Genomic DNA, 72,089 nt, shown 5'->3' on the forward strand with positions numbered 1-72,089 from the left:
ACTAATGAACCATAGTGTGAATGAAAAACACTGAGGTTTATTTTATCGAGCGAATGGAAAATATTAGCCTTGGAAAACAAAACTAGAAGGTTTTCAGAAATTGCAAGTTTTAGAGATATAAATTTGTTGATCGGTAGGAAAAAAGTAACCATTTATAAAATCTAGTGTTGAAAGAGTGTAAAAGGTTTTTGAATTCTATTTACAACTTTACATGTTAGGATATGTATGTATGCATGTATGTATGACTCTAAGTCTTAAGTATAGAGGTTAAGTAGGTGTGTACTTTTGGCACTCATGAATCACCTAGTCACTCACGACGAATGCACTGTAAAGGACTTCCTAATGTTCAAGCCCTAGTACCTGTATGATCATGTTTTAAAAAAAAGAGTGTGATTAACCAAGCCTAAAACCATTTCTTCTTTCTTCTTCTCAAAATGTTGACCTACTCAAAGTTGGACGGAAATATTTTCTTGATAGTTTCTAACTTTTCAAATGAGATAAACCTTTGAGATAGTCACCGTTAGTAACGTAGTACACCGCTATGGCTTAAGAGAAGCCGAAGTCTTGAGGCATGGCAGTGTTGAGTGGTTACAACTTACGACTCGGTAGGCTCACTATCCAAGTGGCCAATTCGGCACACAGACACACTGTGACACACACACATAGGCGCTGCCCAATCGTACGACACTGAGGCCTTCGGATCGGTGTTCAATTGGCCACGTGTCAACTCATACAGAAACGAACAGATGCGACGTAGACGGTAGAACCAACAGTGGTCGGCGTCCAATCAGCTAGTAGTAGGTGACTGTGTGTCCAGTGGTCGATGTCCAATCAGCTACTGGTAGGCTCCTGTCTGTGTTCAGGGAGACCACATGATCGGATAGAAGCCTTCCCGAATCCAGGCCCATTTCCACGCCTCGTCTCTAAATCCCACGGTGCCTTTAAGAGGCACTTCAAGTGGGATCGACGGCGGCCGAGGTGAGCGCGCAAATCTCGGCCCGTCGGATCAAAAGCATCTAAAAAGTAAACTAGGGATAAAAAGTAAACTAGGGAGGAGGGTGGCGACGGCTGGGAAAAGGACACGGATCATAGATTCGGGAGGTCGTGGTAATCATTTACATTGGGTTTAGAGATTTTTGAATCTTAATCATTTTTCAACATTTTCTTCTTAAGAAATCTATTGGTTGCATGTAGTGGTTAATTAATGAGGTTTGAGCGTCTTCCCGAGGTAAACTAGGAAAAAAAGTAAACTAGGACACGTAAGAAATATGTAAGATTTTCATTGTCATTCAAAAATGCCCGCTTCCACCTTGTCATATGTTGCTTCCACCACCTCTTTTACTCAAAGAAGCTTGCTATTGACTATACATTGAAGGTAATTTGCTCTCTCTCTCTCTCTCTCTCTCTCTCTCTCTCTCTCTCTCTCTCTCTCTCTCTCGTCTCTAAATCACACAGTCTATTTGATATGTGGTGAGAAAATAAAAAAACAAGGTCTGCGCAGTAAACTAGAAAAACTAGGGAAAGTAGGACTGTGTAGTAAACTAGGACTGTGAGCAAACTATGACGGTCAAAGGGATAGATGAATAGCATTATATTAAGATTTTTTTTCCCTTTTTAAAACATAATAAGTTTCTAAATATGTCCATGTGTGTGTAGGATGAGCTTGTAGATTGAAGATCCTTGGTGCTTGATACAAGATGGCCCAAGTGAGCAAACTATGATTGAAGAATATTTGGTGCCTGATACAAGTAGCCAAGAATCTAGTAGGATGGTTTCTTTGCACAAAGAGTTGAAAGCAAAGAAATTGAAGAAAGTGCCAAAGAGTCACTTAATCCATTGCTTTATCTATCACCTATATATTTCTCCTTTGATAGGAGAAGTTATGATGTGATGGTCAGTGTTATCTATCGCTCTGGAGAAGGTTTCCATTAGGACTTGTTTGGGGTCTTCTTGGGCCCTTTAATTTGCCCCAAGCCTAATGACAGTCATTAAGGAATGGTGCAATGGGAGAAGGCCATGTGGAGAAAAATGTTGGGTTTCCTTGCCCCTAATATGTAGGGGTCAAACTTGAATCATACATTTTTTTTAAAGAAATTGGGCTGAAAATGCAAAATCTTTCAATAAAATCAGATTTCCCACCTTTTTTTAATAAAGACAACTCAAACTGGCATAAATGACCCCACCTCAAAAAGTGGGCTAGGGCCAGAAACGCCCCCCCCATCATTATCCCTCATTTAAAGCTACTTTTCCCTCTCCACACTCCCTCTTCCTCTCTCTAAAACTAGCAATTCGGTTTTGAGTCTCTCTCTAACTAAAAGAATCTTTTTTGGCCTCCTCCCTCCCCATTCTGCCTTCCCCTTCCCTCCTAAAGTTAGATCTATCTTTCTGTGCCTTCTTGGCTATGGAAAGCTTGGAAAACAGTCCACTTTTTCCCCCATCAAGTCCCTCTCTTGCTTGCACACATTCTTCACTCTCCTCTTGCTAGCTTATACACATTCTTGACTCCTCTTGCCAGCTTATATGCTCTGCTAGCATTAGGTTACAGAGATCTTCTTGGCTATGGAAAGCTTGGAAAACAGTCCTTTTTTCCCCATCAAGTCCATCCTCTCTTGCTTGCACACATTCTTCACTCTCCTCTTGCTAGCTTATACACATTCTTGACTCCTCTTGCCAGCTTATATGCTCTGCTAGCATTAGGTTGCAGAGATCTTCTCACACACCTACAACTTCATAGCATTTAGCTTAGTCGGTTAGCCAAGCACAATGAGTCGCCGACCTCGTTCAAGGGTGGAGTCCTTTAGCAGCAGCAACGAACAAGATGACACTGGCTTGTGGGTTACAAGCACCTTTGCAAAAGGAATGTGGGTGACGATGCATCCAAGCACAAGGGGAGCCCACAAAGTCTCTCGCAGATACATAGGGTTAAAGTCACACCATTGGAAGGGTCGCATAGTGGATCTCAAGCAGGGGGCTGACGGAAGCAAGCAGGTGATGATCCAACACGTCTACAAGGCATCGCAACTCCTTGTTGACAATGCCAATCACAAACGCTTTCCTGCAAATTGTAAGTTTTATTTGTGCTTCTTGTTTTATGGGCTGCACTGAGACATGCTAATATCATTTCATGTTACGGAAGCTTGATTTTTTCAAGTGTGTTCTTGTAATATTCTGTGCAGACATCTTTCCGTCAACATTTGTGGAATGGGAGCCTTTAGAGGCCCTTTCTGGAACCTTTGAGGCGCACCACTTTGAAATCGGCAAGCTACTATATACTGGTTGTTCAACATCAGAGCTTTTAGAGCGCTCAGTTTTCTTCTTTCATGCAGAGTATATTGTACCCACGTCAAGAGATGGTTTTGGGACTCTACGGAGGCTCCCTACACCAAGTCTCACGGACCATGATTGGCCAAAGCCCGACAATACTTTGGTTGCACTAACCAGACGTCCGATTGAGATTGATGTGTGCAATGCAATGAAGTGCACCTATGGGTCACAACGTGCGACTCTCACGTTCTTCATGCCTTTACATTTGTTTGTGTTTTTGTTCAAGGAGGCTGATGTTCACCGGACTCCTACAATGTGGATTGCAAAGGGAGGCACAGTAATGAGTGCCTTTTTGCCACCTTCGTGGGATTTGAAGGTTATTCAACATCAGGGTGACAAGATAAAGTGCATGGTGGTGTCGGAGAAGATGGTCGTTCGGTACCAGCTTGGAAAGCAACAACTCTCTATTATCTTTCCTTACAGATGTTGGAAGCTGACTGGAGGCGAATGGCAAGCACTCGATTCGGACATCAACAATGCAGAACAGCTTGATGTACATGTTAGCACGCAAGCTGATGTGTGGGATATCATAGTAAATGCTGATTGGAATATGGCGAACCTAAGGGAGTACTTAGGCCTTAGGTTTGCACTGAAAGGTGACTTTTCATTTGTGATTGATAACACACCTCTACGTAAGAGGAAAGAGGCATCTTACTTTTGTAAAAGCATTCCCTTCCCCAGATGTATCCATATCAAGCAAGCTATATAACAGATTTTGAGAGATTAATTCAAAACAATTTTGGCTACTCGCAATTTGCGTTCAATTTTGTGCACTTTTAAGTTTTGTCGCGTGTTTTTATTTTTTTGGAGGTTTTAAGTGAGTTTTTAAACATAAAAAAAGTTTTAAAGACCTCTTTATAAGTCACTTTTGGCCACTTTGAGTTCATCTCCTCACTCTCGGCATCTTTGCGGTCCCCTCGCCTTCTTCGCTACTCAAGCATGGCCACCCCCGCCCAAGCTCTCCTATCTCAATTGCACAAGCTTGACCTCGGTCACTTGATCGAGAAGCTTGCACCCATCTTTCAGACATCTATTGACATGGAAGGCACCGCCGAACTCCATAATGACGTGTTTGGGGCGTTCACTAGCTACATGGACACATACATGGCTGAATATTGTGTCAACTTTGAAGACGAGGAGGGAACTTGGGTGCCTGTGGATCTTATCAAGCATACCTACAAAGCGGACAAAAATTTTAGGTTCAGGCTTGCAAGATTCCTCAAAGGCCTTAGTAGCGCATATCTAAGGGAGGAGGAAGAAGATAACCTGGTAGGTCTTGGAATGGGCAACATTGGCACAAGTTTTTTGAGGTGGGACATGACTCTTGCCCTCCTGATCTTGGAGGGAACAGAGAAAATCAAGGGAAAGAGGAAGGCCACTCCTCCAAAGAAAGCCACACCTTATCTCTTGATCAAGGAAGCTGACCCAAAGGAGGAGATTGTCACCCCAGTGCAAGAAGCATCTCTTGCACTTGTGACTCTGGCGGAAGAGCCGCAAGCTGAGGCTGTGAAACGGGACATCGAAGGGGACGATGTCATGGATGAAGTTCCAGAGCTCGAAGTGCGAACTCTACACCCCATCATAGTAGAAGGTGTAGAGTGCTTATTTTTGGATGACATCGCCCATGTCCTTGGGCTGCACCAGGATGAAACTCTCTCAGTCATTGCTATGTACGCGGGCATGCGAGACACACAACAGCCGTCCAAAGATGATGACATCCGCATTGACTTCAGTTCCGCAGATGTCACAAAGGTGCTTGCGCTCCCGGAAAATCATGCCTCAATAGAGTCCCTTGTGGCAGAGACTCTTGTACAAATATCCCAGTGCAAGGATTTCTACGAGAGTGTGCCAGAAACTAGCTTTGCCCCTCACAAGCCGCTTGCCATTTCGGATTTTGTCAGCCTCGGGAGCATCAATATTAGTGATGCAGACCTTGCGGATCATGATGATACCACTGAGGTAGTACACCCAATTTCTTCCCTTCTTAATTTGTAATTTTTTCAAGTCAACTCATTCTTCTATCTACTTTGTAGACCGCAAGAGAAATGGACTGGTTCGCAAGCCGAAAGGGTGGAGCACGAAAGGAGGTGGAGGGGAAAGATGCTGCGCTATGGCACTACATCCCGAGCTTCAATGCCGAGATGCTTCGCGTAATTCACAACGACTTTTCAAATGATGCGCAAGCTGAATTTTTGAAGTGCAGAGCCCTAAGCGCCATCCTGTCTGAAGCCCCTATAGCCCAAAATGCCCATAAATGTATTCTTGTAAATAGGGAAGCAGCTATCTATAGCTTTGGTGATAAAGGTGCAGGGTCTTTCCTAGGATTTTGTGGCCTTAGCCTTGGACAAGGCATCACTGATGCCAAAGAGATAGCCGAACACATTGGTGACAAACCATCAGTAAAGACTCTCACCCACGAGGCTTTCACCAAGCTCATCAAGCGAGTTGGCTAGATCCAATGTACTCATTTGCCTTCTGTGAAAATCAAACAATTAATGACATCAAGATGTTTTTCGAGCTGATTTTAAGTTTTATCTTCTTGATGTGTTTATATGTTGTTGTCGTGTGTCCTGTCATGATGTTTCAATCAATTTTTGTGAACGCTCGTCTGCCACCGCCCGTCCGACTTTGGCTCGACTCGACGGGCCGATTTCTCCCGTGTATGGCCCCAGAAGGGTATATCAGCTGTGCGGGGTGCGCCGGGGCCGGGGGGGGGGGGGGGGCGGTGGTCGCTCCGTGGAGCCTGTGTGCCACGGAGCGACTTTTGGCTGTTTGACCGGTGGTTGCTCCGTGGAGCCTGTGTGCCACGGAGCGACTTTTGGCTGTTTGACCAGGTCAAACAGCCAAAAGTCGCTCCGTGGCACACAGGCTCCACGGAGCGACCACCGGCCCCCCCCGACCCCGGCGCACCCCGCACAGCTGATATACCCTTCTGGTCAAACAGCCAAAAGTCGCTCCGTGGCACACAGGCTCCACGGAGCGACCACCGGCCCCCCCCGGCCCCGGTGCACCCCGCACAGCTGATATACCCTTCTAGGGCCATACGCGGGAGAAATCGGCCCGTCGAGTCGAGCCAAAGTCGGACGGGCGGTGGCAGACGAGCGTTCACATGAGGTCGAATGTACATAGCGACAACAATTACATGCAAAAGACTACAATTACCTTGACAAGACAACAATCACTTGCAATAGAAAATAACTTTTTTGAAAATAGACATGGTTTTTCATTAATCAAATTGAGATTACAAAACACGGTTTGTTGCATTACAAAGGCTTCCCCTATCTAGTGAAAGAGAGCTTCCTCTCCACGGATACGCCTAGCTAGATGAAGATCAGATGGCTTCAAAGTGACACGTTTTGCATGCACCATGCACAAAACCGCGTCTTGGAAAAGCGAAACCACAATATCCTCGGCACCTTGTTGCAGAGCGCCTAGTGCTGCCGCTTGCACACGATTGACATCCCGGCGCTGGTCGTGGATAATCTCTTTGATGAGACGCCCAAAAGGTGCCTTTGGAATAATTGGTGTGCAGGTCTTTTGATATTTGCGAATTTCTCTAAGGGCAACTGTCCCTGGTCTCCACCTTTGCTTCTTCTGCGTTGTTGGGGGCGGTGGTGCTTGCGCGTGGCGAGTCCAAGCTGGCGTGTCATTTTTAAACTTCTGTCGCTGCTCTTGGAAGTTATCGGAAGGGGGTTCTGTGCGTTTAGGAATGGTTTTCCCCTTCTTAGCCTTTGCAGGTGTTGGAGTTTTCTTTGCCTTTGCAGATGGAGTCTTCGGAGCTGCTCTCTGCTCTGCCTCCTTCCTTACTCGCTCCTCTTCATCTTTCCTGTCTTTTTCCTCACGAAGCCTCCGTGTGTTTGCTGCCCTGGCTTCTCGTTCAAGCTTCTGTCTCTTATTTTCTACTTCCTCAGCTGAGAGTTTTCTCTTTCCTTTACCAAGTGCACGAGCCAAGACTCTGTCTAGCATTGCATTGACAATCCTATTGCTCGGCAGGTGCTCCCTTTCTACTGTGTCTTCATTTCTCCTCTTTGTATATTCTGCTCGAAGACTTTGTATAGCCGCTTCCAAAATTGTGTCATCTTCGTATCCGGCCATTCGCAGGTCAGCAACAAATCCGTGAGCTTTTCTGTTAAGCCAATCCTCCTCCGCAGCAAAGAATGCTAATCTTCTCTTGTTGCTTGCGGCGGCCTGAGCTTCTTCTACAACCTTCTTATCTGCCTCCGCCTTCCTAACTGCCTCGTCTTCTTCCTCCTTCTTGGCAGCCTCATCCTCCTGTGCTTTCTTTGCTGCCTCGTCCTCTTGAGTTCTAACGGTCTCTTCGGCTTCTTTTCTTGCTCTCTCAGCTGCCTCCATGTCCTCTGCTTCTTTGTGTAATCTCTTCGCTTCTTGGCATTCTTGGGCTTCTTGGGCCTCTCGCTCAAGCCTCACACGCTCAGCTTCCAGATCCACTTGGGCTTGTGGGTAAATGTTTGGGATTGCAGTTCTATGTGCCACCGGTAAGGGCCCAAGGTCTTTGAAAATGTCATCCTGCGTATTGGAGGGAGGATCATTTGGGGGCTCCATGTGCGTGAGATATTAGTGCACGAGCGAGAGAGAGAGAAAGAGAGAGAGAGAGAGAGAGAGAGAGAGAGAGAGAGCGCGAGAGAGTCAAGGGGAGAGGAAGAGAGAGAGCTCACAAGTCAAGACTTTTAAAAATGACTATAAAACTCACTGATATTTATAGGGGGCCAAAATTACAAAAAAGTCAATTTACAAAACTCACTGATATTTATAGGGGGCCAAAACTCACTGATATTTATAGGGGGCCAAAATTACAAAAAAGTCAATTTACAAAATGAACGCGCCAAAAAGTGGCGAACAAGAATTATTGGGTGGGTAACCACACACGGCCATTTCTTAGTCGACCACTGTGCCATTGCCTCGCTCTTTCACGTGCCATTGACGCATTGCACCCTTCTCTTTCGCCTTGCACCTAACACCTTCATGATTTTGCGCCTCAAAGATAAATTTCCGGCTCGCTTTTGGGCCTTTCTCCCAGTAAGTGCATGGTAAAACCAATTGAACATTTCCTGAAACGCATTGCTACGAACCTTGCCACCGCCATGACCCGTGTTCTTAAAATAGGCCGCCTTGGCTTGGTAATGTGATCGTTCCATGCCTTGGTTGCTCCAGAGTGCAAGAGACCCATATTCATCTAGAAAGAAGGAACTGTGCGCATAGAGAATATGCATGTAGTGTGTTATATGAGTTTCCCCCCAAGCATCGATCATTTCTTCTGTGAATCTGTCAATCGAAGTCTTGAATGTAGCTATCTCTGCTTCATCAAGATACGGGCGCTCAAGAAGTCTCATCATCTCATCACAAGCTTCCCACACATGTGCACGCTTCAATCCTAGTGTCGCCTCATTGCCTCGATAGGTTGTTACATCACAAATCTGCTTCCATAATTCAAAATGTGTATGGCTTTGAGCCTCACCATAGTTTGAGAGCAGGTATCTTGCTTTTGCACCACCCATACATATCTTATTAGGGTTATCTTGGGTACTTGATGGGTTTTTGCGATCCTTAGAGAGGGTGACAGCACCTGCGTGAAGCCCCACGGCGGATGATAAAACAACTTCAAGCTCTTGGATGCCCTGTTCTCGCCGTGACTTTGGCTCCATGTTCCAAGCATAATTGATGTGGAGCATCAACAATTTGTCCAGAATTCTAAGTCTTGCATGCAAGGTACACACATGTACTCGCGACAGTGGAATTGAAAGAATAGGGTTCCAAGTAGCATCCTCCTCTGCGCGGATGGTGCCTTGCTTTGATTGCAGCTCATAATTCCATTGAGCCAGACATGCATACCCTTCCCTTTTTGTAATTGATTTGAGCCCTTTGCACTTGCCTGCTTACGACCTTTCACCTTGGTTGCTTATTTGGCCTTCCCCACTGCGACACTTGGCATCCTTGGATGACAACAAAAGATGCATGGAAACAAAGTGTTAGCACCGCTTTTAGTTCCCAACATGCATTTGAGGGTCTTGAGATCACCACCAAGGTGCCACTCTATTTCAAAGTGACCAGTGCCAGGCACATGCAAGACTTCACCATTTGATTGCCTATGTATCACTCCTTGAATACCTGTACGGGTGAAGTACCACCTCAGACTGTCATGGTCCTCGTGCGGAAGGGTCCATGCCGCCTGCCACCATATGTTCTTCTCAGACTGCACTCCAAAGTAATCTTGCTTGTGTTGCTTTGTGTGCAAGTTATTCTCCGCATCACCTGTTTCATCTTCGCCGTCTAAGCTCTTTCGCTTCAATGCCCTGCTCATGAGTGTCAGACTTGTACGTTCCACCCTTTGGCCCTTTACAACCTGACATTCATCCAATTTGAGGACAAATATAGCCTTTCCATCCGTCTCCTCTAATGTCATATCATAAAACTGAATCATAGCTCGTTGAAGCGCCTCCACCTCGACGTAAATATTGTTAAACTTGTTGTAAGCAAAATCTTTTGAATTTGACATTGGCATGCTACCATCCACCCATCTGTAGCCGCCTAGCAAGTCGGCAATATTGTTGTTTGCTGACTTCCTTGCCATAACTATACTGTATGGTGTTGGAAGTATAGATCGTGTCATTCCTTTGCCTCGTAGACGTGCTGTGATGCAAGTATACAAAGCCATGTATCCCTTATCACTGATACCTGCTGTGTCGCACACAGTGAGCATGTCAATGGGACTGGCAATCTGCTCGAATTCCTTGAGAAAATACTTTTGAATCCTGTCACGCAACGCACCATTTACTGGATTGGTTATCATATTGATTACTTTCTGCTCTGGAATAATGTGCTCAAGGATAGACTCCTCAGTATTGGAACAACCTAATATTGCTTTAGCACATTCCCTGGACATCACATAGTTCAGAATCAATGACATAACTATATGAAAAAGGAATGTAATGCTAGTTTTGAAGCTGTGATTACCTTGTTTGATGCACACGTCGCTTGCGAGCCCCCCCATCTTTGGAAAGAAGACTCAGAGGCTTGCGCTTTCGCTGCCTTGCATTATATCCCACGGGGAGGTGAGTGAAATGATCGACACGTCGGCGAAGGTTCCGAGTTGAGTTTCGAAGACGGAGATAGTTCTCTATAGCTCAATCCCTCCTTTCCACACCTTTATCAAGCTTCATCTTCTGCTCTGCATCCTCCTTCTCTAGATCCTTGACTCGAGCCAGCATATGTTCCTTTGTGGCCATGAAAGTTGACGCACATTCTTCCTTTTCTGCCTTGCATAATTTTAGAAGCTTCCTGAGGCGATTTTGATTTGAGAGTTCCTGCAAGTACAAAGAATAGAGCCTCTGACAGTACCCTAAGAAACCATTATAACCATCACCCAAGAAGCGTACGACCTGCGTGATATTACGAAAAGGGGGAGGTGCACAAGTCTGTGGATCAAGGGGATAAATGCTTCCATCAGTCCAAAGATCAATGGCTTTTGCACCTTGAAGTCGTAGCACCTCAGCAGGAATACATCCCTTCGTTCGATTACTTCGCATTGTGGCATACTCCTCGTCTAAGTCCACGTGCAAGCGAAACTTTGATTGCTTGTTGGTGATGTCCCGTAGAGCCATTGTACCTAGCAAATGGAGATGGAGATGTAGATGGATACAGAGATGGAAATGTGGATGGTGATGGAGATGGAGATGTAGATGGATACAGAGATGGAAATGTGGATGGTGATGGAGATGATGGAGATGGAGGATGGAGGTGGAGGATGGAAATGTGGATGGTGATGGAGGAGATGAAGATGGAGATGGTGATGGAGATGGTGATGGAGATGGAGGTGGAGGAGATGCAGATGGATATAGAGAAATGGAGGCCTTGAGGAGATAGATATGGAGAGCTTGCTAGTGATGGAGATGGAGAGCTTCAGCTTGCAAGGATGTGTAGATCTGTACCTTCACAGGAGGGGATGGTGAGCTCTTCCATGAGAGCTGGTGGAGAGGATGATAGATATGGAGAGCTTGCTAGTGATGGAGATGGAGAGCTTCAGCTCAGCTTGCAAGGATGTGTCGATCTGTACCTTCACAAGAGGGGATGGTGAGCTCTTCCATGAGAGCTGGTGGAGAGGATGATGGAGTAGGAGGTCCAGATCTGCAGGCCATGGCTCCTAGAGAGAGAAAAAGAAGCCCTTACCCAAGTAAAACACCCTAATCGCATTTTAGAGAGAGAGTGTAGAGAGAGAGTGGGATCTGCAGCACCTCCAAAAAGGAAGAGAACAAAGTGACGAAAATTTTCAAACATTCTTTGTGAAAGGTACTTCACTACAAGACAAAAAGGCAGTTAGGTCCATATTCCTTCCCAAGGACAGAAGATCTAATGATTAGATTACCTTTAGGCCTATTTTCTTTTTTGTAGAAAAGGAAAAATGCATTTTCAGGCCTAGGCCACTAGCTTGGTCAAAGCTTGATTAGCATTTTAAGCATTTCACTAAGTGTCCAAATAAAAGGGCCCAAGAAGACCCCAAACAAGTCCTAATGATTCGTGGATAGTTTGTGGTATGAATATGTGGCTTCACGGCATCCAAAGAGCAATAATTCATTGCAAAATTTCTTTGGACATATTGATATGAGAAAGCATGTGTTCTTGTTTCTACCTCTAGTAGATAGGTAAAGTCAATAGTTTACTCATATTGATGCATGTGTTCTTGTTTTTGTCATTAGTAGACAAAGCACTTACAACTTCATGTTTTTCAGGCACCATTGGACTCTTTTTGTGGTCTATAATTACCACATCATGAAGGTGAGAGGCTTGTCATCGAGAAAAAATATTCTCCTGCACCTAGACTCACTGCATGTAGGGAATTCGGGCGAGTATGTTTCCATTGTGCAATGGTAAGACAAGAGGTTTACTTTGAAGTTCATGAATCCTGCACCTAGACTCACTGCATGTAGGGAATTCGGGCGAGTATGTTTCCATTGTGCAATTGTAAGACAAGAGGTTTACTTTGAAGTTCATGAATCCATAATGCTTGGGTAAATGCTAACTAACATTTTATATCTATATATTATTAGAGTTCTTGAGTCAATTTCTTCAAGTTGCACACATGGACCATTACAAGAGTCTCTTTCATGCCCATCCACTGGGTTTGAGTTGAACTGTATAGAGGTATGTGAAAATTAATTTTGGCTTTCAATATTGTGTCCTTTATATAGCATGATATATGGCATTTTTGGATTGGATCAATTGAGACATATGTCGATAAACATTGTAGGTGCCAAAACAACCAAACATAATTGATTGCAGATTTTAGGTAATGGCATTTATCAAGAAACTAATTGATGGGAGCCTTATAAATACACCTCCAAAGCATTGGGTATGCACATGCTTATTAAAAAGCTTCCATACGAAATCTCTTGCTATGTATGTGCTTAATGTGATTTTGGTGTTCTAAACTCTAACATTGCTTTTTTTCTTGTGTAGCTATCAAAGAAGTGGTTCGACCATGGATATGTCATGAAGTTGAAGGATGAGTTCAGTTCTTTGGCTCAGCCATGTATTGGACGAGCATCTGCCCTTAGCATCGTGACCTTCTTAGTTTGCTATGTTAGTTTTTTGGGCACTAGATTTGCGAACTTAGTCAATGGAAGGCTTATGCCATTTTATGATATATAACATTGTATGTCTCCACAATAGTGAAGATAACATTTTATGTCTCCACAATAGTGAAGATAACATTTTATGATATATAACATTGTATGTCTCCACAATAGTGAAGATAAGTCTTATTTTGGGATTTTATAGTTGGTACAAAATTACATTTCGAGATAAGTTGTACACTTCTTGAAAGCATACACTTCTATGGAATGCTAAATCTTTTGGTTGTAAAGATTTTGTATTAGATGAGTTCAATACATGTGTCAATGCAGTAGTTATTTTTGGTTTACTCCTTGGTTATTACTTTATGCAAAACTGCACTTTTTATCGATGTGAGGCTACTTGCAAACCTCATCGGCTTTATAAGTCTTCAATATCATCCATTGGTAAATTCAAAGGCAAAGTCCATTGTCACTTATGCTATAAATATTACGTGAGACTTCCATTTGTACTTCTGCTTGTCCTAGTTTTTGCACAGTCATAGTTTACTGCACAGTCCTAGTTTTTGCACAGTCCTAGTTTATGTGAAAACGCTTACCAATGAGAGATCATACACACATCCAATGCTACAGAAATACTGAAAAACAGGACAGTACTTGCCACCATTTCATAACATTAGTTTCCTCATATATATCACACCAAAGCATTTCAACCATATATATCACAATTTAATGCGGTTGAAATGCTTTGGTGTGATATATATGAGGAAACTAATGTTGTGAAATGGTGGCAAGTACTGTCCTGTTTTTTAGTATTTGTGGTAGCATTGGATGTATGTATGATCTCTCTCATTGGTAAGCCTTTCCACATAAACTAGGAGATTGCAATAAACTAGGACTGTGCAAAAACTAGGACAAGCGGAAGTACAAGCTTGCAATGTAAGATCATGTCTTTTTTATATGGTGATTGTAAGGATGAGGAGAGACGCTTTTCTTAAGATACTGTACACTTGATATCAATCATGTGGAATAGAGCGGTTGAAATGCTTTGGTGCAATATATATGAGGAAACTAATGTTGTGAAATGGTGGCAAGACTGTCCTGTTTTTCAGTATTTGTGGTAGCATTGGATGTATGTATGATCTCTCTCATTGGTAAGTGTTTCCACATAAACTAGGAGATTGCAGTAAACTAGGACTGTGCAAAAACTAGGACAAGCGAAAGTACAAGCTTGCAATGTAAGATCGTGTCTTGTTTATATAGTGATTGTAAGGATGAGGAGAGACGCTTTTCTTTGACTCAAAAAGATATACGCATCGCGCGTTAGAGTTAAGATATTGTACACTTGATATCAATCATATGGAATAGAGTGGTTGAAATGCTTTGGTGTGATATATATGAGGAAACTAATGTTATGAAATGGTGGCAAGTACTGTCCTGTTTTTCAGTATTTCTGTAGCATTGGATGTGTGTATGATCTCTCATTGGTAAGCGTTTTCACATAAACTAGGACTATGAAGTAAACTAGGACTGTGCAAAAACTAGGACAAGCAGAAGTACAAATGGAAGTCTCACGTAATATTTTTGTAGCATAAGCGACAATGGACTTTGCCCTTGAATTTGCCAATGGATGATATTGAAGACTCATAAAGCCGATGAGGTTTGCAAGTAAATCGATAAAAAGCGCAGTTTTGCATAAAGTAATAACCAAGGAGTAAACCAAAAATAACTACTGCATCCGCGTCCTTTTCCCAGCCGTCGCCCCCCTCATCCCTAGTTTACTTTTTATCCCTAGTTTACTTTTTGGATGCTTTTGATCCGACGACCGAGATCCGCGCGCTCACCTCGGCCGCCGTCGATCCCACTTGAAGTGCCTCTCAAAGGCACCGTGGGATTTAGAGACGAGGATTTCCACGCTCATTAACATTCACAACCGCTCACCACTACTTCCAAATCCTATGGGTTCACCTCACATGAACCAGTAGTTGTGTCCAGTGGTCCATGCATGCCTTCAATGGTGACTGTGGGTCCAGTGGTCGGTGTCCAATCAGCTACTAGTAGGCTCCTGTCCACGTGATCCAGTGGTTGGCTTCCAATCAGCTACTAGTAGGCTCCTGTCCGTGCTCGAGGAGACCAAATGATCCAGGCCCATTTCCACGCTCATTAACTAACATTCAAGGAGACCACGTGATCCAGGCCCATTTCCACGCTCATCACCACTACTTCCAAATCCTATGGGTTCACCTCACACGAACCCATAGGATAAAAGCGACACCCGAAGGTTTAGGAGAAACAGCCGCGGACTCGAAATGTGCCAGTGTGAACCAACTTCCTACCTTCGAAGCCTATAAATTGACTAGTAGCTGCTGGTGGGATATTGCAGAACAGAACCCAAAGAGAGAGAGAGAGAGAGAGAGGGGGGGGGGGGGGTTGTAATGAGAACACAGTAGAAGAAGTTGTGTGAGTGGCCAAACGAGCTTTTTTTAAAGCTAATTCTCATCATCGATCAATAGAGCACAGAAGGCCGGCGAACAAGCTAATTTGAGAGATCAAAATGCAGAAGTGGGTCAAAGAGAAGGCTGAGAAGGTCGGGGACAAACTCGACAAGAGATTCCATGGCAGGAAGTGGAAAGGAACCATTCAGTTGGAGACCAAGAATAGATTTTTAAATATTGCGCCTGACTTATTTACTGGATTTAGTGACGCATTACATGATTTTGGTGGTTGCACCGTGCAGTTTGAGCTTGTGGGCATCCAACAAGGGACTCCAGGGAAGCCAGGCATGGCGCATTTCTTTGCGGTTGAGTGTTAATAATTATAAATAATAATTGCATGCAGTTGCGATTGAGCTGCTTGTGGACGATGATTCTCTTTGGTTTCTACCATGATGGGTTGAATCATTTATTATTTTTTGTATGACACTAAGGCCATGCGAGTATTATATGTTACATAATAATGGGTTTTTCCAGAAACCAGAACAGCCAAGCGAAGCCGCAAGAAAAGCATGAAGTGCAGGCTGCAGGTTACAGGAGAGCTAAAGTACAAGGTGAGTTTTAGGGTGGAGAAAGAATTTGGAGACCCTGCTGCGCTTCTGGTGGAGAGCCATCATTCCAACGAGTTTCTTTTGCAACATGTGACGCTGGAGTGTGATAATCACTTCTTCGACTTCCCCTGCCATTCTTGGGTTTACAATCTCAGAAAATATGAAAGCTGCCCGCGTATCTTCTTTAGTAATAAGGTATATTATTCTTCTTATAATGCGCTCTCTGTCGGCACGGTTCATGCATACATATAATGAGTTTTGACAGGCAAGCTTCATGAGACTACATTCAGCAAATCATCTACACTACCTAGTGTCATCATCATCATGGATAGTAATTGGTTTGAATCATGGTTAGGTGGCCTCAGTACGAAGCACTCAATATCTATTGTCGCATATATCAAGTTCTAATTTGTACTAAGAATATCGGAAAAAGAACATGGATAGTAATTCGTTTGAATCATGGTTAGGTGGCCTCACGAAGCACTCAATATCTATTGTCGCATATCAAGTTCTATTCTAATTTGTACTAAGAATATGCTTCAAGACACAAGGCACTACACACTCTTCAAACAAAGCACATGACTCCAAAGAGAGTGCTTAAAATATAGCAGTATGTCAAAGACACTGCTTAATTCGTATCTTGTTTAGTGTACTTCACACAATTGTTCCATGCGATGCAGTAAAACTAGTATGACATTTTCCATTGCAATACAGGCATATCTTCCAAGTGAAACGCCGGGGGGGCTAAAAAAGCTGAGAGAGGAAGCCCTCGAACAACTTCGAGGAGAGAGGGGGAGTGCTGAAGGCATACATGGGGAGCCACAAGAGCATGACCGCGTTTATGACTATGACGTATATAACGATCTTGGAGATTCAGAGGACTTGAGCAGAAAGGTTTTGGGTGGCTCTTTGGAATTTCCATATCCAAGAAGATGCAAAACTGGGCGCAAGCGAAAAGATTCTAGTGTTTGTACTCTCTCTCTCTCTCTCTCGTTGCTCTATAGCCGTTTTTTTGGTTAGCTATTATTTTAGATACTTATTGTTTATGTTCCTCACATGGCAAAACCATTCACGATACGATCTTTGTTTGTATAATTCATTACATATTATAACTTTTCAATTTTTACCTTAGGTGGACATCAAGTTGAAGAACGTCCACGTGGTACATCATTGATATATGTACCACGTGATGAGCAATTCGATAGCACAAAGAAAGGTGGTGTCGTCTTTGATGGTATCAAGACCCTTATCCCACGTTTGCTACCCCAATTGAGAGAGAGGTCACCAAGAGCTGCTACAAGGCATAATGATTCATCTAAGTTCTCATCTTTACGGCAAATTCACAACCTCTACTCCAAGGTAACGGAGGACGGTTCTCGCTCTATCAAAGAAAAGATATTGGGCCTCATCTTATTTCTAAGCTCGTCAAGCAATTACTCGAGGACCCACTAGGATATTTCCTCAACTTTTCATGCCCCCAAATTATTCAAGGTACGTGTTGCACTCTGATCCCAAGTACTATTCCTTGAAAATTTTCATGATCTCTAATGAAACGCCACTTGGTTCTTCTCCTGTTGTATTCCCTTGGTCTCGCTTCTTATATGAGATTCCATCCTTGTGTGAAATCTCACATTGCAGTAGAACCAGGCACTCCCCAAAAGTTGCAATTAGCCAGATTTGTTTTTGAGGTGCGATTAGCTAGGAGCCTGAGATTTTGGCCATCTCTAGGATGAGCTAAGGCACCACTTTCCTAAGCGCTCGAGCAAGTTTGGATAAAAGATACACACACAGTTTGCATTAATTCCACATATGTAGAGTTTCAAGAAGTTAAACATTATAAATCCATGAATTGGTTTCTATTTATTACTATACAGACTATTGTTTTGAAGGATGATTGGGCCATATGTGCTGCCATCCTTGTGAGAAATCTCCCAAAATCAATGGGACTGTAAAACATCTTGTTGGCAATGTCTCAAAGCTTTATGTTAACGAAATAACCTTACCTATTTTATTTTGTGCAATAACAAGTATGCTTGAATGTTATATTTGCGTGGTGATTTTGATGATAAAAATAAGCTTTACGTTATGGTTTTTTGATTTCCTTTTGTTAATGCGTTATTTTCTTTGCTTGATGTATGTTTCCAGCTCCCAACATAGAGAGCAGCAAAGAATGGAAAGCAGATGAGGAATTTGGTCGCCAAACACTGGCCGGTGTCAATCCACTAGTTATAGAACGAGTAAAGGTGATATAAAACTTCATTATTCACTTGCCTAGATAATGAATTTTGAAAGATAATTAGAATAACCAGTTTACAGCTTTTAAGGTCAAACAACCATCCACCAAGACATTAACCCACATGGTTCCTTTATAAAGACAAAATTGAAGTTGTTTGTATTTCTTAAAACCGAAGTTCTTGATATCTATTGCTTCTTGTAGGAGCTCCCAAGAGATAGCCACCTTGCTGCTGAACTCAGTGGGAAGAGATTAGACGATGAATTGAGTGTGGAACAGGTGTTTCTCTTTCTAACATCTCTATGTGTTGTCCAAAAAAACATGGATTCATTTTCCGAAGTTCTTGATATCTATTGCTTCTTGTAGGAGCTCCCAAGAGATAGCCACCTTGCTGTTGAACTCAGTGGGAAGAGATTAGACGATGAATTGAGTGTGGAACAGGTGTTTCTCTTTCTAACATCTCTATGTGTTGTCCAAAAAAACATGGATTCATTTTATCTCATTGAAAGTTTTATATTACTATGTTAAAATTTGTTTTAATTCCAAACCACCACACATTAAAATAAGCTAACAATAGGTTTCATGAACACCAAACAAGTCAAATTAGCAATGGTAAACATTATCTAATTACTTAATTTAATTTCCTTTCTAGGCCATAGCACATGATAGGTTATACATTGTGGACTACTATGATGCATTCCTTCCATTTGTGGAAGAGGCAAATAAGCTAGAGGACAGCAAGATGTATGCTTCTCAAACTGTGTTCTTCCTTACAAATGGCACACTTAAACCCATAGCGATAGAATTGAGTGTATCAAAAAATGAAGGAGGCAGTCGAGTGTTTTTCCCACCTCATGATAATGAAGAAGGATGGCTCTGGCACCTTGCAAAGGCACATGCCACAATCAATGATGCAGCTTACCATGAACTCATCAGCCATTGGTAAACTTTTACTCCATAACTATGCTATCCATTAAAGATAGTAAAGAAAGAGATTGGTTCTTTATCATAAAAATAAAATAAATTACGTAAACCAAGGAGGGTTGCTTAAAATAAAGTGTGCTTTTGTTATGATGACTAAAATTTCTTCTTGGGATGATTTGAGATTAGTGTGCTATGTGTAATAAAGCGCACACCTTAGGGAAAATCTTATTCTAATATTATTATCTTACAGGCTAAGGACTCATGCTTGTATGGAGCCATTTATTATCGCAACACATAGGCGACTCAGTGCTCTCCATCCAGTATATGTTTTGTTGGAACCCCACTGCAAGGACACTTTGCAAATCAACGCCTTGGCAAGACAATTTTTAATCAATGCCCATGATCCTAGTAATAATAAACTTGTAGAAGTCATAATACCCTCAGGAATCATTGAAATGGGATTTTGCACAGATAAATACTCCATGGAGTTTAGTTCTCTTATGTATAAGAAGACTTGGAGATTCGATGAGCAAGCCTTACCTAGGGATTTAATCAAAAGGTATTGTGAGTTTATTTTCTACCAAGATTGATAAATGTCTTTTTAGAGTTTATTTATTTCTTCAACTTTGGACATAGAAGCTCTCTCTCTCTCTCTCTCTCTCTCTCTCTCTCACTCACTCACTCTATTTCCATATTGATATTTTATCCTTATTGATGATGTTTTTTACACAATTACTTCTAGGGGTATGGCAGTAGAAGATCCAAATTCAAAACATAAGTTGAGACTCTACATTGAAGACTACCCATATGCAGTGGATGGACTTGAAATTTGGTTTGCAATAAAGTCTTGGGTGAATAGTTACCTATCAATTTACTATGAAAATGATAAGGTAGTGCAAGATGATCGTGAACTACAAAGTTGGTGGTTGGAGATCAAAGAAAAAGGGCATGGTGATAAGAAGAATGAGAATTGGTGGGTGGCGATGAAAAGTAAGGAGGAACTGGAGGAGGTAATTGTGACAATGATATGGATAGCTTTTGCACATCATGCGGTTGTGAATTTTGGTCAATATGCATATGGTGGTTTCATGCCTCATAGACCAACAAGGGCAAGCAAGTTGATTCCAAATGAAGGAACAGAAGAATACCAAAACCTCCTCACAAATTCAACCGAGAAGTTCTACCTAGAATCTCTTTCAAATCAAAAGCAAGCCACAGTCGTGATGGCCACCCTTGAGATCCTCTCTAATCATTCATTGAATGAGGAGTACCTAGGGGAACGTAAAACTTATTTATTTATTTATAAAGTTGTACTTGTATGATTTTTTCTTGTTAATTCATAGAAAAAATGATGTAATATTGTAAAACTTAGTTGTAAAAGCCTTGTATTATAGTGTATCATTTTTTCTTATTTATTTATACTTAAAATGGTACAAGGGTTTGTCTTTTGCTAGAACTAAAATGTATACATACATATCATTCAATCAACTTAGAGAGCTCATAAAAGAGACCTCCAAACATGAGCCACATATGGATGCTAACTTTTAATAAAATTCATCTCTCCTATATATCTAAACTAGAAAAATATTTTCTTCAATGGGATCTAATACACCTCAATCCTAATGGCCTATGTGCTCATACCAAGACCCAGTGTGGAATTATTGTTGGTCACACACCAATAAATTATTGAAAGCATAATCTTCATCACACACCAATAAATTATTGAAAACATAATCTTCATACGTTACACATGGTGTTTTCAAAAAATCAAATACATTATTTGTACTTATTATATGAAGTGGAATGTCTACTCATTAAAACTACGTTATTCAGACTTATTGAAATACATTATTCATACTTATTCAATGAGGTGGAATGTTTTCTCATTAAAAACATTATTTTGTTGAGTCTTTGTTTTATGATTAAGAGGCTATAATTATTGTTGTCAGTATTACTTGATCTTGTGAAAATTAACACTGGTCACGTACTTGGGTCACAAAAGTGGCATTAGCCACAAAAATAGTTCAACTTTGATTTCAAATAATTTTTACAAATGATGTTAAAATTTGATGAAAATACTACACACGTGTGTCCAATTGGGTAGGATTTTGAACTCGAAGTTGGGTCATTTGAAAAATTGGTAAGTTTTAAAAATTGGTACTTTCATAAAAGTGACTCAAATAATTCTCAAAATATTTGATTTGAAAAAGCTTAAAGAGTGAGAAATATACATAAAATTGACATTACATTTATAAAAATGAATCACGTATACATAGATGAATTTTTCATTACATTTGTAACTTACTAAAAAACTCTTTGTGGAAGTTTGAGTGAAAAAATAATACATTTTAAATTTTTCTACAAAAAGAGCCTCATTCATGAGAGTAAAATAGTAAACTTTTAATGTCTTTTTTTCTCCTATTTATTTTTTCCAAGTTATATCTTAACTAGAAGTATACTTTTAATGCCTTTTTTTCTCCTATTTAGTTTTTCCAAGTTATATCTTTGAAACTATATACTTAGAGTGTAAGATGTTTTTTACAAAAGTTAGAAAAGGGCTTTTTTTCTATGAGACTAGTATGTACTAGAGAATTTGATCCTACCCACTTTCCATACTAAATAGTGATAAATCAACCTCTTGTTTTACAATATTGTAATGAGAATTAAATATATAATGAAGGATAATTTTTTTGTTAAGAGGTTTTATATATCCTTTGCCTATGAAATAATTTCATATAAAAAAGGCATTTTCTCCATCATATCTTTTGTTAAAGAAATAAATAAATGTTAAATGAATATATAAGACATGTATCTCCTCGATTTTTTAATACAATAAACAATATGTACTTGAAATCATAGAGTTATAACCACCGAACCACCATCCAACAACCTTCTCTTGTTATGAACCACATGAATGTACGATTAGAACTTGTGGATACATTACTTAAAACTCATGATAGGTGTAATAGATGAATGTTTTAGGACATATATCATCTAATTCTAGGTCATGGACATGTACCTTATTTATTAGTTTAGGGAACATGACTGAAAACTAGTCTTTTTTACAACTTTTGCAAGTCCTTAATGGTTCAACATAAATTTAGAAGGACAATGAGGAAATAAATGAATGTACTAGAAACACAGCCTTAATTCTTGCAACAACATTGTAAGGCTTCCTCCATAAACTCTTATATAGCTTCCACCAAGGACTTATATGTAATAGATGATAAAATACCTAGTAGAGATGAGTGCATCTTCCACTACAAGGGATCGGGCTCATACTCGCATTGTTAGCTGCAAAAAATGACTTGTGAAAAAAAAAAGTAGCGATCTCGTGTATCAGCGCGTGTATAATCGCGGCCACATGCGTGTAAAAGCACGTGTATGATGCTCATAGCAGTACTCTCTAGATTTTTTTTTTTGGTGCATTGGACCATCCACGGAGAACTGTTTGTGCATTGTCAATACACGATTCAAGAACGACATTATCAATACACGATTCAAGAAAGACATGAATGCAATACTATCAAAATTTTGTGTGTGCTGAAATAAGCCCATGGCTTTTATTATGTAAAAACATATATACAAGGGAGTCCATATGTCAAAGTAGCCCATGGCTTCAATATAAACAAATATATACAAAATCAAATTGGTTTGTCTAAAAAAGCCCATGGCTTTAGTTACAAAAATATATATACAACCACATCCTCAATACGGATGTGATACTATAAGTCTAAGTACTACTCAGACTCAGATGATGACGAGCTGCTCCCTCCAAGATCAGATGAGCTCACATCGGTATACATGTCCGAAGAGTAGTGCTCACCTTGTTGTACATGTCCAAAGAGTAGTGCTCACCCTGTTGTTCACGTCCACCCCAGCAGAGCAGGAGTAGCGGTGGCGGGTGGATCATCAGCGATAGGAGCATCAGCACAGCAGGTACAGCAGCAGCTTGTGCCTGTTCAAGTAATATATCATATATAAGTATATATATATGTAATTTAAAATTTAATAAACCAAAATCATTCATTTAGAGTTTTCAAGTACCTGTCGCCGTACGGTCTCATGGCCATCTCAAACTGCACATCCATAATACGTCCCTTAGTTCTGAAGAGGGTCCATGTGTCACGTCTGCTATGCCGGGGCGAGCATACGCAGTCTCGTGGGCTGTGGGCTTCCTCCCCATAACACGTCACTGTAACATAATCAACACAATTTGTAAGATTAAAACAATCAGCACATCAATGAATTAAGTAAAAAATCAAATAAGGTGGCAAGGTACTTACGAACTCTGCCTCCCACGACTCGACGCCTCTAGATTCGAAATGCGAAGATCCAATGGTCTCCATCTAGATCCGTCGCGCCTCCACATGCTGCTTGCTCTTCACGTCACCCTCTGCTCGTTTCTTTGCCTCCTTCCACTCGCGTTTGTGTGGGCAGTGGCAGTTTCTCGGCGGCAGGATAGCCACTTACATCTTGATTTACCCCATCATCATACGCGAGTTTCTTAAGGTGAGATCTTTTATTACTTAAGATCTCTCTTATTCGCATCCTTCCCCATACATCCGAGAATGTCGCATGTGGGGGATTGGGGTACCAACTATGTACAGCATCTATCACCTCCCCAACTAATCGGCTATTTTGATCTTTAAATTTAATAAAACAATTTCTATACAAGTTTGATACTACCCTGCGCATGTATTCCATTACCTCTTTTCCCCTCGCATCCATCACTATCCTGCCTCTATCTGTCACATCATAGTATATCTCTCCCTCTTCCTCTCTCACCACCTCCTTGTCCTTACTGTCTCCTCCAACTCTTCTCCCTCTATCTCCTCTCTCATCGCGTGTCCTACCACCTCCCCTACCAAAGCATCCGCCGCATCCTCCCCATCCTCCACTCCCACTCTCCCTACTACGGCGTCTACTCTCCTTACTGTGCGGGTGGAGGGGATTGTGTACATGACTGTGGACATGACATTGAGTGTGACGGTGGCTGTGAGGGAGTACGTGATGGTGGCTGTGAGCCCTGACGTGTGTGAGTGTGTGTCTGGAAAGGGGTATGTCTCCTCGTCGGACTCGCAGCAGGCACAGAAGGTTGTGGAGTGACATGGGCACTCGGGAGCGGGGTGACTATACCAGGGAATCTAGGAGGAGGATGGGCACACATATACTCTCTAAGCTCAACTGGGCCAGGATGGCACCCAAAATGATTTAGCATCTCCATCATCCAAGTGCCGTACGCAAATGAATCGAATGAAGAACCTAGGTCCATGAAGAATCTGCAAAAAGAATCCATTTGTATGCATCATGCATCATGAAGTGTATCATGCATCATGCATCATGAAGTGTATCGCGTGTAAAATCCCATCCAAGATCGCGTGTATATCCGCGTGAAAAAACTGTCTAGCAGAGTATACCCAGGCATACACACAATTTTGCAAAAAAAAAGTACCAAAAAAAGATCGCCTACCGACCAACATCACTTTCGCATAAAGAAAAGGACACTTGCAGGAAAGAGAAGAAAGGACAGAGACACTTGCATAAAGAAAAGGGACATTTGCATAAAGAAAAGGAAGGGAAGAGACAGGACCAACTGACTCACCTCTTGACAAGTGAGTCTCCTTTTTGGCTTTTGTGTGCACCCGTGTGTATGCTCCTTCCACCCGCCTCTACAAGATCCTTGCACTTGTGATGAAGAAGAAGATGAAATTGAAGAAGATAGGGTTTTGGAGTAGGCAACGGCTTTTGTTTTAAGTATGACATTGACCGTTGCGTATATGATCGCATGTATGGTAAAATTGTAGCGCAATTACATGCATTTTGACACAGGGTAAATGCGTAGATACACGCAAAACAGAGACTTTTTATACTTTGATTAAAAACTGATTATGATTATGTATTTGCTCTTTTATACACAGAATGTCATCAACCTTCTCAAGTAGTTCTGGTGAAGATGAGATAATGCGTCACCCCGTAATCCCGATGTGTGGTTGGGACAAAGGATCAAGTGTATGTGTAATCGATGTCAAGGATGCATTGTACGAGCACGTCGAATTACCATGAATCACATCTCCATGTATGGAGAATGGAATCAAACAGGTTTAGAGGTGAGTAGATGTAAATTGATCGTATCCAAATGACTCATGGTGTCCAAATTAATGGAGTTGTTAATATATATACTCTGATTGGAGCAAGATGCAGTACCACACCCTAACATGGTGCCCTACGCTCGGAGAGAGCATGCAAAGCGTCGACGAGATGATGCTGGAGCTTCGGGATCTATTATCAGACATGAGTGGGAAAGGGATGACAATAGCCTTGCACCCCACGAAGTCGTGGAAGAGGAAGTGTTTGATGATATGGTGTGGCATCTTTTTAGGGATGATCCCAAAGGTATGGACGACGATGAAACTGATCAAGAGCATCTTTACAAGACTTCATCGACACCGGTATTTGAAGGGTGCACATTCTCTATTTTATGTGCTTTACTTGAATTACTCAATCTACAAACAGTTTATGGATGGAGCAATGCAAGTCTTGATGCATTATTGAAGTAAGCATTCTAACTTGCAAATTTGAATTAGTGGTTAAGGGTTTCGCAAGCTCAATATGTTTTAATCGTTAATTGATGATATTGGATGCAAGCTATTATCAAACGTGCTTCCAAAGGGGAATAGACTACCCACCTCAAGAGACATAGCGAGGCGCTATGTGACATCTCTTGGAGGATTGGATTATGATCGCATACATGTATGCATCAATGATTGCATTCTCTTTCGTGGAACACATAAGGAGGCTCGACATTGTCCCACTTGTGGTGAAGCAAGGTATAGAACAGATGTGAAGAGTTTTGATGTACCTCGTAAAGTCTTGCAACACTTTCTTATAATTCCTCGCCTCAAACACATGTTCAAGTGCAAATCCATAGCAAAGCTCATGTCATGGCATTCCTCACATCGATCGGATGATGGCATGTGGAGAATTCCCACAGACACTCTTGCTTGGAAGCATATTGAAGATGAGTGGCCCAGCTTCAAAACAGAGCCCAAAAACTTGAGACTTGGCCTAGGTGTGGATGGAGTGAATCCATTTGGTTTCAAAAGCACCGCATACAGCGTGTGGCTAGTTGTGTTGGTGAGTTACAACCTTCCACCATCAATGGCGATCAAGAAGGGACATCTTATGTTATCCCTCCTAATTCTAGGAAAACATAAAGTAAAGCACATGGATGTTTATCTCGAACCGTTGATTGATGAGTTGGAGGAATTATGGAGAGATGTTGCAGTGGTGGATGTTAGTAGGCTTCCCTCCTCTCGACACTTCGACTTGAAAGCAGTGTTGATGTAGACAATACATGACTTTTCAGGATATAGCGATTGTTCTGGTAAGAACTCAAATAACTCCCTACTCTAATTCTATTGGTTATATTAATTACAACTATTGACTTTATTATTCTAACTTTTATTGATATTTTAATAGGTTTGAAAACATCGGGTAAACATGCATGTCCTGTGTTTGTGGCCCTTCGTTTTAGTACATGAGTATGCTGATGGTTTGTGTAAAACCATATTCGATAATCATTATCGCTTTCTCCCGTCAGATCATCCTAAATATGTTGCTAGTAAGAGTAACATTCCTCCACAAACACTTCGTGCAAAAGATTGGAAGCGCATTTGGGAGTCTACAAATGTTCTTCCTCTAGATGGCATGAACAGGTAAAGTAATGTTTTTCAATCTTCTTTTGTGTAGTCTCTAATTGGATTAAAGATCACATAGAGCAATCATGTCATGGAATCTCTTGTGTAGGTACTCCATTTTTTTTCGGCATATTGGACCCATCTCAAGATCAACCATCTTCTTGATCCCATGCACATCTTCAAGAATGTGGCATCTGGTATTTGGGAACATGTTATTGGTAAACAAGACAATGTCAGCGTATGGGAGAACTTGTGAGTCGCAAGACAGATGCATCAAGCTTGGCCACGAGAGGAGAGGGGCATGTTTGTCTTCCGCGCGTGCACCATGGATTATATCAAAGCAGGAGGAGAAGCAGGTAAAGCAGGCCATCACTACTTTGCGTACTCCCATTGGATGCATGAGATCATTGAAGGGAGTCTTTACAACCACTAAGAAAAGAGGTGTTGAGAAATTATACGGGTTGAAGTCCCATGATTGGCACATGATGCTCCAAGTAAGTGTTTTCCAAGTCTTGTACGTTGAAATTAAATTTTGTAATGCCTCAAACCATATATGCATGTGCTCTTATATGCGCAGTTCATACTACCTGCTAGCATTGACCATTGTGCAAACAAGAGTTTGATGTTTCTCGATTCTCTTTGTTTTTTTTTTAAATTGGTCTCAAATTTTAAGAGAGTAGTCTCGCAACTTAGGTCCAGCCTGCGACGCTTTTCCAATGTTGAATCCTTTTCTACTTTTGAGATAGACCAAGCTTAGCCCTGAAACACCATGGGTCTAGCTCACCCTCCTCAACCACACTGGTCGATAGATCCAACAATTATGCACACACCTTTCTCCATTACTCACACACACATCTAGCAAATAATGGAAAGACATCATCTTTTGAAAACATTACTTTATTTTATTAATGTAAATCAATTTTCTATGTAGGATCCAATGCATACGACCATTAGCAGCAGCTCACACCATCTTACACCTCAAGGAAACACATGTCTCATCATCATAGTATCCTAGTCCTAATATAACTAGGTTCACAAGAGCCTTTCTTCCCTTAGAAATACCCTAGAGTATACCACTTTTTTCTCTTTGACCCTAATAGAACTAGATCTCTAATCCTAATAGCACTAGGCTCACCCTAAATCTACCTCAGAGTAGATCATCATTATCTCTTCCATCTCTATGATCTTAATAGAACTAGGCTTGCACTAAATCCACATTATCTCCCTCCTAACATTGCCTAGGATCATTTGACCCTATGCAAGCCCCGAGCACTTCATGAGACAAGAGTAACAAGTCATCCTTTAGTCACACCCTCCCGTTCTACCCATAGGCCGCTTCATGAGCCGAGAGTAACAAGACATCTTTAAGGTCACACCCTCTTGTCCTACCCATAGGCTCCTTCATTGTCCCTCTCCTAAAACATTTCCAGAAACTCACCCCTAACACTAAGAGAGGGGTCACCATCCTATAGGTTACCATCAGTCCATGAGTGTAGTAGTGAGTGGAGTACCATCATGCAATTGTATGAAAACAATCTTTTTCAAACAAGTAGAAAAGAAAACACATAATCATAAAATCTTTCCAATCACATCTATATCCATTGGGCACTTAGCCACATATCCTTTTTGGCATACAACCATCATTCATCTTGGCTCTCAGTTATTTGATCCTATTTCTATGGTATTCAAGCATATCATCTCTCTTTACACTTATCCATATAGTTTTCCTTGTCACATAGCCATGCTTCTTGATTAATTGACACATAGCCGTTCATGTTTTCTTGATACTTATTTAATCTTTGGTCATTCTTGATTTCAATTGGGCTTTATCCCTATCATTTAGTTATCATTCTCTTATTCTACAAACTCTAAGAGTATCTTCTCTTTAGCTATGCATGATTCTCTCTTTTGACTCTAGTGTACATTAATGTGTTCCTCACCTGATCTTTGCTATGATTCTTGAATGAGTTTATTCTTAATTCTAGTTCTTGGTTTCAACCATGTTAATACTTTTTAAACCCATTCTCTTCCTAGATTTTCACTTCTTCTCTCCAGAATTTAATCTTATTCTAATATTCCTTCTATGGCCATGCTTCATTTAATGTACTCTTAATTCTACTAATTATTTCTATCTTTATGAGTCAATTTTTACTTATTTCTTATGAAAAATCACATCGTATTGTGTGTGCATACTCATTTTCACATTCACTTTATGAACACATCCATAATTTATTTATCCTAAGCTAATGACTATAGTCCATTAATCTCTTAAGGGTATTAGTCTAACTTAGCAACCCTAATCCTTCATTTGAAAGGTTATGCACAAGAGTGTACTTCATCTCGTACATTAATTCACAAGAATCTTTCATTATTATAATCCCTATCATAATCTCCATCATACTTACTAATACAATTTCTATCTTAATATCTAACATGCTCTCAATTAAAATTTAATTAATGAGTCATGAATCAATGATCTCTAGCATGCTTAGAATTAAACATGAAACACCATATTAGATAATTTGGGAAAAATCCCATTCCCATTTGAAAAATGGGAGCATGGTGAACTTGTCCAAAAGTTTGTCAAAACCCCCTCATGTGACATATCATCGGAAAGATCTTGAAGAGTAGAATCTAAATCTATGATCTCCGACAAATTTGGAGTTAGTATGTTTAAGATATGTCCAAAACTATATGGAGTAATTGATTCCCAAAATGTGAGATTTTTTCCAAATTACCTAATATTGACTTATGAATCAATCAATCAATGAGCTATAGCATGCTCTCATTTAAAATTGAAGTAATGAGTCAATAATTTTCAACATAACCCTTATCATAATCTTAATTAAAATTTAATTAATAAATAAGTAACTAATATCTCATAATTAATTAGAAATAAAGAGGTTGGTGCCATACTCAACCCTCAAGTATGATAAATAATTGAAGATCATACCTTAAAACAGAATTCATAGAAATCTATCATTTAGTGTTTTGCTTGTACCATGTAGAGCTTCTTAACTTGAAATTCAAAACTTTCTAGTGCATTTGAAAGCCCACAAAATCTTCACAGATTTGTAGTTTTGACCCAGACCCAATTTGTCCATTACGATAGTGAAAAATATGTGTTATGAGAGGGATGTCTTGCAGAATTTGTAGAAATCAATCCTTGAGTGTCTTGCTTATAACTAGAGCTCCTTAACTCAAAATTGAAAACTTTTAGTTTATTTGGAATCGCACAAGTAGCTGCATAATTTTGTAGTTTTGGATGAGAACTATTTTGGCCTATACAATGGTGCAAAAAGTGTGTTATCAAAGGGGTGTTTGAAAACCAGCATTATCTAGAGGAGAAAGAATGAATGTCCATTAGCCCTTCCCTTAGCCTTCTTATATAGGCAAGGGGGTAGCCCACTATGCAAGAGAAAGATCTCTTGCAATCCATGCAGCCATTCATGTACTCAAGTTAAAGCCTCCATGCAAATCTAAATTTGAGGTAAGTGGGGTCTACAAATATATGTAATTTTCTTACTTTCTCATTTTTAGCTTCTTAAAAATATCCCCTTCATATTAAGGTTGGATATATCTTATTATTCAAGCTTATATTCCCATGAAAAACAAACATTTGTGGTTAAAAGATTCATGTGTGTACACTCCTGGTTCTAGTTACATTTACAGATGTCCATACCTCCATCGCCTATCGAATTAAGGCTATTACATTAATTCAACATAAAAATATGTATTAATTTAACCTAGAAATCTTCTAGTGAGCCACACACTAATCCATTATTTTTCAAGGAAATCTCTTCTTAATTATGAGGGTGTAGCACTTGCCATTGAGTGAGAAATCTGTTTTTTTTGTTTGCCTTCTATTTAATAAAATATTTACAAAGCTAGCTAATGTTATTTTATTTAGTTCCTTAGTGTACACATGACCATCTTGAATTAGGACAAATAATTTTTTACTCATATTCAATCCTTACAACATTATAAAAAGGATATTCTCTCCCCCAAAATTTGTTAAAAAACTTTATTTGTATAAGTAGAGAGAGAGGGATCTTACATCCACTATAAGACACAAGATGCCCTTTTGAAAATTGCGAGGAGAGAGAAAATGTGACACAACAACCAGCAATCAGATTGAATGAACAAGTTGAAACTAAATCAGCACTGTAAAAATTACTGAATCAGATGAGATACAATAATGATACATTTTGATTCTAAAAGGGATAACCCCCAAAACCCTATCCTAATGCTAAGGATCTCAATCAACTGAGATATTACAAGCAATACAATGTTGTGAGTGTTAGGCTTGGCTACACACTCAGCACAGCAGGCAGCTTTTATAACAATCCAGGATGAACAGCTCGGCGCCAATAGTAGACACGTCATGATCGTGGCTTCATCTCCACCGATGTAATCAGTTAAGTGTGACAAAAAATTTTGTAGCTAAATCATAGTGGTTAGGTTAGCTATGTAGAATTGTCTCTTGAGATGATGGCAACTTGTGATTCCTCCTTTGATGTAGGGATCGATTCTACCTAAATAGGTGACACATCTACAAGGCTTAGGAAACCTTAGAATGGTGTGAATCTTGAATCTTTTAACACCTTCCCTCAAGATCAGCAACATCTCTGAACCTTTGCTAGAGAGCTAACTACAAACTGATTCAATCGGTTGATTAAGTTAGCTGACTCAGATAGATGTCTTAGTTAGCTAATTTAGTCAGCTGATTGAGTTAGTTGATTCAGAAAACTGACTCTAACAAACTCCGTAGGTTGGAAGCTGACCTCAGCATAACTCAGATAGCTAATTCAGTTAGTTGATTCAGACAGTTAACTTATACTACTGACTCAGACCTGCAAAAAGAAAATTTAAAAATATAAAATATGTTTATTTTGTAGAAGACTATTGAGCCTTCCCTTGCTCCTTGCATGGAGGAACTGTGATCCTTCCCTTACTCTTCAAACACCTTCCCTTAAGGGAAGCTCTATCATGCTAAGGCTTTCTCTGTGCTTGAAAAATAGCTCTTTGCCTAGGGCTTTAGTGAAGATGTCTCCAACAATCTCTTTAGTATTGTAATGCTGCAACACTATGCCACTTGAGTGAATCTTATCCCTAATGAAATGTTCTCTAACTTCAATATGCTTGGTACTTTGATCCATGACTGGATTTTTGACTAAGGCTTCAGCTGATATGTTATCACAAAGAATAGGAGTAGGACCATCAACTCCATAAAGACCAAGCTCCTGCAAACACCTTTTTAGCTAGGTAGCTTCATAGGTTGAGGTGGTTAAAGCCTTGTATATTCAACCTCTATAGAGAAAAGGTTGATTGTATTCTGCTTCTTACAACACCATAAAATGGCTCCTACACTAAGAAAGAATACATTTCCACCACTAATGCTCTTTTATCCATTAGATAGGCTGCAAAGTCAAAATCACTAAACCTATGCAGACTTAGTGTGTCACCTGCATATAAGATACCCCAATGCTGAGTGCCTTTCAAGTATATGAGCACTCTTTTGGATCCAATCCAATGAGATAATTTGGTGTTTTGCATACAAAACAGAGATCAAGCCTAGTGATAGTCAAATAAATGAGAGAACCAATGAGTTGCCTATACAAAATCACGGATCAGAAGGATGTCTTGCTTCATCCTTTTTCAGCTTTAGAGTTGATTCCATTGGTGTAGAAACTAGCTTGCAGGTCTCCATATCAAACTGCTTGAGAATTTAGTTTATAGGTACTTTTGCTAAGAGATGAAGATACCACCTACTATGGTCTTGGCTACTTTAATCCCAAGGATATAGTGCAAGTATCCAAGGTATTTCATCTCAAACTCAATTGAGAGTTTGGATTTTATATCTGCAATGGCATATCATTGCTTCCTATCAAAATTAGATCATCAAAATACAGAAGAACAAGAACAATGTTCTTCACTTTCACATCATCAAAATACAAAAGAACAAGAACAATGTCATTCCCTTTCACCATGTAGTAGAGAGTATAATCTACATTACTCTTCTGGAACCCTTAAGCTTTGATATGCTCATCAATTATACCAACCAATCCCTTAGAGCTTGTTTCAGACCATACAAGCTCTTCTGCATCTTGCAAACAAGATGCTTTGCTCCTACTTTGACATAACCTGTAGGCTACTGCATGTAAACTTCTTCCTCAAGTTGTCAAGGAAGGCATTGTTAACATCCATTTGCCACAATTTCCACTTATGAAACGAGGCTAGAGAAAGGATTAACCTGATGGAATCCATCACTTGCACCGTATCTAGGTGCAAAATATTCAATGCATTTGTTAAAGCTGGCCGCACGACACTAGTCTTGAAGCTCTGCTACACGCCAGGACTTCAAGCGCAGGGCCTTCTTCTTCCTCATGCTTGTCACTCTTGCCTCATCAATTGGTGACCTTGAACACTTGTTTCCTGCTCCTGCGAGCTTCTTTCCCACCTAGCCTTATCCTTGCCCACTTCTCAAAACTCTCCTCCACCACCACTGTGCGCAGCACATGATACTATTGTTGAGGTATACTCATTGCTGTCGCCTCCCTTCTCTAGGCATCACTAAGCTACCTGCCATTGCTGTGTGCCTTCAGTGCTTACGGTGACAGCCTTGGCTTCCTTTGCTACTAATTGCTTGATCTCTCCTTCATGTTGGGTGGCTACCTTAGAAGATTTACGTGCCACCTCCATAGCAGCTCCTACCTCAGCTTCCACCTTTTTGCATGTTTCCTTCTTCGTCTCTTCCTCCTCTACCTTAGCTCGAGTGGCAAAAAATGCTGCTCATCTGCCACCATCAACTGGTATGGCACTGAGAAGCTCACTAGTAGACACTACAGCCACTAAAGGACTTGTAATAACTTTAATAACCATTGATGAGAACTTCAGCCACGATTGACTATCTTGGCACTCTCTCTAGAATTGGAGTTCCTTCCTTGAGCAAATCGATATTTTGGACAATCAAAGAGATGTCATTAACTCCCTTTGTTGGCAGATATGTTTTTTATTTTGCTTTGAGAGGTTGTGAGCCTCCATTAACCAACAAACTTGCCTGTTGTAACCTCCCATTTGAGCTCCATTTGTAGCTTCTCTGCTGGCACAAGATCTTCCATTAAGCTTATCTAAGCTTTACATGCCTTCATTTAAAAACTTGGTTGCATCCTCATTAGTCCTTTCATGGGCAATGCTTCACAAGAGACTTTCTCTTTGCTGCAATTTCCTGCATTACCTCCCTTTGAGGTATCCAAACATGAATGTCTAGCCTAAACCATGGCCACCAAGCCATCTATGGCTTCTTCTTACTGGTAGAGAAGAGGACCTTCCCTCTTCCTCAAGATTTCTTGTGCACACTTTTACCATTGTGCTTCTCTTCTTGAAGTACTCAGCCATACTTTGTTCCAGGCGAAAGCATTCACATGCTCAACCTTCTTTGAGCAATTAACACCAGCAACATAAATTTGCAACAACATTTATGTGCTTTCCTTTTGAAGCATCTCTTCACCAATAAAGTCAACACGAAAACATAAACTTACAACCATACCATATCTTGATACATCATTGTCTCCTTGGTAGCGTCCTTGTTGAGACGAGTCTTCATATTGCTAAAATCTCCATTTTCAGCTTTGTAGGTAGCTTCATAATCTCTCTCAAATCCTTAAAAATGCAAATCCAAATGATAATATGAGTGTGCTTAAATTTTTTTCATAATAAACTGAAAATAATGCTTAATAAAACAACTCATAAAACCAAGAAATCTATACATAAATATTCACCATGACCAAGAGCCATCCAAGCTCTCATACCATGTTAAACAATCCTAAAATGGGATTGATCATGGTGATAGACATAGATTAAGCAACATAATTAAGGTGGATTAAACCACACTAAGAAATTCATGAGAGAGAGAGAGAGAGAGAGAGAGAGAGAGAGAGAGTAGCACACTCAACACACAATCTCTATTGCATATCTCAATTGAACCATACAATGATATAGGCCTTCTAGCCTTATCCCACTTTACATGTCATCATCAATGTGGCAACTCCTTTTCCACTCTTTTGGTCAGCACTCACACACCATTCAATATTTCATGTGCCATTCTTATCTTGCCACAATATCTTGCACCTCTTGGGTGCTTTCCCACATAAACACATCACAGCGATTACATCTCTCAATGTATATTCTCTCTTGAATGCTTAACTAGTTGTATCAATAGTTTTTTATAAATAAAAACTTTACTCATCTTTTTCTGTTTGTGGCTAGGTCAAGGAATTATTTGGCTAGGTTAAGGCAATCTTTTCCAAAGAAGATCAACCGATGTACAAGCTTTTAAAAAGCATAAGAGGTAAGCCCCTTGACCAAACTCTTTGTTATTTTTTCACCTTCAGGTGTCAGGGATTATTTCTTACATATGATTTTCCTCTAGTACTTATGCATGCATTTAGCATAAAGCATTAAGCTTATTGTATTATAAATTCATGCATTAGCTTATGTATTATTGCATGAATCTTAATGCATAATGCATTAATGCATTAAGTTTAATTCATAATCCATTATTGCATAAGTTTTATGCAATAATGCATTAAGCTTATGCAATATGCATTAAGCATAAACTTAATACATTATGCATTCATGCATTAAGCTTAATGCATAATGTATTAATACATTAAGCTTATTCTTAATGCATTATTGCATAGGTTTTATGTATTGTTGCATTAAGCTTAATGCATAATGCATTATTGTATTGAGTATAATGCATAATTTATGCAATAATGCTTAAGCTTAATGATTAATGTATTCATGAGCTTATGCATTCATGCATTAAGCTTATGTATTGTTACATTAATATTAATGAATAATGTATTAATTCATTAAGCTTTTGCATAAGCTTAGTGCATTATTGCATAATCTTTATGTATTATTGCATTAAGCTTAATCATAATGCATAAAGCTTTATGCAGCAATAATGCATTAAGCATAAGCTTAATGCTTAATGTATTCATTAGCTTACGCATTCATGCATTAAGCTTATGTATTATTGAATTACACTTAATCCATAATTCATTAATGCATTAAGCTTATGCATAAGCATTAAGCATTAAGAAATAAGAATTATGGCTTAAACTTTAATCATTTTTTTTTCTTTTTATGGCTAGGTTCTCCTCTTCTTTCGCTAGGTCAAGGCAATCTTCTCCAAACTCCCACAACCGCATATAAGCTTCTAAAAAGGATAAGAGGTAAGCCCTTGACTGAACTCTTTGTATTTTTTTGCACCTTCAGGTGTCGGTGGGGATTATTTCTTCAGTTTTTTTACCTATGTATATTGCTTAAGCTTAATGAATTAATGCATTAAGCCTATGCATTAATGCTTAATGCATTACGCTTAATAGCTTAATGCTTAATGCATTATGCATAATGCATAATGTTTAATGCATTATGTATTACGCATAATGCATAATGCATTACACATAATGCATTAATGTATAATAATTAATGTATTATGTGTTATGCATAATGCATTATGCTTAATGCATAAGCATAATGCAATATGTATTAATGCTTAATATATAAGCATAATATAATATGCATAATGCATTCATGCATTACATATAATGCATAATGCTTAATGCATTACGTATTTTCATGATGCATTACACATAATGCTAAGGAAATTACGCATTATACATATTGCATAATTCTTAATGCATAAGCATAGTGCTTAATGTATAAGCATAATACAATATGCATTAATGTTTTATGTGTAAAAATAATGCAATATGCATAATGCGTTAATTAATTAAGGAGCGACAAAGTGTGGGAATCTTGCACCTCGAGAGCGGTGAATGGGACTCATTCTATGATTATTTTGTAAGTATCCATGCTTCTGGTGGCCTCTCATGTGTATGTAAAGTGTATAGTTGTATGTTTTTATGTGTTGTTTGCATTCATGTAGGAGAGGGTGATTGGATGCCGACCTACTAAGCTAGAGGAGCGCTATGCATTTTAGCATAACACCTATGCCTTGCTTGAGAAAACTGAGCATGACGGGGTGAGAATGTGAATTGTGAAGCTATGGTTTCGGTAAGTACTTCATGCCTTTTGAATATATGTTATGAGCTTGTAGATTCATTTAGTTTGAAGCGGCTGATTTGTGGGTATTGCATTGTTTTTGCAGAGAGCAATACTTGAGCCCCCCAAAGGAGACTAGCTCGTGGATGGATACCACTTAGTAGCTTACATTACTACTAAGTGGATGGATACCACTTAGTATCTCACATTACTACAAGAGAATGATTGTTTTTCAACGCTTAGTTTCCATGCCTAGTCGCGTCTTCGATATGTGCGTCGAAATATGTGTGGAAAAAGACATTGAAATATGCACTGAAATACTCATGGAAAATGTAGTCGGAATATGTGTCAAAATAGCAGTCAAAATTTTATTTTATTTTTAAATTGAATTTATATATAATATTTGCTAGTTCCCATCCAAGCGGCACGAGTCTCATTGGCATCCTTAATACTGATCTCGGTTGAGATTATTTTCCTCAAGGGGAGTCAATACCAAGCAATAGGATGCTAGTGGGCATCCTGATGGCCCCATATCGCTTGGTACTGACTCCCCTTGAGATCATTTCTCACAGGGTTAGTATCAAGTGACACGAGCCTCAATGGCATCTTGCATGCCCCATATCGCTTGGTACTGACCCCCTTTTGCAATCAATTTTATCATGAGGGTTAGTACCAAGTGACTAGAGTCTCATTTGCACGCACCGTTTTGTTTGGTACTGCTCCCCTAGCAGTAACATGGATTACAAGTCAATACCAAGTGAGATTGGTGGCTTGTGGGCATTGCGCTGGCCCCTTATCACTTGGTACTGACTTCCCTTGGGACACTTTCTCTCATGGGGTCAGAAAACCAGGAGACACGAGTCTTGTTGGCATACTCCAGGCCCCATTTCACTTAGTATTGACCCCTTGCAATGGTTTTGCTCACGAGGTCAGTATCAATCAATATGAGGTTCATTGGCATGCTATTGGCCCCATGTCGTGAGGCACTGACAACCTTTTTCTGTATTTTTTCTCATGGGCTCAGTACCAAGCGATATACGTCTTGTGACATCCTGCAGGCCCCATTTTGCTTGGTACTAACCCCTTGCGTCATTTTGCTCATAGGGTCAGTACCAAGTGATATGAGGCTTGTTGGCATCCTGTTGGCCTCATATTGCTTGTGGTTCTAACTCCCCTTTGGGTCATGTTGCTCACAGACTGTACTATAAGATCTTGTTAACGTGGGTCAGTACCAAGCAATTAGTTGCAAGCGGGCATCCCACTTGTCTATTTTTGCTTGGTACTAGCTCCCAACAATTTTTTGGTTATGATCTTTAATAAAAGACTGATAAAGAGAGCACACACACAAGAGAGAAAACCCTAATCCATCAGTGTAACCCTAACCATTGAGAGAAACCATATCCACTCTCACACAATGCATAATAGAAGAGAACTACACCATACACTAAATGTGATGTGTTCACACACCAAGTAGCCCTACCTAATTTCCACACACAATGGCCAGTTGGATCCAGCCATTTATTGCCATACACATGCTACTATCTACCACGCCAGCACATATTGTGCCTGGCTCTAGCTGTCATCAAACTTGTAATCTCAACAGCCCCTCTCAAGCTCATAATGTATAGCCATAGATGAAGAAGATGAGCTTGGGCTATCAACACTCCCCCTCAAGCTCATCACATGTACTCCCAACATGGTACGGAAGTACTCAAACTTATCTCTCCCAAGTGGCTTCGTAAATATGTTGGCAACCTGCTCTTCAGTCTTCACATACTTTAAATCCATTATCGTACCATCCAACACTTTCTTCCTGAAAAGTGATAGTGGACCTCTATATGTTTGGTCCGCACATGAAAAATTGGATTATTGGCCAACTATATGCTGCTCATGTTGTCACAGTGTATGACAACCTTGCCCTCAATGGGCTTACCCAAATCAGCTATAGGAGTTTCTTTAACCATACTCCTTCACATGGAGCTATGGCTGCTCCTTTGTACTCAGCCTTTGTACTGGATAAAGCAACTGTGGTTTGCTTCTTGCTACTCCAACTCACCACAGCACTCCCAAATGTGAAGGCGTAACCACTAGTAGATCTCCTGTCATAAGAGCTACCTACCCAATCTGCATCTGTGTACCCATATACATCTTAGCCTTTACCATACTCATAAAGAATACTATAATGTGTTGTGGTCTTTACATAACGCATGATCCATCTCACTGCATGCAAATGAGGCTTTCTAGGGCTTTTCATAAACTAACTCACAAGCCCAATAGCATAACTCAAGTCTAGCTGTGTAATAGTCATGTAAATGAGGTTGTCAACCATCTTTCTAGTACAAAGATGGATCTTCCAACTCTTCACCAAAATAAACCCTCAACTTCACATTTTGCTCCAAGGGCGTACTCATGGGTTTACACCCAGTCATTTCATATCTAGCCAACATATCCAATGCATATTGATGCTAGACTAGCCATATTTCTCCATGATCTTTCACCACTTCAATGCCAAGAAAATACCACAAATCTCCCGTCTTTCATATCAAACTCGCCACTCAATGCCTTCTTGACATGCATAGCATGATCACCTGTCAAAATCAAGTCATCCACATAGATGACAACCACAACAATCCCATGATCTATCTTCTTCACATATAGTGAAGAATCTGCCATTGAAACCTGAAAACCAATAGAGATAAGATATCGGCTTATCTTATCACTCCAAGCACGAGGTGCTTGTTTTAACCCTGCATACATGAGTGGGGTACCTTGGGTGTACATAACCCTCTGGCTGCTCCATAAAAAATTCCTCTTGCAAATCACCATTTAGAAATGCATTCTTGACGTCCATTCGATGCATTTCCCAACCATTTGTCGCAGCCACCCATGACAATAACTAACCTCACAGTTCCCATCTTTGCCATTGGACTAAAAGTCTCATCATAATCCAAGCCTTGGGTCTATGCATAACCCTTAGCAAACTAGCCTTACTTTATCACGCTCAACCAAACCATCTCACTTGCATTTCACCTCATAAACCAATTTACAACCAATGACATTCTTTCCTTGTGGTAAGGCAACCAAATCCCAAGTATCATTATGAACTAATGCGTCCATCTCCTCATCCATTTCCTTTTCCCATACATGCTTTCCAATAGCTTCTACATAGCATGTAGGTTCCACATGCTTTACCAAAGAATTCATATATGCATAGTGCATAGCATAACCATGGTATTTTAACTTGTCAACTGGATACTTGGCTCTTTGTGATCTCCTCAAAACCTATGGATCACTCTGGACACCTATCACTCTAGCATGTGGAGGAACATATCTCTCTTGCTTTCACACACCTGGTGTGCGAGCGTAAGACTGGTATGCCAAGTTCCTCATCCAAACTCTCTGAACTAGATGACTCATATCATGTAATGCCAATACCTTCAACTTTCTTCTTTCCTTTGTCCACAGCACTACTACTAGTGCTTCCACCATCATGCCTCAAACGCCCTAACCATGGATGTACACTACTACCACTTGACTCTTTTGGCCCATACATAGAAGTAGAACTTTCTTGTGGCAAGTCCACATGCACATCATCATCATTGTGGAATCATTGGCATCCTCATCTTTTGCTTTGTACCAACTAGCAAGCTCATCAAATACCACATCTCGTGAAATAAGCACTTGCCTAGTATGTGGATTGTAACTTTTATATGCTTTGTGATCCTCTGCATACCCCACAAAGATACACTTTTCTGCCTTTGGATAAAGATTCTTCCTCTTCTCATCTGGCACATGCACATAAGCAATGCTACCAAACACTTTTAGATGCCCAATGTATGGCCTATATCTTGTAAGACGCATCTCTAGCGTACGCTCATGTATAGTAGCTGTAGGTGTCTTGTTAAGGAAATACACCGTTGTGGTGCATGCTTCTACCCAATAAAATTTTGGTATGCTCTTCTCATTTAGCATTTTCCTAGCCATATCACCAATGACCCTATTTTTCCTCTCAGCAACACCATTTTGCTGAGGTGTGTACCTGCATGAAAGTTACCTTCTAATGCCATTCTTCCTCAACAAGTCCTCAAATGCATGTGAGGTGTATTCACCACCTCCATCTGTCCTCAAGCATTTGATCCAACAACCATATTTCTTTTCTACAAATGCTTTGAAATCCATGAACTTTTCCAACACTTCACTCTTCTTTTTGAGAAAGTAGATCCAAGTCATCCTACTATAATCATCAATGAAGGTTACATAGTACCTACTACCACTAATAGATGAACTTTGTGTAGGCTCCCATACATCACTCTCTGAACAATCTCAAGTGGCTTGCTACTCATGTTGCCTTCTTTAGCAAATGGCAACCTTGCTTGCTTTCCAAACTGACAAGCATCATATACATGCATACTCCCATCATATTCAAATATGGGTAACCCACCAACTATGCCTCTTGATTGCATATTCTTCAACTTCTATATGTTCACATGCCCAATACATTTGTGCCACATTTCAATATCTTGTACCACATTATGGCTTTTAGAAAACATAGCCGACTTCAACTTTGGAATACCTACATCCAATTTAAATAACATGCCTTCTTGCCCTTGGCAATTACTCTACAACCATTCTTAAAGTCTTCAAAATGAAGCATCCATGCTCATTGAAGCGTACCTATAATCCTTGCTAAACCATTTAACCAACAGAAGCCAAACTCTTTCTAATGGAAGGCACAAAAAAAACATCTGACATAGACTTCACCTCGCTATTATGCATCACTAATGGCACACTCCCAACGTGAGTGTGCCATGTTGAGTGTTATCACCTATCTCCATGTATTCTTTTTCATCCATTGGTTTCATATGCTCAAACCATTCACCATGGTAAGTCATGTGATTTGATGCTCTTGAATCCATATACCATGTATCATCATTGTCTCCATGTGTCATCATGGAACCCACTACATGCTTCATTGTAAACAAATGATTTGCACTACCATAATGACTGTTGGATGCAAAATTACGACCATGTGCTCTACCCCCTCTCAAATCATGCGGTTTGCAATAACAATCACGTGCCATGTGACCAAACTTTCCATAATTGTGACAATCCACATGCTGCATAGATGATTGTTGGCCTTGCCAAATTATGACCTCTTCACGAGAATTACCATGACCTCTTTGAGGGGTATAACCACCATGATGGCTAAAAATCTAGTTGAGACTGTGGTGACCTATCCTGCCATCCATGTCCACCTGCATGTCCTCTTGGGTTGAATCTCCCCCTGCCTCTAGCACCATGATAAGTGTAAAATGCTTGATCCCTTGCATTTTCATTTGTGCTAGATGAGGCACCTGTTTCGTCTCTTCCATAATAAGCAATGAAATTAGCTCATCAAAGTTTAGGGAGTCTCCACCTCTAACCCTGATAGAGGTTTCAAATGCCTTGTACTCTTTACCCAAGCCATTCAATGTAATGACTACCAAGTCATCATCATCCATAGGAGCACCAATAGATGCTAGTGCATCAGCACATTCTTTGATATCTTTCACATAATCATTTAAACTTCTATTTCTACGAGTCACACCATGAATCTTCTTCTTCAATTGTATCTTCTTTGGTGCTGTAGTTGTAACATACAACTTTACCAAAGTATCCCATGCATCCTTGGGATTTTGTGTGTCCTATTTATGGCATAACATGGTGTCTGTAACACATATCAAGAAGTAATGCAACACTTTGAAGGCTCTCTCTATCCAATTTTGATGTGTTGTAAGCTGGGTAGGTGCCTCATCGTCTGTCACCAAGTTCCATAGGCCTTTGCCTTTGAGAAAATTTGTCATACGAGGATACTTCCAAATGTGGAAGCTTTTCCTGTCAAGCTTCTCACCAAAAATTTTATCAAGACTATCACTCATTTTGTTTACCACAATGTTCACTGAGGATTTCCGATAATCAACTCAGATATGCACATACATACATAAACCGCAGCACCAATGTTGTTCACACAATCCACAATTTTTATGGCGATAACTTCTTGGACTTAAAAACACGGTTTGTTGTGCAAATGCTGAAAACGAGTTTGCGCCACTCACAAATTTTAATAAATGCATCTGAAATAGTCCTCCACTTTTAAAAACCTTTAATTTTCTCGTATTATGCATACAAGATCATCCACATAGCATTAAGATCAACAATGTACGAACAATCCACTTTGCCTTGTTGTTTGTGACAGGTTTTTTCGAGCCTTCCAATCTTCCAAAACACTGGGAAATGATAAAATCAAGTGTAGATGATATGCATTGACATCCATGCATCCTCCATGTAGCATATAAACATCATCCAAGGTCATTACATGCCAAACACATGCCAAATGTTGTACTCTGTTTTGATAAAAACCTATAAATAGTGATTTATAGTCACTAATCCCACTCTAATCACTTCAAATGAGATCCAAATTTAGGGCCCAGGATTTCATTATCTCCGTATGATGTTGCTGCACCTCTGTGTAAGAGGAATTAATCCAATTTTGAGTAGTGAATGAGTAATTGATGAATTAGTAAGCTCTATTTTGCTAATTACAAGCTTAATCCTCTACTAATCTACTCCAAATCAACTCTAATCTTGTTTTTTTCTCACAAATTAACTCCCTAAAGGATTTTCCAAGCTCACATGCACACAATTTCTAAGCTTCATATGAATCGAACCACATTATATAGCTTTGGGAGGCATCAAACAAGTGTAAAATGGTTAAAATCTACCCCAAGAGGCTGTATTTCCAGTGCCGCCTGCTCCTATGGGGTTTTGGAGAGTTGCTAATAACTAATAAGCTAATATATGGCTTAGAAATGGTCCTAGGTATGCTCCCCACACATCAATGCTTGCAATTTGCACATAAATGGACTCCAATGGCTTCAATTTTTTGCATGTATCCTCTGTTTTTGTGAGACTTCCAAAATAGTGATTTACCCTCTTTTGTAATGCATCAAATGGCTTCAAATCAATGGTTGTGCTTGCTCCCAAGTTGTTATTACATGTCACAATGCCACATACATGTGTCCTTCACCTAATACATGAGTTTTCATCTTTCCAATCAAGCTCTCAAGCTTTCCATTAAAGCTTGCAAAAAACTAGAATTTTCACTTGCTTTGGGCAACTCAAATCCTGCTTTGCGTGTGTCAAATCCTGCTTTGCGTGTGTCAAATCACCTGCAATCCTCTCAAGGGTGTTTAGCTTTGCTTACCCGTGGTCTTTAGCTTTCAGATCTGTTGAGTAGGGGTGTTCTCCAAGCTTCTCTTTGCTCCAAACTCCAAGCTCCAATGGATAGCTCCAAAATAGAAATTTTTCCTCTTCTTTACTCACTCACAAAACCCTAATAGAGAGAACCATGCTCTGATACCATGATAAAAGGATGATAAAGAGAGAGAACACACACAAGAGAGCAAACCCTAACCATAGAGGGAAACCATATCCATTCTCACACAATGCACAATAGAAGAGAACTACACACCACACACTAAATGTGCTATGTTCACACACCAAGTATCCCTATCTAATGTCCACACACTGTGGCCAGCTGGACACGGCCATTTATTGCCACACACATGCTACTATCTACCATACCAGCACATATTGTGCCTAACTATTGAGATTACAAGCTCGAGGACAGCTAGAGCCAAGCATGATATGTGGTGGCATCATTATATAGTAGCATGTGTGTGGCACTAAATGACCGCTTCCAGTTGGCCACAGTGTGTGGACATTAGATAGGGTTACTTAGTGTGTGAACACATCACATTTAGTGTGTGGTGTTGTGTCTGAGAGTGGATATGGTTTCCCTCTATGGTTAGGGTTACACTAATGGATTAGGGTTTGTTCTCTTGTGTGTTTTCTCTCTCTTTATCAGTCTTTTATAAATCTCACTGAGTTTATTTATAAGATAGCGCGTACCAATAAAACTGCTCGAAGGGTAGATACAAGCAAAAGGACTATGGAGTCGCTTCAGGTGCAAGGTAGGAGGAGAAGTTATCAAGCCCACACGGTAATTCTATGAGAACTTCGACAGATTGAGTGGCATATGCAACCTACAATAGCCAGGCTACCATTTCAGAGGCTTGTGCGTGAAATATGTGAACACTGGAGTATTAACATGATGCGATAGCAAGCAGCTGCAGTTTTGTGTCTCTAGGAAATTACTGAAGACTGGCTCATAGAGTTTTTTGAAGATGCATATTTCCTCGCTGCCCATGCCCATAGGCTTACAATAATGCCTAGGGATTTTGATACACTCCGTAGATTAAGGTACAGATATGATAGACTATTAGCACCTATTTTTGTTAACGATCATTGCATGCTAGAGATCCTGACGGTCCCGCCCCTCCATCCTCGTGCAAGGCCAGTTGAGGACACTCGTGCTGTTCACGACAAGGACACCCACTCTCGGACTCGAAGAAGAGCAGAAGCACAAGACCAGCCGCAGCAAGATGTCGCACAACCAGAACCTCACGCACAACCAGAATCAAAGGCACAAGAAGAACCAGAGGCACAACCACAAGCACAACCAAATGATGCTGCCACACAGTCACAACCATCCGGTTCTGCCTAGCGATGGTGATATTTTTCCTGATGATCAAGCGGATGATGATGCATGGCAAGAAGCCAACAAGATTCATATAGAAATCAACATCATTGAAGTAGAAAATACTAGACAATTAAGGGAGTTGGAGAATATTGCTCCCATGAATATGGCAATTACAATTCGGGGAAGCAGGCTTGTTACCAATTTAGATGCAGCTGACTTACATGTTTTGCAATGTGGCAAGATACTGGAAGTCATAGACACAGTCCTGCATGTATCACTATGGTATGTTGGCATGATTGTGCTGTATTCTATTTTCTAATTCTATTTTTTGTAAATCCTATTTCTATTTTCTCACAAATCCTAATTATATTTTCTATTCATTATTGTATACAAGTATTGTCTCTCTCTTCTATCAGCAGAGATACTAAATATTACATATGTTATAGACCCTCTCATATCAGGGCAATTGCAAAATTAAGGGACATCATTTTTGTACCTAACGGCTTGGTTTAAGGAGTCAACCTTGATCTGGTGCAAATTAGTGTCACGGCTTATAATGAAGAATGAGTCTCATGTTAAGTTATGAACTGACAACATATATTAGGTGATTTGTATGTGTTTTTTTTATAACACCTATGTCCTATTTGTTTTTTCAGCACACATTCAAGTTTTCTTCTTTACGACATTGAACAAAATACATCTTACTTCGCAAACTCTATGTTCGGATATCATGGCACATTAGAGACATTTCCCTCTTCCACAATCATTTAGATAGATTATTGAAGTAGGACAAACTAATGCTTGTTTTGTCATCCTTTCAGATGTGCTCAAAAGTTCACATCAGTTGTGGAACACCTATTATTGGAGCCTAATCTTATACAAACCATGAAATATTGAAAGATAAAGGTGCCAGTCTAGCCAAGCAATAATAGTTATGGATGGAGGATGTGCCTTAATGCATTATTTATCTTGCTAGAAAAGATTTTTAATATTCTTGATGTAAGTGATGTTTATAATCAACATCTCCATCAACTAATGTACAGCTCTATGAGGTTTCTAACCAAACATTTTCCTTTGTGTGTGTAAGAACTTAATCTGCACAAATATACTCAATTGCATGTTAAACAATTCAAGATAAAAGTTGTACAAAGAATTGTTTTGGCGGTGCATGATCGTGTAGAAGAAGAGATAAGACGGGTAGGAGATTTTGCAAGGGAAGCCGAAGAGCATAGGTGTCGCCAAGAATAATAATACCAAAGGGAAGTGCAAGCCCACCAAGCTGCTATCGATGAATTTGAGAGATGCATAGTTGAGGTGGATGAATGGGTGGAATCTAGGAGACAGGTTGAGCTGGAGGCCCGGAGGCAAGAGCAGGAGGCCAGCAGGCAAGCAGAGGAAAGACTGGGAAGAAATGTCAAGAGTAAAAGAGAGCATTCGTCCAAGGCTAACCCAATCACAGACACATTCACATCCTTGTTCACATTCATCACAAACACCTCGCCGCTGTCGCCCCTGAAATTAGCCCATGTATATATATAAACACAGTGACAAACATGTATATTTTCTAGAATATATAAATATTGTTGTCTCTTTTATAATGTTGTCTCTTCTATCTATGCATTGTTTCCTTCTTGTATCCATGTCTATGTTGAAACTTGAAAGAGGACTATAGAGGGGATAATAATGAAATGAAACTTGAAATATATTAATCGTGGGAGATCGTCAGAGTATAAAAGTGGAGTGTTCAGTTAGAGATGGCTACAAGCATAGATCATTCATTTACATTCTGATTCACATGACATCACATCTCATCCATTCATTCACATTTATCTGATTCACATCACATCTATTCACCTCACGTCTCATCACCTCTATTCATATCACATCCATCCATCCATTCATTCCCATCTATCTGATTCACATCACATCTCATTTCATCTATTCACCTCACATTCTCATAATCTCTATTCACATCTCATCCATCCATTCATTCATTCCCATCTATCTGATTCACATCACATCTATTCACCTCACATTCTCATCTCTATTCACATTACATCCATCCATTCATTCATTCCCATCTATCTGATTCACATCACATCTCATTACATCTATTCACCTCACATCTCATCATCTCTATTCACATCACATCCATCCATCCATTCATTCCCATCTATCTGATTCACATCACATCTCATTACATCTATTCACCTCACATCTCATTACATCTATTCACCTCACATCTCATCATCTCTATTCACATCACATCCATCCATCCATTCATTCCCATCTATCTGATTCACATCGATTCACATCACATCTCATCACATCTATTCACCTCACATTCTCATCACTTCTATTCACATCACATCCATCCATTCATTCACGTCTATCTAATTCACATCACATCTCATCACATCTATTTACCTAAAATTAAATCCTTTATGCATCTTTCTATGCATAAATTCAATTTTAATGAGAATAACACTTTTGAAATAAAAATAAATCTTTTATGCATCTTTCTATGCATAAATTCAATTTTAATGAGAATAACACTTTTGAAATAAGAAAAAAATCTTTTATGCATCTTTCTATGCATAAATTCAATTTTAATGAGAATAACACTTTTGAAATAAAAAATAATCTTTTATGCATATTTCTATGCATAAATTTAATTTTAATGGGAATAACAGTTTTAAAAGAAAAATAAATCTTTTATAATACCATATTGGGGAATATGGGAATTTCTCACAAGTTTGGGACACGTGGTCAAAAGTTTGGATTAACCATAACTTGAACACCACTAATCCAAAATGAGCGCTTTATAGCTCTTTAGATTCCATTTTTCAAGCGCTTTCCAACGATAGGTCATATGATAGGGTTTTGAGAAACTTACAAACATGTTATCCATGTCCCCCTTTTTTAAGTATTCAAAAATGGAAATTGGGAAATTTCCAAATTCACTAATATGGTGTTTTATGCATCTTTCTATGCATAAATTCAATTTTAATGGGAATAACACTTTTGAAATAAAAATAATTCTTTTATGCATCTTTCTATGCTTAAATTCAATTTTAATGAGAATGACACTTTTGAAATAAAAATAAATCTTTTAGAATACACAAATGGAAGGAATTACTCTTTTAAAATATTCTAATGATAAACTTTAGTTCCACAAAATTTAAGAAAATTTTGCCATAACCTCCTTTGTATGGCTAACCATTTCTTAATTTTAACATTCAATTTATGACTTGAATTAATCCAATTTGAATTCTAATATCTCTAATCTACTCCATTTTCCAAAAATCAAGAGAGTAAATAATGAAAAGAGTTTAATCAATCATTTAATTAAACTTTCTAGGATTAAAAAGAGCTAAATTGTAAAGAAGAGAAGGGGGTGGCCTTTTCATCAAGGCATAGCATCAGATTTTAATTCAAACATTTACAAAGCATAAAATTTAAGAAAACCATAGATTTAAAATTCGCAATAAGTAATAATTAAGCTTACATGGAGCTTGTAAGCTTTACTTTGGCTTGAGGGATTGAGGGTTCTACTCTTGTTTGCAGCAAGAGTGGCCACCAAATTCACTTGGAGAGGATTAGACCAAAAAACAATTGAATTATCAAGAAATTCAATATTAAATGGCTCAAGACAAAAGCAGAGTAACAGTGCATAAACACCATTAACCTTTTACAAGGGGGGAGGCTTCTATTTATAGGAAAAAGTGAGCCTCTAACCAAGCAACCTGATTCTAGAATTTTCCAGATCAGTTTGGCCACTTTTTTAACCATTTTTAGGTCAGTTTAGCTTACTTTTTGGATCTAGTTGAAACAGGAGAGAGGAGAGATGAAAATATCTCATTATTTGTGAGTTTAAAACTCATCCACACATGTGAAATAGGTGCCTCCTTCATGAGGAAAATTCCCCACATTGAGGTGTCAAAAATGCATCATTTCCTCTAAATATCTCTTCTTTTTTAACTAATAAACCTTGTCCTTAGTCAACTCTTCATCTTATGTGAACATTTACTCATTTTTTTTGGGGATTTTCTTTTATTCTTCAATTTATCTCCTCCCTAAATTTGGATTAATCTTATTGGTCCATAAGAACCTTAATTCAAAATTTTCAGAAAATCTAGACCCTCAGGCTAAGGTCCTTTTTACCTATTTTTAAATAATTTCAATTGCACATTGGAAAGTTCTTTTTGAATTTCTGTTTCAAGGAAAATCATTTTAGACACTAGGAGGATTTTTATATCCAATATTATTTTAATTTTGATTTACATCTCTCTAGACATTTTCTCTCTCTAGGCCAAAATAGGGTAAAACATGATATTTCTTTTATTTCAGAGAGGGGAATAATTATAAGATCAGAAGGGGAGGTTCTTACACCTGCACACCTCAAAAGCTGGAGGGAGGAATCTTACAGTAAGACTCCTCTCAGGAGATGAGTCGAGTTCTTGGGTACAAATTGGACGAAGGATGCATGTATTACAATAATCGGCTATGCATTCTTAATGATGAGGAAACAAAGGAAAAAATTTTGAGAAAAGCCCATGATAGCTCAATAGCTGAACATCCAAGGTTTATAACAACCTACATGTCTGCAAAGAAGAGCTTCTTCTGGCCAGGACTCAAAAGGGATGTACTCAATCATGTACGTCAGTGCTTAACATGTCAAAGAGTCAAGGCAAAAAGGGTTAAGATGCTAGGAAAGCTGCATCCCTTAGACATTCCACAAATGAAGTGGGAATGTATCAGTATGGATTCTGTTACTGGATTACCGTCAATGCAATCAGGTTACAACTCCATTTTTGTGATAGTTGACATATTTAACTAAGGTTGTCCATCTGATTCCAGTAAAAGAAACCTACTCTATAGTGGATGCTGCGAGAGTCTTCCTCAAAGAGATTTTCAGGGTGTATGGCTTACCCACAAGAATAGTGAGCGACAGAGACTCTAAGTTCACATCAAGCTTCTGGACTGCATTCTTTGAAGTTGTGGAAACTTCCTTAGATCTCAGTACAGCTTCTCATCTCGAGACAGATGGCCAGACTGAAAGAGTAAACCAAGTAATTGAAGATATTCTTCGGTCATGCTATGGCCAGACTAAAAGAGTAAACAAAGAAATTGAAGATAATCTTTGGTCATGCTGTGGCAGAGAACCCAAGAAGTGGCTAAGCTACTTATATTTAGTAGTGGAGTTTGCTTATAATGACTCTTATCACCAAAGTATTGGGATGAGCCCATTCAAAGCTCTGTACAGACAAGATTACCTCACACCATTAACTTGGTCTAACCCATTGGTCATGCTATGGCCAGACTAAAAGAGTAAACAAAGAAATTGAAGATAATCTTTGGTCATGCTGTGGCAGAGAACCCAAGAAGTGGCTAAGCTACTTACATCTAGTAGTGGAGTTTGCTTATAATGACTCTTATCACCAAAGTATTGGGATGAGCCCATTCAAAGCTCTGTACAGACAAGATTACCTCACACCATTAACTTGGTCTAACCCATTGATCAGGGTTGAGATGTCCAGACAGGTGCTTGATGATATGGAGTAGCAAATGCAGGCAATCTGCAAAGATATTACGGCTTCCCAGGACAGACAAAAGTAGTATGCAGATAAGAAAAGAACGAAGAGAGTGTTTGAAGAATCAGATATGGTCTTCATTCGTGTACGACCCAAGATAGCTTCTTTATCTCTAGGGAAGTACAAAAAGCTGTCTCCAAGATACTACGGGCCGTACGCCATTACGAAGAAAGTAGGAGATCTAGCTTATGAACTTCTTATGCCTTCCCATCTCAAAGTACATTATGTATTCCATGTCAGCTTACTTAAAAAGTATGTACCCAGCAGCCCGAGTCATGTACTGGATGATGAACAGTTGACTTCTCATATACTCAAGGCCAGATGGAACTTCAACATGAAGAAATCCTCGATGCTCGGGAGAAGGCTCTCAGGAACAAATTCCTTAGAGAGTTTTTGGTCAAGTGGAAGTTCTATCCTTTAGAGGATGCCACTTGGGAGAAAGAAGAAGAACTGATAAAGGACTACCCTCGCTTTTGCGAGATGAGGACATCTCGTGTTTTTCAAGTGGGAGAGGATGTAAGGTTCCTCCTCATCCCTAAAATATGTATAAGCTCTCCTCTCAGTCCCCTGTAATCATCCCCTATTTCAGAATGCAAGAAAACATTGTTTTCCTTGTTTTTGGTCTAGAGAGAGAAAAGAGGTAATATAGTTTTGAGATATTTTTGGATATAAAGTTATCCCTTTTATTTAAGATGAATTCCCCTGAAACAGAAGTTCAAAAAGAGTTTTCTAATATGCATTAGAAATTAATTAAATATGTGTATTAGACACCTTAGCCTAAGGGTCCACATTTTCAAAAAATTTGATTAAGGTCCAAAGAGTATTCTAAAGGGCCAATAGGATTAATCCAAGTGTTTCAATAAGAAAAATGCAAAGAATAAAATAAAATCCCCCAAAAATGAGTAAATTCTCATATAAGATGAAGAGTTGACTAAGTACTGGGTTTATTAGTTAAAAAATGAAATTTTGACACTCAATAAGGAGGGAGAGGACTCATGAAGGAGGCGCCTATTTCACATCATTACTTTGCATTTTTTATTCAAAAAAATGAGATATTCTCATCTCTCTTCTCTCCTCTTTCAAACTGGATCAAAAAGTGAACCAAATTGGTCCAAAACTTGTCCAAAATGGATCAAACTGAAGCTAGAAGCCTCTAGATCCTAGTTGGACTTGGTTGGCGGCCTCCCTCATCTATGATTAGACCCTTATTCCTTTGTATTTTTATCTTTGTGTATTTAAATGCCATTATAATCTTCAAATTAGTGTAATTTTATTATCCCTCTATTTTGCCTCTTCTTGGGAAGCTTTGGAGCTTCACTAATCTTCATCCTCTCTTGGAGATTACCCTCTTCATCTTGGTGGCCAAGCTTTCTCTTGTGGGCTTCCCTTCTCTCTAAAGAATCAAGCCAAAAACCAATAGTAAGCCTAAATCAATGGTGTTTTTCTATCTTTTTCAATGGTAATCTTCTTCCCAACCTCTCTAATGCTTGGGAAGCATTTTAATGAATGGTTTTTTTCCTTAAAATCAAGCTTCTAGTGATTCATATTGTTTAAATGGATTAATGCTAATCTTTTATGCTTAAATATAATATTTTTTATTAGTAAATCTTTCCTTTATAAAGATTACTCATCTTTATGGTTGAATCCTTCTTGGAAGGATGGATCTTAGTATTAATCTCATTTTCTTAACCAAAACTCTAGGCTTAACAAGCTAGAGATAGAGAATAAGCATTTTTATGTTTTTCATTCTAATTAAAATAAGGATTAATTAATTCAAGCTTTTTTTATGATTAGAAAATTCATAATTATTCATTTTAAGTTGAAAGAGAGTTTATGCTAACATTTTTGTAATTATTTTCATATGGGAATGATAATGGGATTATTTTTAAAAATAACCAAGAGGTTTAGATGTAATTATGATTATAATTATGCTTGGGTATGCATAATGAATTTTTAGATTAAAAGAGGAAATCCCACCATATTTTAGATAATTAGGAGTAAATATTAAAAGTAGAATTTTTAGCATTCTCAGAAAATGCAACAAAGCTATGGCAAAAAAAATTCTAAAAATGAATTTAATTCTATGCATAAAATTGATGATGCAAAAAGAGGAATTCTCATCATATTCTATGCATAAGGATTTTAATGCTAAAAGAAGGATTTTTGTTACGTTTATTTGAAAATACTTTTATAGTATTTATGCATAAATGTTTAAATGGAGAAAGGAGGAATTTTTGTTATATTTATTTTTTATATGTGCATGCAAAAAAATTTAGATGCAAAAAGAGAAATTTTCACGATATTCTATGTACAAACGTTTTAAATATTAAAAGAGGAATTTTTGTCATATTTCAAAATAGGTATATTTTAGGTATGTATATACATGGGTACTTTTAATTATTTATCAAAATAGGAATTTTTATCGTATTTTTAATTAGGAAAATGCATAAATTAATTTGGTATAAAAAAGAGAAACTCTCGCCATATTCTGCGTAGATAATTTAGGGAATGTGAATGCTTAGGTCCAAATAAAAAAAAGAATATTTTCTATGTGGATATTCTAAATAAATGAGGTATACATATTCACAAAAAGGATCATTTGAAAAAGAAATATCCTTGTTTAATTCCATTATTTACAAATAGAATTATTTAAAGTTCTATTATGTCCAAGAAAGAATAAATTTTCATAATTTTGGATTTTTACCATTATGATTAGAAATCACAGTTAATTTATCAGATAAATGGAGAAAACTCTTTAGAAAATAAATCTAGGATTAAATCCGAGTAGTTCAGGGCTAGACAAACCAAGTCTTGTGACCGTTCCCATTTCTTCAGTATACAAAGAATGGATAACCGGCTGACTTAGAGAAGTTTTCCCTAAGACCTAAAATCGTCGAGAAATAGGTTAGAAATTCGTTGTAATTGATGGGTGGATCACTGAGATATGAGATTCGTGATTTTCATTGAGAAAGTCTGGGTTTTGAGAAAAAGGGTGGGTCTTGAAAAATCAACTCAATGAGAAATTCTTACTTGCATAGAAACTTTGTTTTTGTAAAGGACTATCTTATGCCAGAATGTTGGAGGAAGCATTTGGCTTATGGTTTAATCTAAGGAGAGTTCCAGCTGGTGGGAGTCATTGAAGGACGCCTGCCAAGGTCTTGACTAGCCTCGATATGGTTGAAAATGGTGCGCTTCCGGTATGGTGGGCGATGGCCAACAAAGCGGTCCATGAGTGAAGTACTAGAACACCTAAGGAGGATCCTAGAGGATTCTGACCAGGCGATGCACGGCTCACGACGACGACTGCTAGGACACCCATATGTATGTCGAGGAAGATATTCATGGATTGGTAAGAAATTATCTAATTAAACTAGAAACTTGAAATTGGATCTTGTTGGTTGACTAGCTGGTCTTCAACGGAGAGTCCGGATGACAATTTGATTGTAAAACAATGGAACTGGAATTTTGAGGATTATGATGGAAGCACTGGTTTCATTCCAATTTTGTTTAAAGATAGTTGAATATAAGAAAAGGCTATTTCATATTGGGTGCATATGTGGTGTGTCTATTTTGTATTTTGCATGAGTGCCGCCGACTAGGGGCCTGGGAACTCTTTTCCCTGGTACCCGGGACAAAACACAACCAAATTTTTATAAAAAGAAATCCCACCAATATAGTGGTTGGGCAGTTGGCTAACCCATGGGTCGGTTGGGGTTAGACTAGATCGATGGATTCTTACAACTAAGTTTAGTTAAGATTAAGTTACGATAGTTAAAGTATGTTCTATGGGAAAGAATCAACGATTGTGCCTCACTTAAGGGGAAAAAAGTGATGATTTCTATGAACCAAGTGAAAGTTTCTCCTTGATTCGGCCATGTGACCCACAGGTTTGGTCGGAATACAAAGGATAGATAAGGCCCTTGACACTACGTTAGAAGATTTTCCTAGAGGAATCCCCTATGCTTTCTGGGGCAAGGGAAGTTTTTTTCAGGTTTGATTTTGGAAGAACCGCTGGATTAGTCTCTTGTTCAGACATTTGTGGGCGAGGACTCCAGTGGGAAGCTCTGCCCTATGCGCAAAGTTACTACTTTCGCTGCCAGCACTCCAAAGTTTGATGTGCAGAGGGGGCAGGGGTCTCACAATATCTTTCAGCTCACCATCTGGGGAATGACCATCCTCACCAAGAAACAACTCCCCTGGGATCTTCTCCGGCATAGGAGCCACCATCCACACCGCCGCATACTCTGCAGGGAAATGCATGCTACATCCACCACATAGAGTGGGACCAAGTCCGCATTAGCCGGCAAAAATTTCTCCTCTTCATCTTCATTGAAGCCTTCAACATATTTACTGTTTTTGCAATCACTAGCCAGACTACACTGCTCAGCTGATGGCGCTCCCATAATGCAAACTTTACTTTTTTTCGACCTCGCCGAACTGTCATCTGATTGTGTTCCCAATTGTACCACAGTTTGGCCTGCCGCGCCGCCGTAACCATGGACGACAAAACAAAAGATTGTATTCCTGATTGGAGTCCTCCATACTGAGGACCATAAAAGACATCACAAAACAGAATTCCCACAACTTCAATCACTATTCCTTTCAAAATGCCAAGAGGACGAACTCGACGCTGGTTAGCCATTTGCACCAGAAATGGGGCCGGTTCCCATTCCAACCATCCTATCTTCTCACAAGCTGATTGCGTCGCAATATTGGCACCTGCACCATCATCCATCAAAACTTGATCAATGACAGTCCCATGATGAACCACCAAAATCTCTGGAATGCATGTCTGTCACACCAAAACATCAGGGACTGGTTCTTCTTGAGCTTCAACCACAGTCACTACAGGAGACACCCTACCCAGATCAGCGGTTACTAACAAGGACTGGTGAAAATTCAAAATGAGCTTTAGTAATTGTCCCAACATAATCTGAAGTGGTGCTCGCAAGAGTTCATCCCAATCATTGCCTTCTGAGTGTTGCCGCACTATTGCTAAGGCAGTGTAGATCCTTCCGGCACCTGCGGAATGCTTCTAGACGACTCAGAAGAATCCGTAATCACTGTGACATTTTTCTGAAAGTGAACCACATGTGGGGGTTTCTCATCCTCAATTTTGGGTGCTTGCTCCTTAACCCAAGAGGTAACTTGATGCCGCACTTCTTCCTAAGCTAGCCAATCAATGCTATCCTATTCTGCTGCTTGAACTAGAGGCTGCCCGACTCTTCTTACCAGAACAAGTTACCACAACTTTTAGATCTCCCTACTCAGCAAGGGACTCAATTTGAACCATAGACACACTTGGTTGCTTCCCTATTGCCTTTTCTTGTCTCTTTGCCTTCCTGCGGTCATATTCTTGCACCTTGGGCACTCCGATGGCCAATGCCCTTCCTCTATGCAGAACAAACAGATGCGCGGTGTCGATCACCGTCTCGACCACCCCAACCACGACCATGGCCTCCTCCTTGGCCCCAGTCTCCACTGAAATAGCCATACGCATTATCTGAACCTCCTGCTATTTGAGAAAATCCCACCACAGGATCTTTTTCCTCTTTATCCTTCCATTGAATGGGGCCTCTAGCCCGTTGGCCCCTCCCATTATAATAGCAATCATTGGTATTATGAGAATTAGAAGTACATATGGCACACCATTTCTCATTGAGTGCACACTCTGTAGAGCAGGATGACCCAGATTACGACACGTCGAGCACCAGACCTCTTTCAACGACTTAGCAACCGAGGATTCCCCAGACACTATTGTGTTCACCTTTCCGCCCTTGTGGGTCTTCCTGGTCGCTTTCACCGCGGTTCGGCATCCAAATCTTCACTACTACTGTCAGAAGAATCATCATCTAGACTCTCCTCATCCAAATCTTTAGAGCTACTGTGCTTCTTCCCATGAGATGAGCTTTTCCCTGACTTCTTTTTAGATTTTCGCCTGCTAGGCGTGTCCTCGTCCTCCAGGGATTCTCCAACCAACATCGCCCTCGCAATCACATTTGGCAGTGCCTTTGGCAACCTTATGCATAGTCGCTAAGGCTATACAGAGATCCTTAGACAAGCCCTTGAGAAAATAGTCATTGAGCACCTCTTGTGTTGGATGTTGGTTTTGAGGAACCTGTTGCAACATGACCCAAAACTGAGCTACATAATCCTCCACTGTGTGCTTGCCCTGCTTAAGCACACGCAGCTTTTCCAAATTCTAGGTGATGGTCTTTTTCACGCGAAAGCGTCGTCGCAAGAACGCCATCCTCACTGCATCAAAAGTCTGAAAATGATCCACGGGGTATTCTGCCAACCATCGGGAAGCCCTCCCACTCAGAGTGGACTCGAACACGGATTCCATACGTAATTGATCCAGTGGGGCTGGCACATTAAGATTGTATGTCTTCTCAAACTGCCAGATGTGAGCATCCGGATCCTCAGAAGATTTCCCACCACCGAACTTTGCATACTTAATCTATCCATCTGGCTGGGCCATCTACTATGGGGGGGAACTACCCAGTGGTGGCTATGTCGGTCCCAAGAAGAGCTACCAAACCGCCGGCAGTTAGTGAACTCGGAGGAGTTATCGACCACGTCTCCACCTGCGGAACACGGGGAGGGGGGAAGGAACGACTGCGTTTGCTAGGGATTGCCGCTGGGAGTGGCATCCCACCCCAACATTTGCAAAGAAAAGGAACGAGAATCATCCGCCGCATCATCGCCATCATCCTTCGAACGATGATGCCGCGGCCGCCCCGTAGTCGTAGGAACCACCAAATCAGGAGGTCCCTAAGAACGTGTGCGCATGCAACCGTATCATCAAGAGAACATCATGGTCGCCAAGTGTATTACGTACTTAACATGAGTACAATAATACGGGAATGATTACCCTCTTAGCTACAACATTAATTAGAAAGGTAACTTATACTGTTAAATGAATACATAAACGATTATACACGGTGCGACATGGTTAATGCTCCACTAACACACATTACCAAATTATCCCATGAAACGCTGATTGATTGATTGATTGCTTCATTGACTCTGAATACACAGACATATAGCCTTTTAAAGAGTTACATGGTCGCGGGATTCAAACAGGCGTGACATCTCGTTTACACCCTTTGAGATCTAATAATGACTATTCATTTAAGGTACACAGTGTGGTATTACGCTTGTGGTCCAAACTCCAAACTTGTAGTGTGCGGTCCACATAACATAGTCAGGCACATGGTGTTTGAGGTGTTGGAATCATGGTCACAGAGCTAAAGAATGTGGCTTGAATGAGCTATGGTGTGCCATTTGCACAACTGCCACATACACCACTTAAGCATACAGATACAATGGGAGGTGACCAAACTCCAGACTTGTAGTGTGTGGTCCACATAACATAGTTAGGCACATGGTGTTTGAGGTGTTGGAATCATGGTCACAGAGCTAAAGAATGTCGCTTGAATGAGCTATGGTGTGCCATTTGCAAAACTGCCACATACACCACTCAAGCATACAGATACAATGGGAGGTGAGCACCTCCACAGCCTATGATCCAAGCCCCTGTGTGGTGGCAGTCGTGAAACCCACCCCACTGATGGCTCCGCTGGATCCATATCAAAATTCCCACCATTCTGTCCACGTGGGAATTTTCCTCCTAGGGATGTGGCCGATGCTCAACTGCCCGCTTTCACGTGTTTTTATTGCCATGACCCAGGCCATCGCAAATTTGACGTGAGATCTAGAGGAAGCACATGGCTGAGGTGGAAAGAGCCCAGGCTTCAGTATCATGCCTACCAGTAGTAAATGCCATAGAAATCCAAGCTCTAGATGAGTAAGAAGTAATCAAGCTAACCACAAAGGCAGGGCCAAATCATCAGCCACCATGGCAGTGACAAGATCCATGCAATCCGAGACTCCAAAGGCAGACAAAGAACAGACCTCGGGGATAAGAGGGGGAAGTAAAAGTTGTCACCTAACAAGAGCAGAACAAGGTATGGACAAAGGTGTTCGATTGGGTGGAAAAGTAAGACAAGCCCAAGAGGCGCTGCAAAAAAAGGATCCAAAAAGGCCCAAGTTAATCTATCGGGGTAAGAACCCGAAGTCATTAATACTGGTGGGTGAACCTAAATCAGGGAGGCAAATTGCCCTTGCCACAACCAAACAAGAGCCAAGAGAGAGGTGCAAAGAGACCATAGCAAAATTAAGGTGCGGAGACACTGCAACTAGAAAGAGGTGCAGAGGCACTAAAGTAGGAGGAAAGCCAAAGTAGGCTCATAGAAGCAGAAACGTATCTATACAATTTGTGGGAAGATCCAAAGCAACAATCGATCCATATGTCAGTGGAACAACTAATCATGTTGATGAAGCCATCCCGATGATCCAAGTCAAGTTGGCCGGAGTGGACATAGCAGAAGTACTGTTGGATGGTGGTTCATGAGTCAACATTTTGTCAGATATGACATGAAGAATGCTCGGGTTGAGCAGATGGTATCCATCTCAGTTTTTTGTAAAAATGGCAGATCAAAGGCAAGTTCAGGCACTTAGATTAATCCGCGAGCTCACACTGGAAGTCTCTGGATTCAATTTCTAGATTGTAGTAGTGGTGCTATGCATGGAGGACATAAAGAGTGCCTACCCAATATTACTGGGCAGACCATGGCTCAGATAGGCAAGGATTAAGTAAGACTGGGCTGCTGATAGGATAACTATTTGGCGAGGAAAGAATAAAGTCAGGATTTCTATAGCTAATCGATGAAAAGTGGAGAATCTGTCTCTCCAAAAGTAGCCAAGGGAGTAAACATGCTGGAAGGATTAGACCTTGATGAAGAGGAAGAATATCTCTAGAAGAATGCCAATCTAATCAGCCTATTTAAGGTTGATGTGGTCTGGTAATGGAAAGATATTAACCAACCCTTTAGCACAAAAATGAAGTTGCCAGAGATCAACCTGATCTGCTGATGATGAGCGAAGGTTAATTTTTTGATGAGGCCAAAGTTTTTTGAAGCCTTAGCTGATGATGGCAGTACCTCGAGTTTGCAGCAACTCACTATGGCAGAAAAAGGCTTTGAAAGAGACCTGAAGCAATCCAAATAGACCAGAGAAGATGAACTGATGGAGATGAATCTCGGAACAGATGTCGACCTAAAGATGATTAGAGTTAGTGTCAAGTTGGATGCTTCATTCTAGGAAGAAGTTCGGGTGTCGCTCACATCCTTAAAGGATGTTTTTGCATGGAGTTACACCAAAATGAAAGGGATTGACCCCTGATTCTACCATCATTGGATCAATCTGAGGGAAGATGCAGTCCCTATCTGGCAACAAGGGAACCGGATGAATCCCAACTATGCCAAAAGGGTCGAGGAACTCGGTAAATTACTACACGTCAAATTTATATATCTGATTGATCAGGCAACATGGTTGTCCCCGATCATGATTGTTTCCAAGAAGAATCAAAAGTTGAGGGTCTGCATGGATTATCAAAAGCTGAATGTCGCTACAATCTCAAACCTCTTCCCTCTACCATTCACAGACTCTGTGCTAGATGTAGTAGCCAGACATGAGATGTACTCATTCTTGGATGGATTCAGTGTGGCTATAATCAAGTCCAAATGGCTTAGGAAGATCGGGAGAAGATGGCCTTCATCACTAAATGGGGAGCCTTTGCATCCAATGTCATGACCTTTGGGCTCAAGAATGCTCCCGCCACATTCCATTGGATGGTTCAAGAGATTTTTGCTAAATTTTTGACTAGCTTTATGTAGGTGTTCATCGATGATTTTAGTGTCTTTGGGAAATCATCCCAACATTTGACGCACTTACAGCTATGCTTGGCCAAATGTCGAGTTTCAAGACTGAGCGCCTGAATCTCACTAAATGTGCCTTTTCCAAAGGGGTATCCTCACATGGAAAGTGAACTTGTTGCCCAACAAATAAAGGAGAAACTTGTTGTGACTAAGTAGATCATGCCAAGCGCTTCCCTATGTGTGACGGAGTAATTTTGCTTGGCATTGGATAATATTTGGCGCTGATGTAGTAGATGAGCCGGAACCATTTTTTTCGGCCTCTTGCATCATCAGGACACTTCCTATTGCCACATCAAAGGCATCCACAAAGATGTGAAATGGCAATTCCCAATTAGATGTTTGAACTACAAGCGCTTTGGATAGCATCAGCTTGAGTCGCCGGAATGCAATGTTGCATTTCTCCATCCAGTCAAGGTTCGCTTGCCTCAATTTCTGGGTCAATGACATTTTTATATGTGCCATTTTGTGGTTTAGGAAAACTGCTACATGCGCTAGATCGCAGAGCATTCGGCTATGCCTTTTGTTGACTTGCCCCAAGAACCTTCTTAGTTCCTTTACACTTGTTGAGTATGAGCTTTCCAAATCACCTCCACCTTGGCCGGGTCTATTGCAATGTCTTCCTGAGATTTTATGTGGCCAAGGGATCATTCTGCCTCGCTTTATCTTGTTGATAAGAAGAGCTTGGTAAGCAAGATGGCTAGGTGGATGTTAATCCTTTAGGAATTTGAGTTCAGAAGTGTGCATACCCCAGAAGTAAGCCATATAGTGGATTACATGTCTCGCCTCGAGTCTAGTGAAGCCCAGATCGGAGTAGCAGATGATCTACCCGAATGCGGAGCTATTCACAGGAGTAGTCATATTGATTCCCTCCCGATTCCCCGGATATGGTATGATGAAATGTTGGCATTTGTGGCCACAGGTCTGATGGACGACAACCTTTCTGGAGATCAGAGAAAGTGGATAGCTGTCCGAAAGATGATCTTTCCAAGTGATAGCCGGTCAGCTATATAAGCAGGGCATTGATCAAATCCTATAGAGGTGCATTCCACCTCATGTGAAAAAGATGTTTTCTTTAGAGAAACCCATCAAGGAATCAGTGGAGGTCACTTTGTAGGAGAAGTAACTGGAAGAAAGATCCTCCAAGCCAGTCTCTAGTGGCCATCTATAATTGGCGATGCCTACAAATGGGCGAAACAATGTGATGTGTGCCAGTCGACTGACAGAGATTGAATGCCTCATAATGCAATCCTTAACTTAGAACCATTCTAGAAATGGGGCCTGGACTTTGTGGGTCCATTCAAGTTGCCAGCGCGATTCACTGGTAATAAGTATATCCTGGTGGCAACAACTGACTATAGCACCAAGTGAGTGGAAGCTCAAGCTCTTCGGGAGGATAACACGGCCAAGTCCACTGCCAAATTCCTTTATGAGATGATCATTAACCGGTTTGGCTGCCTGATTGAGATGATCAGTGTGACTAGGGAAAACACTTTGTGTGAATGATGTTATCTGTCTCGACAGCTGCAGTTGGTCACTCAGCACCTTATCATCCATAAGAGATCCACAATGTATTATCCCCACAAGCTAACGGCGAGGCGGAGTCCACAATACTCCAATGGGTCCTCAAGAAGCTGGTAAATGAAAATCACACCAACAATTGGGATGAGAAGATGTACTCAATGTTATGGGCATTCCACACAGCCTACGAGGTCTCCATAGGAATGAATCCGTTCAAGCTAGTATATGGCACAGAAGTAGTCGTCCCAATGGAGTTCCTGGTGCCAAGCCTTTGGATTGCCATAGCCGAGAAGTTAAGACCCAAGGAATCCCTCCAACATCATCTGGATCATCTCCTCAAGCTGGATGAAGATCGATTCAAGAGCTTCTTCGTTACTACAAAATGATCCAAAAGCGGAGGAAGAAGTGGGTTGACCACCACTCCAAGTTTTGGTTGTTGAAGGAAGAAGATCCGGTCCTATTATTCCAGTCATGGATGGGTCCACATCCAGGAAGGCTGAAGGTCAAGTACTATCACCTGAGACCATACAATAGGTTGATGCCACCTAATCTGTTCATTTATGTGGCGACACCACTAACCCACTACCTAAGAATTTATCACATTAATATGGGCCAACCTCCAAGAACAATCATTGCAGATTTACCTCGAAAGTTGAGTGATATGATGCCCCTCCATCATGGTTATTTGACGGCTGCGTGGCAATCACGTAAGCCACAAGGCATAGTAACTATTTTTAGGCTATCATGCTCTACTTTTAATTTTTTTGTGTCTATTTGTTTGCCTCTCTCATCTCTCTCTCTTCTTGCGCAATTCCTGCTTTTCTCGCAACCATGGTGACCTTCGAGCCGTTCAACAGCATTGTCACCGGCCACCTGCTCACAATCCTATTCCCATTTGGTGATAGGCTAGTTCAGAAACCCATCCGCCAAAGCCGAAGTACCGCACCCACCCCTACCTGCGCTTGTGCCCTAGAAAGTCTAAAACAGTCTAAAAACCTAACTAGAGAATCAAGCGGCACCCAACCCCATCAAAGTGGTCAGCTCAGAGCACATTGTCAGCCTCAAGACCGAGATGGGACACACCCATTCCACCGCCATGGCGTCCCAGTTCAAGAACAATTTGGTGTTGGCCTCCAAAGATAAGAAGCACCATGTCATGTTGGAGATGCCATCCTCTACTCAGTCACCTGAGAAACCTTCGCCCATCCCAGTCGCCCCAGCACAGTCCATGGTAGTCTCTAGCACCACGGGTTTCTTGAGCCAATGGATGCCGCGATCAACATCCCCACGGCCCGACGGTACGTCGAGTACCTCGCCCAGTGCTTCCAAGGAGAAGATCTATTTGGCACACGCCAAGCTGGGGCCCAGATGATCTGCCTGCAAGACACCGTCAATCAAGAGAATAACGCCCTCCGAGATTAGTTGGCGGATGCTCAACAGGAGCTGATCGGTGGCCAAGGAAACCGAAGCCCGAGCCGCTGCCCACTTCATTGGTTTCCTGGACTCCCTCAAAGTCCAAACCCTCAAAGATAAATCCCAAATTGCCTTCCTCCATGTCCAGCTCAAGGCCCATACTAGCCCCCTCCACCGAGACCATCCAGATCGACACTGATGTCTTGGCTAAGCTCTCCAACACTCTTCAAGATGATCTGAGACATCTCTGGGACCATCTCATGGAAGAGCTTTGCTTTATCCTCACTGGCTAATGCAAGCAACTGTCCAACACGCTGACTCGGATGATGAAGGCCATGTGCAATTTGGAGCGCTGAGTCAAACGCCCGACCCACTCCACTCCGCTGTTCCAGGTGCCCCGACAGCTTCAACCCAGCCCCCGCATCAAACTCCACCGCCCATGATGACCTTCTCACAAAGATGGACTAGCTGGAACAAGAGCTCGCTCGATGTAAAGCGCAGAACACCAAACTCTTGGGCAAGAAGCCTATCGAGGACCATGTTGATGCCAAACTTGGAGGCACCGATTGACATGGAGAACCTGCAACTAGCCATGGTGCCCTACTCCAGGAGAACCACATCTAAAGAAGATTTGGCCATGGACCTCCTAAAGGACCATGTAGGGGCTCTCCAAAAGAACTATGACAGGCTTCATGATCAGATGGCTGCTATGTAGATGGCCTCTACAAATATTAACAGCAATTGCTCACAGACAAAAAGGACCATGTAGGGGCTCTCCAAAAGAACTATGACAGGCTTCATGATCAGATGGCTGCTATGTAGATGGCCTCTACAAAGATTAACAGCAACTGCTCACAGACAAAAAGGACTTGCTCACATCGAGGAGCTCAAAGGCAAGGTCTCCAAGAAGAGGCCAGTTACTTGATGGTGGAAGAACCAAGACATGCACGTAGACATCTAGCTCGCCTTCTCCAACATCGAAGAGGACAAGAATGTCACCCTCCACACCGAACTTGCCTCCACTTGAACACAAATCACAGACCTACGGTGCGAAGCAATCGGATTGCTGTAGAGCAACCTCACCCAAACCATATGCCATACCCATGACTACATGCAGATCCCCTTGCTGCCAACATCAGCCTACCCAAACCCCGAGCCTGGAGGAGGATGGATGCCTTTATGTGGCAGCATGGTCTGAACCCCCAACCCCTTCCCAACCTTACTCACAATACGAACCAACCCGGCCCTTGTGGAAATGATGTGATGACAAGTTGGGCTGAGTCAAAGATTGAAGCTACCGGACCAGAGGGATCCGGAATGTGCTCACATTGATGGCAATGTTGTCACCTTGGCCAGCACGATACGGCAGAAGAACGTTGACAATACTGGTGTCTATGTTTTGCAGCTCTAACACTTGAGGAATTCATCCTTCATCTCCTGCCAATGTGGATCTGTTCTCCTTTATCACTATCACAGATGTGGCTATCACTGGGTTCAGGAGTCTGGGCACTAAGGTTACTGAAAGGAGGATTCACTAGAAGCTTTTGTAATCAGAACTTGCCTAGGATCAGTTAGATGCTAAAGGAGCATCTAACATGGTCCCTATCTCCAGGTGATTAACTCCACTAACATACTAAGGAGCATCTAACATCAAGGAAGGCTGGAAGATTCAGGGTTAGAGTCATGGGATTGGGAATCCGACCCATCGGGCATGCCAGGTGGGGTGTTGGCCGCTGTAGGCCGGACAGCCAGTTGAACAGCCACCACTGAGCTGGAGCAGCACCATCGGAACGTCACAGCCAACGCACTTTAACACCAGTTTTTAATAGGTCATTACTTCTGTAAATCATCCGTTCTTAGAGCATGAGGGTATCTTTGTACCACTCTATGATTGTGAGTAAAGCAGTATAAAAGATGTAATTAGAACTCTATAAAGGTTGTTGTTATTGTTGTGAAGAATATATCATTTTGTCTCTTTGTGAATCAAAGGTGATCTGCTTTGTATTATTCTTTGTATAGTTGCCAATTATGTTTTTCTTTCTTGTATATCTATCTTGTCTAGTATTATTTCTGGTGGATCTGTCTGTTAAGTCTTCTGTATTTCATGCAACAATAATCAGGATCATTTGCATGAGTCAGTTAGTCTTAAGCAATCGTTTCCATTGTGTAGTCTCTTATAATTGATAGGCTATGTGTGCGTCATCTTATTCATGGTCCATATCAGATTGGTGTATTACAGCACGCATAACCAGAGACACTCAGTAGGTTGATCGCGCGGCAATGGTGCAGTCAGTCCTTGACTCAGGGGGTTCACCTAAAAATATGTAAGTATACCACCTGATTTCAAATGAACGAGGTTTTTTAATTTAAAATTTAAGGTAAATTTATAGAAATACATTTACAGAAGGGAATTTTTTAATCAATTTTGAGAAAAAAACCTGTAAGTCCATAAAGAAAAAGGGACCATTTTATTCATAAAAAATTTATAGGTAAGTGGTTTTTTAAATACCCCTTGAACGCACGTGATACATAGGGTTTCTTAGTAGTGCATCCCCGAAGGTCCCCTACAACAAAAAGGAGCATATTTGTTAATCCAAAATGGGATTTACAGTGAGAGGAAGAGCACCAAGAGCTTCAAAAAAGGAGGCCAAAAGATCAAGAAGAAGAAGAATCGGTAGCTATGGATGGTCCAATGCACCAAAAAAAAAATCTAGAGAGTACTCTTATTGGGTGCTACAATGCTGGAATAGATTTTAGGCACGAAATACCACTCTCTCTGCATCTGACGGGCATCATACACGCGCTTTTACACGCATGTGTGGCTGCGATTATACACGCGCTGATACACGAGCCCGTTACTTTTTTTTTCACAAGTCATTTTTTGCAGCTAACAGCGCGGGTATGAGCCCGATCCCTTGTAGTGGAAGATGCACTCATCTCTACTAGGTATTTTATCATCTATTACATATACGTCCTTGGTGGAAGCTATATAAGAGTTTATGGAGGAAGCCTTACAATATTGTTGCAAGAATTAAGGTTGTGTTTCTAGTACATTCATTTATTTCCTCATTGTCCTTCTAAATTTATGTTGAACCATTAAGGACTTGCAAAAGTTGTAAAAAAGGCTAGTTTTCAGTCATGTTCCCTAGTCTAATTAATAAGGTACATGTCCATGACCTAGAATTAGATGATATATGTCCTAAAACATTCATCTATTACACCTATCATGAGTTTTAAGTAATGTATCCACAAGTTCTAATCATACATTCATGTGGTTCATAACAAGAGAAGGTTGTTGATGGATGGTGGTTCGGTGGTTATAACTCTATGATTTCAAGTACATATTGTTTATTGTATTAAAAAATCGAGGAGATACATGTCTTATATATTCATTTAACATTTATTTTTTCTTTAACAAAAGATATGATGGAGAAAATGCCTTTTTTATATGAAATTATTTCATAGGCAAAGGATATATGAAACCTCTTAACAAAAAAATTGTCCTTCATTATATATTTTATGGATTTAATTCTCAGTACAATATTGTAAAACAAGAGGATGATTTATCACCATTTAGTATGGAAAGTGGTTAGGATCAACTTCTCTAGTTCATACTAGTCTCATAGAAAAAAAGCCCTTTTCTAACTTTTGTAAAAAACATCTTACACTCTAACTATATAGTTTCAAAGATAATACTTCTAGTTAAGATACAACTTGGAAAAAATAAATAGGAGAAAAAAAGACATTAAAAGTTTACTATTTTACTCTCATGAATGAGGCTCTTTTTGTAGAAAAATTTAAAATGTATTATTCTTTCACTCAAACTTCCACAAAGAGTTTTTTAGTAAGTTACAAATGCAATGAAAAATTCATCTATGTACACGTGATTTATTTTTATAAATGTAATGTCAATTTTATGTATATTTCTCACTCTTTAAGCTTTTTCAAATCAAATATTTTAAGAATTATTCGAGTCACTTTTATGAAAGTACCAATTTTTCAAATGACCCAACTTTGAGTTCAACATCCTACCCAAAATTTTTTTGTATACCAATTGGACACATGTGAGTAGTATTTTCTTCAAATTTTAACATCATTTGTAAAAATTATTTGAAATTTACATAAATCAAAGTTGAACTATTTTTGTGGCTAATGCCACTTTTGTGGCTCAAGTACGTGACCAGTGTTAATTTTCACAAGATCAAGTAATACTGACAACAATAATTATAGCCTCTTAATCATAAAACAAAGACTCAACAAAATAATGTTTTTAATGAGAAAACATTCCACCTCATTGAATAAGTATGAATAATGTATTTCAATAAGTCTGAATAACATAGTTTTAATGAGTAGACATTCCACTTCATATAATAAGTACAAATAAGGTATTTGATTTTTTGAAAACACCATGTGTAACGTATGAAGATTATGTTTTCAATAATTTATTTGTGTGTGATGAAGATTATGCTTTCAATAATTTATTGGTGTGTGACCAACAATAATTCCACACTGAGTCTTGGTATGAGCACATAGGCCATTAGGATTGAGGTGTATTAGATCCCATTGAAGAAAATATTTTTCTAGTTTAGATATATGGGAGAGATAAATTTTATTAAAAGTTAGAATCCATATGTGGCTCATGTTTGGAGGTCTCTTATGAGCTGTCTAAGTTGATTGAATGATATGTATGTATACATTTTAGTTCTAGCAAAAGACAAACCCTTGTACCATTTTTTAAGTATAAATAAATAAGAAAAAATGATACACTATAATGCAAGGCTTTTACAACTAAGTTTTACAATATTACATCATTTTTTCTATGAATTAACAAAAAAAAATCATACAAGTACAACTTGAGGATCTTGAAACTAAGCTTTACATTTTTACATCATTTCACAAACATAGAAGAAGATCACATAATGATCTTTTCTAAAATCAAATCAGAAATACTCTCATGATAGTATATTCTCACACATTTTTATTAATCACACACAAGCACATAATTGCTTGTGGAAATCTTGATATTATATTGAAATACTATTAGGTATGCCTTGCCCTGTTAGCCCTGGGGAAGAGTCTGGAACCAATAATGTGTAGGGGATTTGGACAAGCCCCTTCCTGTTCTTCAATTTGGAGTCTTGATTTCTTTCTTTGATATTTTTCCCAATATCAGTGATACATGTGTGAAATTTTTGGAAGGCTTGCAAAACCCTCTCATTAGAAGTCCATTTGGGAGTTTTACGTTCCCCTAGGTACTCCTCATTAAATGAATGGTTAGAGAGGATCTCAAGGGTGGCCATCACGACTGTGGCTTGCTTTTGATTTGAAAGAGATTCTAGGTAGAACTTCTCGGTTGAATCTATGAGGAGGTTTTGGTATTCTTCTGTTCCTTCATTTGGAATCAACTTGCTTGCCCTTGTTGGTCTGTTAGGCATGAAACCACCATATGCATATTGACCAAAATTCACAGCCGCATGATGTGCAGAAGCTATCCATATCATTGTCACAATTACCTCCTCCAGTTCCTCCTTACTCTTCATCGCCACCCACCAATTTTCATTCTTCTTATCACCATGCCCTTTCTCTTTGATCTCCAACCACCAACTTTGTAGTTCACGATCATCTTGCACTACCTTATCATTTTCATAGTAAATTGATAGGTAACTATTCACCCAAAACTTTATTGCATACCAAATTTCAAGTCCATCCACTGCATATGGGTAGTCTTCAATGTAGAGTCTCAACTTATGTTTTGAACTTGGATCTTCTACTGCCATACCCCTACAAGTAATTGTGTAAAAAACATCATCAATAAGGATAAAATATCAATATGGAAATAGAGAGAGTGAGAGAGTGAGAGAGAGAGAGAGAGAGCTTCTACGTCCAGAGTTGAAGAAATAAAATAAACTCTAAAAGACATTTATCAATCTTGGTAGAAAATAAACTCACAATACCTTTTGATTAAATCCCTAGGTAAGGCTTGCTCATCGAATCTCCAAGTCTTCTTATACATAAGAGAACTAAACTCCATGGAGTATTTATCTGTGCAAAATCCCATTTCAATGATTCCTGAGGGTATGACTTCTACAAGTTTATTATCACTAGGGTCATGAGCATTGATTAAAATTTGTCTTGCCAAGGCGTTGATTTGCAAAGTGTCCTTGAAGTGGGGTTCCAACAAAACATATACTGGATGGAGAGCACTGAGTCGCCTATGTGTTGCGATAATAAATGGCTCCATACAAGCATGAGTCCTTAGCCTGTAAGATAAGGATATTAGAATAAGATTTTCCCTAAGGTGTGTGCTTTATTACACAGAGCACACTAATCTCAAATCATCCCAAGAAGAAACTTTAGTCATCATAACAAAAGCACACTTTATTTTAAGCAACCCTCCTTGGTTTAGTAATTTATTAACCAATCTCATCATGTTTTCTTTACTATCTTTAATGGATAGCATATTTATGGAGTAAAAGTTTACCAATGGCTGATGAGTTCATGGTAAGCTGCATCATTGATTGTGGCATGTGCCTTTGCAAGGTGCCAGAGCCATCCTTCTTCATTATCATGAGGTGGGAAGAACACTCGGCTGCCTCCTTCATTTTTTGATACACTCAATTCTATCGCTATGGGTTTAAGTGTGCCATTTGTAAGCAAGAACACAGTTCGAGAAGCATACATCTTGCTGTCCTCTAGCTTATTTGCTGCTTCCACAAATGGAAGGAATGCATCATAGTAGTCCACAATGTATAACCTATCATGTGCTATGGTCTAGAAAGGAAATTAAATAAGTAATTAGATAATGTTTACCATTGCTAATTTGACTTGTTTGGTGTTCATGAAACCTATTGTTAGCTTATTTTAATGTGTGGTGGTTTGGAATTAAAACAAATTAACATAGTAATATAAAACTTTCAATGAGATAAAATGAATGATCCATGTTTTTTTGGACAACACATAGAGATGTTAGAAAGAGAAACACCTGTTCCACACTCAATTCATCGTCTAATCTCTTCCCACTGAGTTCAGCAGCAAGGTGGCTATCTTTTGGGAGCTCCTACAAGAACATCAGTTTTAAGAAATACAAACAACTTCAATTTTGTCTTTATAAAGGAACCATGTGGGTTAATGTCTTGGCGGATGGTTGTTTGACCTTAAAGATGTAAATTGGTTATTCTAATTATCTTTCAAAATTCATTATCTAGGCAAGTGAATAATGAAGTTTTATATCACCTTTACTCGTTCTATAACTAGTGGATTGACACCGGCCAGTGTCTGGCGACCAAATTCCTCATCTGCTTTCCATTCTTTGCTTATCTCTATGTTGGGAGCTGCAAATATACATCAAGCAAAGAAAATAACGCATTAAGAAAAGGAAATCAAAAAACCATAGTGTAAAGTTATTTTTATCATCAAAATCACCACGCAAATATAACATTCAAGCGTACTCATTATTGCACAAAATGAAATAGGTAAGGTTATTTCGTTAACATAAAGCTTTGAGACATTGCCAACAAGATGTCTTACAGTCCCATTGATTTTGGGAGATTTCTCACAAGGATGTCAACACATATGGCACAATCATCCTTCAAAACAATAGTCTGTATAGTAATAAATAGAAACCACTTCGTGGATTTATAGTGTTTAACTTCTAAAAACCCTACATATGTGGGATTAATGCATCTTGTGTGTGTATCTTCTTACCCAAACTTGCTTGAGCGCTTAGGAAAGTGGTGCCTTAGCTCATCCTAGAGCTGGCCAATATCTCAAGCTCCTATAAGCTAATCGCACCTCAAAAAAAAATCTGGCTAATAGCGACTTTTGGAGTGCCTGGTTCTACTGCGATGTGAGATTTCACACAAGGATGGAATCTCATATAAGAAGAGGGACCAAGGGAATACAACAGGAGAAGATTGACCAAGTGGCGTTTCATTAGAGATCATGAAAATTTTCAAGGAATAGTACTTGGGATCAGAGTGCAACACGTACCTTGAATAATTTGGGGGCATGAAAAGTTGAGGAAATATCCTAGTGGGTCCTCAAGTAATTGCTTGACGAGCTTAGAAATAAGTTGAGTTGATTCTGCTAGGCCCAATATCTTTTCTTTGATAGAGCGAGAACCGTCCTCCGTTACCTTGGAGTAGAGCTTGTGAATTTGCCGTAAAGATGAGAACTTAGATGAATCATTAGGCCTTAAAGCAGCTCTAATTGGTGACCTCTGCCGTCTCAATTTGGGTAGCAAACGTGGGATAAGGGTCTTGATACCATCAAAGACGACACCACCTTTCTTTGTGCTATCAAATTGCTCATCACGTGGCA

At 39.9% G+C, this 72,089-nt stretch overlaps 2 protein-coding genes across 4 annotated transcripts in view; one reads left to right on the plus strand and one right to left on the minus strand.

Moving 5' to 3' along the window:
• The first annotated feature begins 15,348 nt into the window (after positions 1-15,348).
• LOC147623633 (putative linoleate 9S-lipoxygenase 5) lies at positions 15,349-19,719 on the plus strand. 2 transcript variants are annotated; one of them, XM_086820210.1, is made up of 8 exons: positions 15,349-15,688; positions 15,878-16,146; positions 16,666-16,921; positions 17,084-17,310; positions 18,097-18,194; positions 18,389-18,463; positions 18,837-19,126; positions 19,359-19,719. In XM_086820210.1, exons 1-5 carry the CDS (start codon positions 15,463-15,465, stop codon positions 18,106-18,108), a joined length of 990 nt encoding a protein of 329 aa, XP_086676336.1. In that variant the 5' UTR covers positions 15,349-15,462; the 3' UTR covers positions 18,109-18,194; positions 18,389-18,463; positions 18,837-19,126; positions 19,359-19,719. The 2 variants fall into 2 exon arrangements, with proteins under 2 accessions (XP_086676336.1, XP_086676338.1); XM_086820212.1 differs by lacking the exons at positions 18,097-18,194; positions 18,389-18,463; positions 18,837-19,126; positions 19,359-19,719 and having other exon boundaries at positions 16,666-16,917; positions 17,084-17,267.
• Positions 19,720-68,559: 48,840 nt separating this feature from the next.
• LOC147623634 (putative linoleate 9S-lipoxygenase 5) overlaps positions 68,560-72,089 on the minus strand; it is a 5,327-nt gene continuing 1,797 nt past the window's right edge. Inside the window, exons 4-9 of one of the 2 annotated variants that reach the window (XM_086820203.1) lie at positions 71,760-72,089; positions 71,004-71,101; positions 70,753-70,827; positions 70,252-70,541; positions 69,725-70,030; positions 68,560-69,551 (exon numbers count right to left, since the gene is read on the minus strand). The exon at positions 71,760-72,089 is cut by the window's right edge and continues 48 nt beyond it. In XM_086820203.1, the coding sequence (XP_086676329.1) occupies positions 68,795-69,551; positions 69,725-70,030; positions 70,252-70,541; positions 70,753-70,827; positions 71,004-71,101; positions 71,760-72,089 (1,856 nt within the window). In that variant the 3' untranslated portion in view covers positions 68,560-68,794. The remainder of the gene's footprint in view (positions 69,552-69,724; positions 70,031-70,251; positions 70,542-70,752; positions 70,828-71,003; positions 71,102-71,759) is intronic. The other variant, XM_086820204.1, reaches the window with a different exon arrangement.

The sequence above is a fragment of the Cibotium barometz genome, chromosome 26, assembly GCF_041138505.1.
Source record: "Cibotium barometz isolate CiBa-2024 chromosome 26, ASM4113850v1, whole genome shotgun sequence".
Taxonomy (NCBI): domain Eukaryota; kingdom Viridiplantae; phylum Streptophyta; class Polypodiopsida; order Cyatheales; family Cibotiaceae; genus Cibotium; species Cibotium barometz.

Excerpts from the sequence above, each read along its gene's own strand:
- LOC147623633 (XM_086820210.1), top strand. The coding sequence starts at position 15,463 with ATGCAGAAGTGGGTCAAAGAGAAGGCTGAGAAGGTCGGGGACAAACTC. Across the intron at positions 15,689-15,877 it reads AGGGACTCCAGGGAAGCCAG|AAACCAGAACAGCCAAGCGA; the intron begins GCATGGCGCATT and ends GGGTTTTTCCAG. Across the intron at positions 16,147-16,665 it reads GTATCTTCTTTAGTAATAAG|GCATATCTTCCAAGTGAAAC; the intron begins GTATATTATTCT and ends ATTGCAATACAG.